Source organism: Podarcis raffonei, chromosome 8, assembly GCF_027172205.1.
Source record: "Podarcis raffonei isolate rPodRaf1 chromosome 8, rPodRaf1.pri, whole genome shotgun sequence".
Taxonomy (NCBI): Eukaryota; Metazoa; Chordata; class Lepidosauria; order Squamata; family Lacertidae; genus Podarcis; species Podarcis raffonei.
Genome location: NC_070609.1, coordinates 77,022,190 through 77,089,050, shown reverse-complemented (window position 1 = coordinate 77,089,050; position 66,861 = coordinate 77,022,190). Strand labels below are relative to the sequence as shown.

The window sequence follows — 66,861 nt, the reverse complement described above, 5'->3', positions numbered from 1 at the left end:
ATTACCTTGTTTGATCCTTATTTATTTATTTTTAAATTTATTTATTTGGTTTTTCAAATTAAAAATTCACAGTCACATATCCAATGTACAACATAAAAACAAAATTCCAAGGAATCTCTTGGACTTCCCTCCTCCCCCTTTGTGGGTCTTATTGTTATTCATTTCCTCCAGCATCTCTTATGATAATCCAAAATCTTTTTTACCTTTCCATTGTGTCCAAAATTCACCATTAAACTACAAGTGACATTCCAATCCTACTAATGACTTTAACTGTTTACAATGGTTTTTAAGATCAGTTATAAATTCCCCCCATTCCCTATAAAAATTTTGGTCTTCCTGATTTCTGACTCTTCTGGTCCTTTTGGCCATTTCGGCATAGTCCATCAACTGGATCTGCCATTCTTCTCTGGCGGGGACTTTATCTTCTTTCCATCTCTGTCTAATCCTCTTTTAAAGCCATCCGAATCTGCGGTCGTTGCTGCTTCTCGCGGGAGCAAATCCCAGAGTTTGAGATGCTTTCTCTTCCATTTCTTCCCCCGCCTCGTGGCCGCCCTCAGACCTTTCCCGAAGGAAGATGGTGAATATTGAGGACCTTCCCAAGGAGATGCTGCTGGAGATCTTCCTTCAGCTCCCTTCCTGGTTCCTCCTTCGCAGTTGCCGTCTGGTTTGCTCCGGGTGGCGAGACATGGTGGACACTCTGAACACGGGATGGAAAGAGAAGTGTGAGCATGCCGGCTACCCACTTGGGGTGTTGGCCGGTGCTCTCCCTGACTGGAAGACTCTCTACTCTCTTTGCAGAATGAAGAAGAACCTCATTAGGAATCCCTGCGGCGAAGGTGGGGAGCAAGAACATCTTCCAGACTTCTCCCGCACCATAAATCTTAATAATATAATAATAATTTTTATTTATACCCCACCCTTCCCGGTTCAAAAACCGGGCTCAGGGCGGCTAACAACAAATTTAAAACATTTAATTATAAAAGCAGCATAAAATACAGTATAAAAACATGAATAACCATAAAATTCAAAATTCAAAAAATAAGCATTAGATAGGGGCGCGGGTGGTGCTGTGGGTTAAACCACAGAGCCTCGGACTTGCTGATCAGAAGGTCGGCGGTTCGAATCCCCGGGACGGGGTGAGCTCCCGTTGCTCGGTCCCTGCTCCTGCCAACCTAGCAGTTTGAAAGCACGTCAAAGTGCAAGTAGAAAAATAGGTACCACTCTGGCGGGAAGGAAATAGTTTTGGTTGCCTCGGGTGATTACCTTTATCTGGAGACAGTGTTCGTGTGTAGGGAGTGCAGAAATCCCAGGTTCAATATCTGTATGTATCCTTTCCTTTCACTGTCCTTTTCTTTCTGGATTCGCCACAGAGGGCCTGAACTCCTGGCAAATTGGGCCAGATCAAGAAGAGGCCTGGGATGTAGGGAAGCTGTCAAGGGATGACTCTCCCTTTGAGGATGGAACATGGTGCTTTGGTGCATTTAGCGGGTAAGGAGCACATTCCCAATCAAATGAATTTGGGGCGGTGGTGGTTTGTGTTTAATAATAATAATAATAATAATAATAATAATAATAATAATAAATAATACTAATAATTTTTAATATATATCCCGGCCTCCCCAGCCGAAGCCGGGCTCAAGGCAGCTAATAACAATAAAATAATACAACATTCTAAAATCATTTCATTATAAAATTAATTCCAATCAAATTGATGCAACCATTGGGCTAGAGTTCTGTGAGGATTGCCAAAGGAGGGAGTCAGGCTGTGCCCTGGTCAAAGGCTTGGTGGAACAGCTCTGTCTTGCAGGCCCTGCGGAAAGATGTCAAGTACCACAGGGCCCTAGTCTCTTGTAACAGAGTGTTCCACCAGATCGGAGCCACAGCCGAAAAAGCCCTGGCTCTGGTTGAGCCCAGCCTAACCTCCCTGTGGCCTGGGACCTCCAAGATGTTTTTGTTTGAAGACCATAAGTTCCTCTGTGCGACATACCAGAAGAGGCGGTCCCGTAGGTACGAGGGTCCTAGGCCAAATAGGGCTTTAAAGGTTAAAACCAGCACCTTAAACCTGACCCTGTACTCCACCGGGAGCTAGTGCAGCTGGTATAGCACCGGGTGAATGTGATCCCGCAGCGAGGACCCCGTAAGGAGTCTCGCTGCGGCATTCTGCACCCGCTGGAGTTTCTGTGAGATTTTGATCAGCTCCGGCCCATCTGGAGCTGATACAGGCTCGTCTTGTCTTGAGCCCAAGCAGAGTAGTCACGCAACAAAAGGATAAGCAGGTAAATGTGCTACATGCTAAAGTTTATTTACACACTATGCTGAGAGCATAAAAACATCCATCCTACCTCTGTGAGAGCAGAGAAGCAACTCCTCTCGACACAAAGGAAACCGAAAGAATACTGAAAAACAGGAAACCAGTGTACGTCACATCCAGTCTCCCATTCCCGTGGGAACCCAACAGTAACTCTGACTGTGGAATGTAAACAATGTCTTGTGGCACGCAGTTGCTGCTCAGTGAGGAAATAGAAACCAACAGTTTCTGGGTCAGTCTCAAGGGCAGCCCCACGTAGAGCGAGTTACAATAATCCAGTCTGGAGGTGACCGTCACGTGGATCGCAGTGGCTAGGTCAGGGCGAGAGAGGTAAGGAGCCAACTGCTTAGCAGTTACTTATTTGTCCAGTGGGAGTTTGCTATGGGGAGTTGAAACTTTGCATGTTTTCGTGGAGGGGAAAAGCTTCTGAGTTGGGACGTTGAGTTTGTCAAAGTCAGTAGGGCGTGTGGCTAGAAAGGGGGTGCAGCCTGGGCCAGACAGAGAGGTTGGCTCTGGGGCCTGAGATTTCCCACCCATGCTCTCCAACCCAATATCAATGGGTCCACATGGGTGATTGTGATAATGGCTTTGATCTCTTTTTCAGGCCCTCACCCAAAAGCCAGGTCATCGTCTTAAAGGATCATGGCTACTGGGATGAGCTGATGGATGAAGTCAAGCCTGATATTGTTGTGAAAGACTGGTGAGTGCCAGAGCCGACGAAACCAGGGGTTGGGGCTGGGTAGCCCTTTTTGATAGCAGAAGCAAAACAAACCCCTGCCGTTGGGATTCCTCGTCTGCCATGATTTCTGGGCAAAGTGAGGAACGCAATATATAGCGAGGAACGCAATAGATAGCAGAACTCAGCTTAATTTGGAATCAACAAGTTTCTAGTCCTCAGGGCTTCGAAGATCTCAGGGCTTCACCTCCTTCCCCTGAATTGTGCCAGCTGGTCCCTATAGGTACAACTGTTTAGAAACTGGTGCCCATGTTTTGATTTTCCTCTTCCTTCCTTGTCCCTTTTCTCTCTTGTGTGGTGCAGATTGCAAGCAAGTGCTGCAGATTGCAAGCCTGCGAGAAGGGGTGGTCTAGTTTTCAGTTTCAGTTCTGTGTAAGCTGATCTGGGGGCTTTTTTGGCTGAAAAGCAGGGCACAGATACCCTTTGTTGTTGTTTAGTCGTTTAGTCGTGTCCGACACTTCGTGACCCCATGGACCAGAACACGCCAGGCACTTCTGTCTTCCACTGCCTCCCACAGTTTGGTCAAACTCATGCTGGTAGCTTTGAGAACACTGTCCAACCATCTCGTCCTCTGTCGTCCCCTTCTCCTTGTGCCCTCCATCTTTCCCAACATCAGGGTCTTTTCCAGGGAGTCTTCTCTTCTCATGAGGTGGCCAAAATATTGGAGCCTCAGCTTCAGGATCTGTCCTTCCAGTGAGCACTCAGGGCTGATTTTCTTAAGAATGGATAGGTTTGATCTTCTTGCAGTCCATGGGACTCTCAAGAGTCTCCTCCAGCACCAGAATTCAAAAGCATCAATTCTTCGGCGATCAACCTTCTTTATGGTCCAGCTCTCACTTCCATACAGATACCCTAAATAAATGCATAATAAGCAGGCAGCTGCAAATTCTCCAAATGTGATCAGCTCTTTTTTGCAGGACCGGTTCCTCCTCAGAAATCGCTCATGTGTCATTTTGTGCCCCAAAATAGGTGCGACGTCCTTGACGAGGACCCCTACAACTACACTCTGCACGTGAAACTGTTGTCTGCTGATTCTGAAGTCCTCTGCGAATGTCGCGCTGAAGAGTTGGTCTTAAGTGAGCCCGGAGAGACAGAATGGAGAGAGGTTAGCAGGAAAAAGGCATTGAATTGGCTCTGGGATATTAACGTGGGCCTTGAGTAAACGGTTCGTGAAAACGTCAGTTCCTTCCTCTTCCTTTTGTTGAACTGACTCCTAACCATTCCTCCTCCTCTTTCCTCTCTAGGGCTCGTATACATTCCATAACTACCCTGCCGGAGTCCGTTACATCTATTTTGAACACGGAGTGACCGGTGTGGACTCTGGGGGCCTAACTAACAGCAGCATCACTGTGGGACCCAGATTTCCCTAGAAAGAGGAGGAACCACCATAAGGAGAAACGGTTCTACTCATCTGCTTGAGCAACAGGGCGGGGAGACACACAAGGGCTCACTCTGTTGTGTCATTCCACACACACACACACACACACACACACACACACACACACACTTTCCAGCTAAATGGGTTGCAATCCTGGGTCCTACATCTGTTTCCCCGAAGTTGTGTTTTTGTGTAGTTTTCGGATGATCAGCATTTTTTTTTTAAAAAAAGGGTATGTGTGTGTATGTTATTTTGTAAGAGAAGATGGGGGACCCTGCAAACAATATTATACTGCATAAAAGAAAATGCAACCAGCCCATGGTATTGCAGTTGCGTTGAGCAAATACAATTACAATTCAATTCAATTCAAAATCCTTTATTAGGCATAGCACACCACACATTATCAAACAAACATCATATACAGACTGTATAAAATACGGGCTCAGCGAACACCATTTATCCCAGTCCTATTCTTAACTCCAAAAAATAAATCGATGTACATAGATAACATAGTACAACACAACAACATCACCTACCATTAAGAACCACTAAGTCTCTTTATCATGGCCCATTCTTTCTTCATGGACAGCACTTAAAAATTCAGCCACTATAAATGTAATTTGATCATCGCTGTCCGCCAACAGGTCCTGAACAGTTGGTTGTGTAAAAATCTGTCTATTAAATTTTAGGGCCTCAAATAATTGTCTTCTGGCATAACTGCCAAAATCACAGGAAAAGAATATATGCTCTAGAGTATCGAGTTCCTGTTTTCTGCATTTGCAGAGACGCTCTGATTCTGGGATAGCTAAGTATCTTCCTCTCACTACCGCCAAGGGAAACATGTTAAATCTGGCCAACATAAACAGCCTACACGATTCATGTTTCTTCAGATTTGTCATGTATCCCTTTTGGAAATCTCTACACAAAGGGAGATTTAAGTGGATAGGAGAGCAGGTGCTGTGCTTTGCAACCTCAAGCATGGCGAGAACACTTTTTTCTGTAAGAGTTGAGCAAATACATAACGTGGGACTCATCTACACAGCTGCAAATGAAATGTTTTAAATGTGTTGTAAAGTATACAAATGTGACACTAGATGGTGACAGTGAGCTATGCAAAATTCAATGTATTTTTAAAAACATGTTTGTTTGTTTTTAAAAAAGCATTTTCCCAGCATGGGGTGGTTGGTTTTTTTTGGTTTGTGTGTATATCCCATCGTGGTTAAGATAAAAGAAAGTCCTTCTTTACACAGCTCACAGTTAAGCTATGGATCTCTCTTCAATAGGAGACAGCAATGGCTACTAATTTGGATGGCTTTAAATATGAGATCAACATGGAGGAGAGGTCCAGTGCCGAGGGCCTTCTGGTGGTTCCCTCTCTGCGAGAAGCCAAGTTACAGGGAACCAGGCAGAGGGCCTTCTCGGTGGTGGCACCCACCCTGTGGAACGCCCTCCCACCTGATGTAAAAGAGGAAAACAACTACCAGACTTTGAGAAGACATCTGAAGACGACCCTGATTACAATAATCTATTAAACATTAAAAGCTTCCTGTAATGGTTCTAGGGGTTGCTCGTGCGTAAGTTGTCGCCACTCCTGGCTAGGTTACCTGGGTGAACCCTTTCTGTCTGGACAGCCTCTCTCCCGTGGCTGCCTCAATCGCTGGCAGAATCCGTCAGTGGGCGTTTCTTGAACTTCTTTCAGCAAAGAAGTTCTTTGATGCCTAGTCTCCTCCTACTCTCCCTGCGCGGAAGTCTTCTGCGCAGGGAGGGTGTGGGCAGCGGAGGACCCTTGCTCTCCCCGCTGGTCTCCGGCGAGGAGTCCTGGAGCCCCCTTGCCGATTCCCCCTTCTGCCCCCCTTCTCCACTGGTGCTATGCTGATTTCCTTCCCCAGCAGATGGGCTGCCTCTCTCCCTACTGGGACCCTCTCCGGCATCCCTCTGGAGCCTTCCCTCCGCCTCTGGCTCCGATGGCAGTTCCCTGACACTTCCCTATTTTAATATTATGTTGGAAGCCACCCAGAGTGGCTGGGGAAACCCAGCAAGGTGGGCGGGGTATTAATAATAATAATAATAATAATAATAATAATAATAATAATACGAGCCATGATGGCTCTCTTCTGGCTCTGCAGTTGGAGGCAGCAATGCTTCTGAAGACCAGGTGCTGGAGACAACAGCAGCAACGTTTGTTTTGTGCTTGAACCCTCTTTATGGGTTTCCCATTGAGGCATGTGCTAGGCCACTGTGAGAACAGGATGCTGGACTCGATGGGCCAGTGGCCTGGGCCAGCAGGCTCTTTTTACATTCTTATAAGTACCTGGGAGTGATACTAAAGGCAGATGATATATGGTATATATCCCACCCCCCGGTCAATTCCGCTGTGTCAAAATAATGAACTGAAGTCAATGAATCACTTCAGGGGAAAAAAATGATAACACTGTGGTGTAAGTCAGTGTGGTATAACGGATACAGTGGCGGACTCGGAGCTGGGTTCAAATCCTCTGCTTGGATATGAAGCTGGGGCCGCTCGCTTTCTTCCAGCCTAACCTGCCCTTGCAGGGCTGTTGGGATAAAATGAGGAGAACTCTGTATGCCACCTTGAGCTAGCTTGGATGAAAAGGTGGATTCATAGAATTTTAGCGTTGGAACGGACCCTGTTTAGGGAAGTTTTTAATGTTTGATGTTTTATCGTGCTTTTAATATTCTGTTGAGAGCTTCCCAGAGTAGCTGGGGAAATGGAGCCAGATGGGTGGGGCATACATAATAAATTATTATTAATTAATTCCCCTATGGATCATCTCGTCCAACTCCCTGCAATGCAGAAATATGCAGTTGTCCCATATGGGAATCGAACCTGTAACATTGGTGTTATCAGCACCACGCTCTAGCCAACTGAGCTATCCAGAATGCAAGCAGAATAAAGAAATGAAAGTGAGGAAGTATTCAGATTTCTAGAGGAAATAAAGTGGTACCGCACTGATGAAAACTACTCAGCCTGAGGACCTCATTCCCTTCCAGAAACCTCATTCCTGTGATGGGAGGGGCCAGAGACAAAGGGGCGGAGCCACGAATGCAAATTTTACCTTTGTCCACACACTTGCACGCTGCTCTCTATTCCCCATCTAGGCAAGCAAGAGGCATCATCAGAGGGTTTTTTTTTCCATATTAAATTAGTATCCCGCCTTCCCTGCAAAGAGCTGGATGGTAGTGCTCACAACTGTCCCTTTTTATTATCCTCACAACGACCCTGTTAGGTAGGTTTGGCTGAGAGGTGGTGACTGGCCCAAGGTTGACCTTTGTACCCGAATGGGGATTTGAACCCTGGGCTCCTAGGTCCTGGTTCAGCAGCCTAACCACAATGCCACAGTGAAGACACCTGAAGGATGGTCCCCACCTCCATTGTTCTGCCCAGACACCGAGGTCCAGCTCCAAGGGCCTTCTGGCGGTTCCCTTGCTGCGAGAAGCCAAGTCACAGGGAACCAGGCAGAGGGCCTTCTCGGTAGTTACACCTGCCCTGTGGAACACACTCCCACCAGATGTCTAAGAGAAAAATAACTACCAAACTTTTAGAAGACATCTAAAGGCAGCCATGTTTAGGGAAGCTTTGAATGTTAAATAGGTTACTGTATTTTAGTGTTCTGTTGGAAGCCGCCCAGAGTGGCTGGGGAAACCCAGCCAGATGGGCAGGGTATAAATAATAATAATAATAATAATAGTAGTAATATTATTATTATTATTATTATTATTATTATTATTACCGTGACAGGGAAGCTTACCTGGTTGAACATCTGCCTGTCATGCAGCAACTAAGTACACCAAGTCCGTACAAGAATTATAATCGTTGCTAACTTCTCTTAATTGTCTAACAGCAATGTACTAAAAAAAATTAGTTGTGAGAAATAGATGGTGCGGTAACACCCACTTTGGAACTCCCTGCCTGTTGACATCAACCAGGTGCCTTCTCTGTACTTTTTAAAGCGTGTGTGTGGATTAAACACCCTTTTTTTTGCAATGCACAAATTTATTTATTTATACTTTTCATGTTCATACATTTCACTAATTTTACACATTTCAATAATTTTACAATAATTTGAACTTGACTTCTTTCCCCCTCTTTCAGCAGTTCCTTAAATTTGTTTTTAATATTTTCTGCATATCCAAATTAACTTAATTTGCTCATTTATTCATCTTATTTAAATATATACTCTTAAGGCGACGCGGGTGGCACTGTGGACTAAACCACAGAGCCTAGGGCTTGCCGATCAGAAGATTGGCGGTTTGAATCCCCGCCACGTGGTGAGTGCCCGTTGCTCGGTCCCTGCTCCTGCCAACCTAGCAGTTCAAAAGCACGCCAGTGCAAGTAGATAAATAGGTACCGCTCCAGCAGGAAGGTAAACGGCGTTTCTGTGCGCTGCTTTGGTTCGCCAGAAGCGGCTTAGTCATGCCGGCCACACGACCTGGAAGCTGCTGGCTCCCTTGGCCAGTAAAGCAGGATGAGCGCCACAACCCCAGAGTCGGCCATGACTGGACCTAATGGTCAGGGGTCCCTTTACCTTTAAGGCTTAAACACCTTTTTGTTCACACAAGCCTATTCAGACACATAGATGTTGACATCACTTTTGCTGTTGATTTTACATGTTTTTAGCTGATTTTTTTTAAAAAACAAACTGGTCACATTTCTTGTAACCTGCTAGGCTTTCTTACAATCAAGTGGTATGCACATTTTGTTAAATAAAAGAAATGTAATCAAAAACTCAGGGTAAAGTGCACAGAAAATCAAATCCATGTATGCGACCACAGTGGCTAGATTGTTACTTGCCCCAAAATGGAAAGAAGCAGAAGTCCCAGCAAAGGAAGAATGGATACAAAAAGTTATGGAATATGCAGAAATGGTGAAACTTACCTGAAGAATAAGAAATCAAGATAGCAAACTTTTTTTTCTAAAAGAATGGAAATGTTTTATGGAATATTTACAGATAAATCGTAAACAGATAAGATCATTGGCAGGATTATAGTAATAACCTGCAGTTTTATAAGAGTATATATTTTAAGTAGCTGAATAAATGAGCAAATTAAGTTAATTTGGATATGCAGGGGATATTCAAAATAAATTTAACGAACCGCAGAAAGAGGGGGAAGGAAGTCAAGTTCTGAAATGTTTTTTAAAAATGTAAAATTAGTGAAATGTATAAACTTGAAAAGTATACATAAAATTTAAAAAACTGAAAAAGGAAAAAGAAAATCCAACATATGGAAAATGCCTCTCACGTCACCTTGGTGGGAGACGCGATTAAACTCTCTATCATTGATTTGCCACTGGCATGGGAAACGTACTTTTGGAAGGGGCGTGACGTTGCAGACGCGTCACTGAATGCAAATGAGCTGGGGTTCCCCTTCTCCGCCCCGCCTAGGAAGGAGGCAGCGCCTGGCCGCTGACGCCTCCCTGGGTTATTTTGCCCGCCTTCTGCTCCTGCATGCTGAGCGGGGCGGAGACGGAAACTTTTCTTAACCGAGGTAAGGCTGGGAGGTGTCTTCAGGGCTTACACTAGCTGCGAGGTTGAACCTCAAGGCAGCAACACTTTGGTGATAGGGTCTCTGAGCATGTAAAGAGTGACTCTTCCCTCCCTCCTTCGCTTGAATTCAGCCTATCTCTGGGCTAGGCAAAAAGGCTGGTGGCATTTAGGGGAACCTCTTGGAGCCTAGGCTTCTGTATTCTGTATTTGCCATCAGCATGGATGAATTTTTAGGGCTTATTTTATTTACCGCATTGATATTCCACCTTTTCCGCCACATGCTGGCTTGCATGCTCATTAACTTCATTAGTTCCACTCTGAGTAGGACTAATATTGGATGCAAGGCATTGTTAGCAAAAGACTTTTGCATTAAAACTTTTGTTCCCTCTAGCAATAAAATGAAGGTTGAGTGTGAAAAACAGGTTGGGGAGTCTAAGCTGTAGTGGAATATATTTAAAGGAGTATGTGTTTTTAGTTCCTATTTCCCTCCAGAGCACCAAATGAGTAAACTCCAAACTTTAAAACAGCTGCAATAGTCCCTGCATGAACAGTCATTAATTTGTTCCTGTACAGAGAAGCTTGTTTTCATACCGTTAATATTCCCTTTGTGTGTGTTTGTTTATCTGAACCATTTTTACCCTGCTCACCAGCAAAAAAAGGGGAGGGGCTTGTGAATGTAGCTCAGAAATGTGAAGGCACTGTCCTCATGCTTAAAACGACTAAAAAATAAAAATACACACAGCACAAAAGGAAACAAGGTTGGGAGGGAGGAGGAAGAAAGCAAACTTTACCAAGATCCTTGTTATGACCAGCTGGAGTGGAAAGATTTCAATTAGAGGAGGAGTCAAAGTTGCTGCTTTTTTTGAAAAAGATCTGAAAAAAAGGTTTTGCTGGCTTCCTGTCCTGTAGCCGTATTAATTATAATGTTAGACCAGCTCTGATAATACCAATCTGAGCCTGAAACCAAGCAGCAGCTTGAGGGCTGTTTTTGTTAGCACCAAAGCTGGAGAAGGAAGGCTTAAAACTCAGCTCCACCTTGTGGGATCCTAATTAATCAGGTGATCCCCAGCTGGGGCTCCTGCTTTGTGTTTTTTTAAAAATCCTGCATCTAGATTGGCCTTGTATCAGCCCAAGTGAGCCTAGAAAGTGAGCCTAGCCTCTTGCACCCTAATTCATTCATTTGAGATGCTGATTTAAGAGGCCAACTAACATTATTGTTTTACGGGATTTCCCCCCCTGACTAGCTCAATGATAGAATTCTCTATTTATAAGATTTTAACCTTCACTGGAGGGACGCGGGTGGCGCTGTGGGTTAAAACACAGAGCCTAGGATTTGCCAATCAGAAGGTTGGCGGTTCGAATCCCCGCGACGGGGTGAGCTCGGTCCCTGCTCCTGCCAACCTAGCAGTTTGAAAGCACGTCAAAGTTCAAGTAGATAAATAGGTACCGCTCCGGCGGGAAGGTAAATGGCGTTTCCGTGTGCTGCTCTGGTTTGCCAGAAGTGGCTTAGTCATGCTGGCCACATGACCCGGAAGCTGTACACCGGCTTCCTTGGCCAGTAAAGCGAGTCGTCCGTGATAGGACCTAACAGTTAGGGGTCCATTTACCTTTACCTGACCTTCACTGGGCACAAGATTCCAAGAACTGGAAGGGACTCAAATGGATTGGTTTTTTGTTCTTGCCACGACAGGACCTAATGGTCAGGGGTCCCTTTACCTTTACCTATATTTTAACAATCCCAAAGGTTTGAGAGTCAGTAGCCCAGAGGTTGTGACAGTCTCACAGTAAGTTGTGCATGTCATCTCCAGAAAAATGACATTGCAAGGAAGCTCTCATAGGATGAAACTGTATGTGAATAAGTTGCTAGAAAAACCAGAAAAGAGAATATTTTGTAAAATGTGCTTCGTGTAACAGGAGGTTATCCAGGACAGCAATTTTAATCAAAATTTGAGATATGGAAGTTATTATTATTATTATTTACTGTGGTGAAACCCCACTGAAGAAGATTAACAGAAGTTACCCAGATGTCATTGCTGGTTGCGAAGAGGGCTTCATGACAGTGAAAGCTTCCAGGATCCCAAAATGTAGCACGCCACTGATCCAGACTGACCCCTGAAACCCACAACAGTGTTGTAATTTTCCTACCACCACTGCAAGTTTCCTACACACACCCATGCCCACCCCCCCACAGTGCTTTTTTCAGGGGGGGGGTACGCAGCAGTACACATACCCCTAAACATTTTGTGAATCTAAGTTTGGCCTCATTTAGGGGCAGTATTTCAATGGGGGATGTGGGTGGCGCTGTGGGTTAAACCACAGAGCCTAGGGCTTGCTGATCGGAAGGCTGTGGACAAATGCTGGCTCCCTTGGCCTAAAATCAAGATGAGTGCCACAACCCCATAGTCGCCTTTGACTGGACTTAACCATCCAGGGGTCCCTTACCTTTTTTACCTTTACCTTATAAAAGAACGGGATGCGGGTGGTGCTGTGGGTTAAAACACAGAGCCTAGGACTTGCTGATCAGAAGGTTGGCGGTTTAAATCCCTGTGACGTGGTGAGCTCCCGTTGCTCGGTCCCTGCTCCTGCCAACCTAGCAGTTCGAAAGCACGTTAAAGTGCAAGTAGATAAATAGGTACCGCTCCGGCGGGAAGGTAAACGGCGTTTCCGTGCGCTGCTCTGGTTTTGCCAGAAGTGGCTTAGTCCTGCTGGCCACATGACCTGGAAAAACTGTCTGTGGACAAACATCGGCTCCCTTGGCCAGTAAATGAGATGAGCGGGCAACCCCAGAGTCATTTATGACTGGACTTAACTGTTAGGGGTCCTTTACCTTTATTTCAATACAAGTAGGAAAATGAGAGTACCCCTAAACATTTTTTAAAAGAAAAAAGCATTCGTGTGTGTGTGTAAATTTTGTTATTAAATTTTCTGTTTTGCAATTTAGAATATTCATTTAAACAACCTTAAAATATTCATGACTTCCCTTCTTCTCTCTCCATGGTTCATTTTGCATAGCATAAATCCCTGCATATTTTATATAAACTAAACCATTCAGTATTCCATTATTACTTCCCTCAAAACTTATTCACACTGTTGAATTTATCTTAATGCTGCCCACGTTTTCAAGTATACACAATCCTCCCCTCCCATATATTCAATAAACATTTTCCAATCTTCTCCAAACAAATGTTCTTCTTGTTCTCTTATTCTATAAGTTAGGTCCGTAAGTTGTGCATATTCCATGAGATAAGTTGGCATTCACTAGTTTTCCATTTTGGGGCTAACAAAACATGGGCCGCTATAGTGGCATACATAAATAACCTTTTTTGACACCTGGGAATTTCCATCTGAATCATCCCCTACAAAAAGGGGGGGGGGTTTGGAAAGGTGTTTTTAAACATATTTTTTTTCAATTCATTATGGATTATTTCCCAATACTCTCTTACCCATTTTCATGTCCACCACATATGAAAGGAAGTACCCCCGACCTTATTGCATCTCCAGCACTGATCTGATTCAGTCTTACACATCTTAGCCAGTCTAAAGATAAAAGTAAAGGGACCCCTGACCATTAGGTCCAGTCGTGACCGACTCTGGGGTTGCGGCGCTCATCTCGCTTTATTGGCTGAGGGAGCCGGAGTACAGCTTCCGGGTCATGTGGCCAGCATGACTAAGCCACTTCTGGCGAACCAGAGCAGCGCACGGAAACGCCATTTACCTTCCCGCCAGAGCGGTACCTATTTATCTACTTGCACTTTGACGTGCTTTCAAACTGCTAGGTTGGCAGGAGCAGGGACTGAGCAACAGGAGCTCACCCCGTCACGGGGATTTGAACCGCCGACGTTCTGATCGGCAAGTCCTAGGATCTGTGGTTTAACCCACAGCACTACCCTTGGAGTTAAATATAAATCATTTTCAAGTAGTTCTCCTTCAGGGAATAACATGCTGTAAACTTCAGGTCGCTCTGAAGGAGCAAGCCCTATTGATTCCTAGCGGGTTTGGGTCTGAGTAGCCCGGGTCTCCTGCCTTTGCATTTATTTTGCATCTCTAAAACCTCTCTCGGCCAAGACTTCTCTTGCGGAAGATGGTGTCCATCAATGACCTGCCTCTGGAGATCCTGCTGGATGTGTTTGACTTCTTCCCCTCGTGGCACCTGCTCCGCTGCTTCCGTTGGGTGTGCTGCTGGTGGAGAGACCTGGTGGACTCCTTGAACGCTCTGTGGAAAGACAAGTGCAGACGGGCCGGCTACCCCATTGAGATGCTGACCAGTCCTTTCCCAGACTGGAAGGTCTTCTACCTTCTCTGCAAGCTGCAGAAGAACATTGTCCGGAATCCTTTCGGCAAAGGTGGGTCTCTGTTCGGTGGCAGAGCGTTACCCCTGGCTGCTAGCCTATGGTTATTAGATTTTTTCCAATGAATCCAATGAATTTTTTTATTTTTTTTGAGGCTGAGTAGCAACAGGGAGTCAGTAGTGGGGATGGTGAGGCAAAAGACCCTGGGCCCAAGCACACATGCATATTGTATAAAGGTGCAAAGCCATAGCTGTCAACTTACAGATTTGAAAATAAGGGACCAGCAGCCTCGAAAATAAGGGATCAGCAGCCAAAATAAGGGATTTTCAGAGCACAGGGGTGTTCGACTTCTGAGCTCCTCCGAGCCAAAGGCAGAAAGCCCAGCCAGCAGCCAAATGAAGCCTCAAGCGGTGGTTCCCACAGCGCAGCAACCCGGCAAAGGGGATGCAGCAAGGAAAACCACCGTCCCCTCTCCGCTGGGAAGCGCTGAGCAAAGGCGAGTCCCCAGGCAACGCGACCGATTTGATCGGCACAAGGCATGCAAGCTCCACCCCCAAGTCGTTCTGAGACTCCTTATTGGGTGAGCAACGCAGCCAAGCAACACAGTTGGAGCCTCCCTCCTCCCTGCCCAGCAGGGGAGGGAGTGGAGAGGAGCTGCTTCCTTTGAAACCTGGGAAATTTAAGGGACATCATCAATAAGGGACAGCAGTGGGACACAGCCCTGGGATAAGGGACTTTCCCACCAAATAAGGGGTGGTTGACAGCTATGTGCAAAGCCCTTCTTTCGCACCCTGTGAAACATAAATGTGCAGAGTTTTTTTAAAAAACTGGGCAACGCCCACCCACCCGAGCCTTCCCCGATCTGTCAAAACAAAGGAGGAAGGCGGGATCTACAATGGATTGCTGCCTGTGCAGTTTTCTTTGATGGGGGGGGGTGGAGGGGGAATTTCAATGTGAGGGGGTGACAAAATAAAGTTCTGCCCCAGGTACCAGCTGACCATTATACACCACTATACCAACCCACCCTGTTTTCATGCTTTGCTCTGATATGACCTTGCTATGGCAATCGTCGGTCGCCATGTTGTTGGGGCTGGGTCGGAATTTTTTCCACTTGGCAAATTGGTACCGGCCATTTGGTTTTCGCCTGTCTCGTAGCAATCATTGCAACCTTTGTGAGGTTAGGCCTCCATTTGGTTGCAGGGGATGTTGTTGCCTTCGCCTGCCCCTCCTCAGTAAGGGTATCCTGTTAAAGGGATTTGTGAATACTGTCCAAAGCCTGGGCGTGGGCTAGGGCCATGTCACAGCCCCTATGGGGAACCCTCAGGGTGGTGCCACTATCTGACGTAAGTTATTGGGCACCCCATATCAGTGGTTTACCCTACTATGGACTCCCTGCAGATGGGCAGGAGTCAAGATATAGCCTGGCTTCACCCCAATGTCTAAGCCAGACAGCTCACGTTGGTAACCAATAAAGTTGTGGCCTATTTAACAACAACAACAACAACAACAACAACAATTTATTATTTCTACCCCGCCCATCTGGCTGGGTTTCCCAGCCACTCTGGGCGGCTTCCAACTGAATATTAAAAACAATACAGTGGTACATCTGGATGCGAACGGGATCCGTTCCGGAGCCCTGTTCGCATCCTGAAGCGAACGCAACCCGTGTCCACACGTCTGCGGGTCGTGATTCGCTACTTCCGCACATGTGTGTGACATCATTTTGAGCGTCTGCGCATGCGCGAGCGGCAATACCTGGAAATAATGCTCTCCGTTAATTCCGGATCACCGCGGAGCGCAACCCAAAAATATTCATCCCGAAGCTACTTAAACCTGAGGTATGACTGTACAGCATCAAAAACATCCCTAAACAGGGCCGCCTTTCAAAAGACAACTGGTCTTTTGAAAGTAAAACAGTTGTGTATTGCCTTGATATCTGCTGGGAGGGTGTTCCACAGGGCAGGCTCCACTACCAAGAAGGCCCTCTGCCTGGTTCCCTGTAACCTCACTTCTCACAATGAGGGAACTGCCAGAAGGCCCTCGGCGTTGGACCTCAGTGTCAGGGCTGGATGATGGGGGTGAAGACACTCCTTCAGGTATACAGGACCCGAGGCCGTTTAGGTAAACCATAAACCAAAATGCTCTGCATGAGTGTGTTTTATTGTTCTCCTGGGAACTTTGTGGCTCAGGTGCCTTGGCACGCAACAGGATTCTGGACTTGATGGGCCATTGTCCTCTTTTAAAGTTCTTACGCCCTCCTTTCTTCCTTCTCCCGCAGAGGAATTTCTCTACTGGGAAATCGACAAGGATCAGGAGCACTGCTGGGGTGTGGAGGAGCTGTTAGCAGACGAATACCCCCATGACAACATCACGACATGTTTCTTTGCCTTCAATGGGTGAGGACCTTGTTATAGGTTCAGTAAATCCTCAAATGCTGCTATGGGTTTAGAAGATCGGTCACATGGTAGTGGAGGACCTGCACTGAATGCAGAAGGTCCACCTCCACCCATGGCATCTCTAGGTAGGGCAGGGAAAAGACTCTTCTAGGAATCCCTTGAGAGCTGCGGCCAGAGTCAAAGAGTGGACAATATAAAATTAGATGGACCAATAGTCTGACTCAACAGGCAGCCCTTCTTTCATGAGGACTGGAACCTTAGAGAAAAGAACACAGGTTAGATGGAGAACACCTGCTTTGCATGCAGAAAGTCCTGAATTTGATTCCCAGCATCTCCAGGTAGCTCTAGAAGAGACTTTTCTTGTGATAGGATTGATAGATGCTGCCTGTCAGTGATCTGGCTCAGTGTAAGGCAGGAAGATCCAGTCTCCTTTTCTCCCCTCAAGGGCTATTTCAGTAGAAGCAGAGAGTAAAATTAAAGATGTCCATAGGTGGCTGAAGAAGGACCACAGGAAGGCTTAAGGTATCTGGTTTCTCTGCCCTTCTCTCCTGCAGTGCAGGCTGCCTTCTGAGGGCTGGGTTTGGCTCATGGGCTGCCAGTTGCCAGCCTCCAAGGGCACAAAAGGTTAACAAGCTGGGCTGGTGATGGTGGTACCTTGGTTCTCAAACTTAATCTGTTCCATAAGTCCGTTCCAAAACCAAAGCATTCCAAAACCAAAGCATGCTTTCCCATAGAAAGTAATGCAAAACGGACTTTTAAAAACAACCCCTAAAACAGCAGTTTAACATGAATTTTACTATGTAACGAGATCATTGATCCATAAAATGAAAGCAATAATCGATGTACTGTTCTATAAAATAAGGAAAACAGTATTGTAGATGACACAAATTAAAATTATTATTTTTTCTTACCTGCACTGATGATAGTCATTGTTTGGATGGGGTGATTTTATCCATTTCCCCAGTCACACAATCAATCAATCAATCAATCAATCAGCCGCTGAACTGGGTTGCACACAGGCACAAAAACAAATTAACCAAAAAGGCCTTAACCCCCCCCCCCCCAAAATAAATAGCAAAAACAAAAGCACCAAACTTAATCTTTTCCAGAAGTCCATTTGACTTCTGAAATGTTTGAAAACCAAGGTGCAGCTTCTGATAGGTGCAGGTGTTCGGGAAGCAATAGCCGACAGCCGCATCAGACATTCAGCTTCCGAAAAACATTCAAAAACCAGAACACTTACTTCTGAGTTTTCGGCATTTGAGAACCAGGTACCGCTGTACTTGAAATGGCTTTGATTTCCTTCCTCACATCTCAGGCCTGACACAAAAATTCAACGCATCACCTTGAAGGACCACGGCTACACGGATGAGTTGATGGACTACGTGACACCCCATATCGTGGTGCAGGATTGGTGAGTGCTGGAACTGGCCTCAGAAGAGCTTGCAGGATCAAACCCCCATCTAGTCCTGTTATTACAGTTCCCAGCCAGATGGGTGGGTTTGGTAGGTCTTGAGTAGCAGGGCAAAAAACCCTACCAGGGTTGTTTAGGTGTGTTTGAGGATTTATCCTGAACTTCCGAGGGTTATTTAGCAAAATTTACAGCCCGCTTAAAGGTAAAGGTACCCCTGACCGTTAGGTCATCAGGAAACCCCTATGAGTTCATTCACGCTTTTGCATTTTTAAAAAAATATTTTTTATTAAGGATTTTCTTGTTTTACAGAAGTGTAGTGCCTCGTATTTTTTCTTCTTCCATGTAACATTTTTACAATCCGTTTCATTTGTTGAGGCATTAGGGGGAGAAGAAAAAAGAAAGAAAAAAGAAAGGGGGGTGGAGAGAGGGAAGATGGATGGGGGTGGGGTCGGGTGGCGGTGTTTCTATTATGTTTAATGTATGTAGAGTTTGGTGTCAGCGTTGCTTGTGTTGTTCACTTGTGTTCCTTTGGTGGTGAGAGAGGTTGGGGTTGGCCTAGGGTGTGATTGTTTGCTTGTGATTGGCTGTGGTGATCTTTGTTTTCGTGTGTGAGTGAGGTGTGTGTGTTTTAGATCAGGTCACGCTTTTGCATTTTAATCATTTTGTGCACTACAGTGTTTCTCAAACTTAGGTCTCTAGCTGTTTTGGGACTACAGTTCCCATCTTCCCTGACCACTGATCCTGCTAGCTAGGGATGATGGGAGCTGTAGTCCCAAAACAGCTGGAGACCCAAGTTTGGAAAACACTGGCATACAGGTTAATTTCTCCCCGGGTCTGAGAGCTTTCCCGGTTGTTCCTTGTGGAAAACTGGATCTTACTCTCTTATCAGGTGCGTGGAAAATCCAGAGATAGATTTTGCTTTGCTTATCTTGCTCAGTTCAGTTCCGTGAGTAAGGCTAGATTTTTGGCAAGGCTGGAAAAGAGAGAAAAGCTCTCTGACCCGGGGTGGGTGGGAATTAGCCGAAACACAAAACGTTCAAAATATGGGTTGGGAGAAAGTGTGGGTGGTTTGCAAAAGAACAATCTAACATATTCATTAGCAAATACCGATTTCAAACCAAACATCAGGAACAAATTGATGTGGTTTTTAAAATCAAGATATAAATCCAAGTGTTTTTAAATGACTGGTTTTACATGGCCAGAAAGAAAACAACTGCCCTCCTGTAGCAGGCCTGAAATATAATAGAATTGTAGATTTGGAACCCCAAGGGTCATCTAGTCTAACCCCACCCTCGCAGTGCAATGTGTGATGAGCTGCCTGCTTTGGAGATGCCCCACTTTCGTTTCGAAGGTGCCGCAAGTGCCTCCAAAGCAGCTGGTTTTGCTTCAGCCTTTGGGCTTCATCTGCACACTTGCTGTTGTTTAGTCGTGTCCAACTCTTCATGACGCCATAGACCAGAGCACGCCAGGCACTCCTGTCTTCCACTGCCTCCCGCAGTTTGGTCAAACTCATGCTGGTAGCTTCGAGAACACTGTCCGACCATCTTGTCCTCTGTCGTCCCCTTCTCCTTGTGCCCTCCATCTTTCCCAACATCAGGGTCTTCTCCAGGGAGTCTTCTCTTCTCATGAGGTGGCCAAAGTATTGGAGCCTCAGCTTCAGGATCTGTCCTTCCAGTGAGCACTCAGGGCTGATTTCCTTCAGAATGGATAGGTTTGCAGTCCACGGGACTCTCAAGAGTCTCCTCCAGCAGCATAATTCAAAAGCATCAATTCTTCGGCGATCAGCCTTTTTTATGGTCCAGCTCTCACTTCCATACATCACTACTGGGAAAACCATAGCTTTAACTATACGGACCTTTGTTGGCAAGGTGATGTCTCTGGTTTTTAAGATGCTGTCTAGGTTTGTCATCTGCACACTATAAAGCAGCAATTACGATATTGTCTTTATTCTGCCAGTGACTGGGCAGCCGTGATACTTTTTACACTTGGCTTGATTTTGCCTTGTGCCCTTCTCCCCAACAGGTCTGATGTCCTCTACCCAAATCCTCGTTACAACTACAGACTGACCGTGAAGCTGCTGGCTGAAGATTTTAAAGCCCTCTATACCTGCTATATCTCGAATGGGGAGGTAATCAAGGATGGCACAAGGAACTGGAAAAAGGTAAATCCGGGATTTAAGGCAGGAGAAGTACTCAGCCAGGGCAGGATTTGGGTTTGATGAGGCCCTAAGCTACTGAAGGTAAAGGGGCCCTTTATATGTCCAGCTTTCCTTTGTCAACAACAAATTGTCCCTGTTTTTTGTGTTGAATATTTGCTATAACACCAGATAACAGGTACAACAGCTTGACCTACATTCAACTGTGCTGCACTGCAGTCTGCATGCTGCATGTTGCCATGCAACCAGTCCATGCAGAATGTAGGCACCCTGTACAGTCAGTCATGCCTCGGGTTACAACCACTTCAGGTTGCATTTTTTGGGTTACAGACCGCCAAAACCCAGAAGTACCAGAACGGGTTACTTCTGGGTTTTGGCAGTCAGGCATGCATAGAAGCACTAAATTGCACTTTGCACGTGCGCAGAAGCGCCGAATCGCAACCCGCCCGTGTGCAGATGCGGGTTGCAAACATGCATCCTGCACGGATCACGTTCGCAACCCAAGCGTCCACTGTATATAGAAATGAGCAAACCAGTGATATTTTAGGGAGCAGGCTAGTAGGCGGGGCCCATTACTTACATCATAAGAGCCCGCACAACACAAAACACTGTTGCTGTATGTAGGTTTTATTTGTTTTTTATCTTATATTTTGGAAATGTACATCCAGTTGTTGTTTTTCCTTTAATTTTTTTGGGGGGAACCCAAGAGAGTGGGGCCCTAAGCTATAGCTTATCTGTAAATCCGGCACTCTGTGCTCAGCAGTGGCCTAGCTTGAGGGTGGGGTGGGGGCAATAGGGGTAGTTGTCCCGAGTGCAAAGTTGTGAAGGAGGCGCAAAATTCCGACCCCCGGTGCTACTTCAATACAGCTGCACCCACCTGTTGCTGTGCTCTGGTGAAAACTCCTTCTCCCTCCCCATCCCAAATTTCCAGACTGTGTACATCTTCCGCAACTACCCCAGCGGAGTCCGCCACATCCATTTTGAGCATGGCGTGGACTATGGAAAGCTTGCCAACAGCAGCGTCATCGTGGGCCCGAACTTCCCGTAGAAGAAGAGGAAAACACCCCGAAGAGAAAGAAAGGGTTGCTGAGCTGCTTGAACCCACCTCACCTGGGGTTCTCTCAGTGTCCCTACGGATCTTGGATGCTGGTTGTGGTCCCTGCTTAAGAAACCTTTCCTCTGAAGCTGTATGTCTGCATTTTAAAAGTTATCATTGGATTTTTATTTTTTAAGGGGAAGTTTTAAAGTCTATCAATAAAGTACTCGACTCGATTGTATGTTCTGGGTATGAAACAGGATGGGAGAGCTGTGGCTCAGTGGTAAATTGCTGCCACGTATGCAGAAAGGTCATGGGTTTGATCCTCAGCATCTTCAGGTGGGAGAGCTGCTGCTGGTCAGTGTAAACCATGGGTAGGCAAACTAAGGCCCGGGGGCCGGATCTGGCCCAATCGCCTTCTAAATCTGGTCCACGGATGGTCTGGAAATTAGCGTGTTTTTATATGAGTAGAGGGACGCGGGTGGCGCTGAGGGTTAAACCACAGAGCCTAGGACTTGCCGATCAGAAGGTTGGCGGTTCGAATCCCCGCTGACAGGGGGAGCTCCCGTTGTTCGGTCCCTGCTTCTGCCAACCTAGCAGTAGATAAAATGCAAGTAGATAAATAGGTACCACTCTGGTGGGAAGGTATGGTAAATGACATTTCTGTGTGCTACTCTGGTTCGCCAGAAGCAACTTAGTCATGCTGGCCACATGACCCGGAAGCTGTACGCCGGCTACCTCGGCCAATAAAGCGAGATGAGCACCGCAACCCCAGAGTCGGCCACAACTGGACCTAATGGTCAGGGGTCCCTTTACCTTTACTTTACATGAGTAGAATGTGTCCTTTTATTTAAAATGCATCTCTGGGTTATTTGTGGGGCATGGGAATTCATTCATTCCCCCCCCCAAATATAGTCCAGCCCCCCCCCCCAGAAGGTCTGAGGGACAGTGGACCAGCCCCCTGCTGGAAAAGTTTGCTGACCCTTGTAAACAATGCTGAGCTCTGCTTTCCTTTGGACCACATCAGAGAGGCTGGGGGGGGTGTCTTGTCAACTGGGCAGCCCAGGACCTCCAGACACACGGCCCAGGCTTGCAGCCCAGGGAGATCACTTCAATGCTGTTAATACATGAAATATGCTCGGAGTTGAGAGCTGATTTCATGCTCTTTATTCAGCTCATAGTGGTGAGGAGGAATGAAAGTTCCCCAGAGTATCTGCTTTATATACATTATTTACACGATGGGCTGCACGTGATTGGCTAATTCCAGGATTCTCCTGTAGGCCAATCAGGTTGTGGATTCACTTCCATCTGGAGCTGGGTTGGGTGGCTCCTGCGGACCAATTATACAGCTGCATTGTTCTAGGACCAATCAGACTGCTGCATTCTGAATCCTATTGTTCTAGGACCAATCAGACTGCTGCATTTTGGATCCTATTGTTCTAGGACCAATCAGGCTGCTGCATTCTGAATCCTATTGTTCTAGGACCACTCCGACTGCTGCATTTTGGATCCTATTGTTCTAGGACCAATCAGACTGCTGCATTCTGAATCCTATTGTTCTAGGACCAATCCGACTGCTGCATTTTGGATCCTATTGTTCTAGGACCAATCCGACTGCTGCATTTTGGATCCTATTGTTCTAGGACCAATCAGACTGCTGCATTCTGAATCCTGTTGTTCTAGGACCAATCAGACTGCTGCATTCTGAATCCTATTGTTCTAGGACCAATCCGACTGCTGCATTTTGGATCCTATTCAACTCGATACATAACAATACAGCAGTGGGCTTGAAGCGCCCTTGGTTGACCATCGAGCCAGTCACTGTCTCTCTGCCCAATGCACCTCGCAGGGTTGTTGTGAGGCTAAAGAGCACACGGGGTGGGGAGTCTCATATATGCCCACCTTGGAGGAAAGAGGGGATACAAATACAGTATAGCAATAAATAAAACAGAAATAAAATGAATTACTAGGGCTAGAATGGGAATAATCCAACAGCTGCTAGAGGGCCCTGCCTGTTGGCTACCAGACCGTTGGCCATGTTAGCTGATTTTTAGAGTCAGAAGGGAGCCCCGGGGGTCATCTAGTCCAACCCCCTGCAGCGCAGGAATCACAGCTAAAGAATCCCTGTTAGATGGACATCCAACTTCTGCTTAGAAACCTCCAAGGAAGGAGAGGCCACTGTTATAAGAAAAAACTGCTCCCTTTCTCTTATGAGCCCGTACAGAGTCCTTAAGTGGGTTCCCTATCGGTAGGAGAAAATAACAGAGGCAAACCAGAGAATATTGAGAAGCAAAGCAGCTAGTAAGCTTGATCTTTATTAAACTGTTGCAACAGGGTCCTCACTCACCACACGCAGGAGGGAGGAGAGAATACTGAACAATGGTGTGTAAGCCCTTATATAAACTTTTGAAATTGCCCACCCTGTAGGCCAAGACCACCCGCCAAAACATCATACATACATCACAGAATGAGGCAGTCTCCAGCAGAAATCCTGACTTCCAGGATACCTGATAACGGTCACTGATTGCATTACCAGGGCAGCCTGGCTATTCTTTTGTGATGGTTAATACTTTGGGTTCCTGACTCCAGGTCACAGGCTCACTCTATTCATACACAAATACCTTCCCGCCGTTTACCTTCCCACTGGAGCGGTACCTATTTATCTACTTGCACTTTGACGTGCTTTCGAACTACTAGGTTGGCAGGAGCAGGGACCGAGCAATGGGAGCTCACCCCGTCGCGGGGATTCAAACTGCCGACCTTCTGATTGGCAAGCCCTAAGCTCAGTGGTTTAGACCACAGCGCCACCCGCGTACTTCTATTGGGACTGCTTAGCCAACGTAAATAATTGTTGTCTTTGCCAATGTCTTCCATCCTGTTCACACTGGGAAGCAGGACTGAAAAGGGTCTTCTTGCCTCTGGGAGAAAAGCTCAACTTCTTGTCCCTTCTGCACTTTAAAGCCCCTGCTGAAAACACAGGGTTGTATCCAATGCTGCCTGCAGGGACTTCAGCAGGTGCTTTCTGTCTCCTCTGAGCCTGAGTCCACATCACAATGCAGCCAGTCATGCACTAGGTGAGTGTTGCCAGGGGATGGCTGTGGTTTATATAAATCAGACCCTTTCCCTGTTTCCCCAGTGTCTGTTGCTGAGGCCTCAGTAAAGCCATTAAGCCTCGGGTCTTGCTTGAACCCAAATTGACTTCACTTTCAATCTCATGGCTGTGTCTAAATGCAGGCAAGTTGGAAGGGATATTCCCAGTCTAGCATAGGGGACTATCAAGTACAAAATCCTGTGGAAGAAATACTGTGCAGCTGGTATGGGTCAGCTTTTCACAACTGGTGGTTTATGACATGTATATCCTGCCTTTCTCTCTCAAGGTAAGGTCCATATTTCTCCTTCTCCTTGTCTTCTCCTCACAAGAATCTGGTGAGGCCAGCTAGGCTGAAAGTGAGAGACTAGCCCGAGGTCACCCAGGGAGTCTCCTGGCTGAGTGGGGCTTTTAACCCTGCTATCCCAGGTCCAGGTCCACTATGACACACTGTCTCTCCTAGAATCTTGGCACGGTGGCCGTGCATTCCATCTCACCAAGGGCTGTTGCCCAGCAACAAAGTGTGTGGCTGTTTGAACAGAGGTTCTGGCATCCTCAGCGTGTAGAGCCTTGCAGAGGTTTGCTGTAGTGGCCCTTGCTTAGTCGGTATAGACTATGGCATACACTGACTGGCAGCAGCACTCCAGGGTTTCTGGCAGGAGTCTCTCCCGGGTGCACCTGGAGATTATAACCATATAATTCATCTGTACCCAGAACCTTTGCAATGCGAACCAACTGGTCATAGTTGTCTTGACCATGGAAGAAAGGTTCTTTTCGGAAGATCATGCTGGCCAGCATACAGCCTAAGCTCCACATGTCTAAGCTATAATCGTACATTTGGTAGTCAACGAGGAGCTCTGGCCCTTTGAAGTACCTCGAGGCCGCACGGACGTTGTATTCCTGAGCTGGATGGTAGAATTCTGCCAAGCCCCAGTCTATGAGCCGCAACTTTTTCTGTTGGTGGTCTATCATGACGTTATGAGGTTTGACATCTCTGTGCATGATTCCCATGCTGTGACAGTAATCCAAGGCCTTGAGCAATTCATACATATAAAACCGAATATCAAAGTCTGTCAGGATCTGATACAGTTGCTTGAAATCTGTATTATTGATGTATTCAAACACTAGAGCTGGAGTCTTTGACACTGGATCCTTGACAGTGTCGATCAGTTTAATGATGTTTGTTCCACCTCGCAGGTTCTCCAGAATCTTAACTTCTCGTTTTATCTTCTTTTCCTTCACTGGCTTAAGAATTTTCACAACCACTCGTTCGTTGTTGGTGATGTTTATAGCCTCAAAGACTTCACTATATTTCCCCCAGCCGAGTTTCCGAACCAGTTGATAATCGTCTTGATTACCCCAGGTGGGGACGTGCGCCTCGTAGTCCCAGTACTCGCGACTCCTCAAGCTGTTGACTTCGGCGTAGACGCGGGACCGGCTCCCGGCGGCCGGGCCGGGCATGACGGGGGCGGGCGGCGACCGGCAGCGGGCGGCGGCGAGGAGGGGCCGGGAGACGAGGCAAGGCGGCGGCTGCGGCGGGGCGGAGTAGTAGCGGTAGCCCCAACACCGGCGGGTTTCTGTCTCCTCTGAGCCTGAGTCCACATCACAATGCAGCCAGTCATGCACTAGGTGAGTGTTGCCAGGGGATGGCTGTGGTTTATATAAATCAGACCCTTTCCTTGTTTCCCCAGTGTCTGTTGCTGAGGCCTCAGTAAAGCCATTAAGCCTCGGGTCTTGCTTGAACCCAAATTGACTTCACTTTCAATCTCATGGCTGTGTCTAAATGCAGGCAAGTTGGAAGGGATATTCCCAGTCTAGCATAGGGGACTATCAAGTACAAAATCCTGTGGAAGAAATACTGTGCAGCTGGTATGGGTCAGCTTTTCACAACTGGTGGTTTATGACATGTATATCCTGCCTTTCTCTCTCAAGGTAAGGTCCATATTTCTCCTTCTCCTTGTCTTCTCCTCACAAGAATCTGGTGAGGCCAGCTAGGCTGAAAGTGAGAGACTAGCCCGAGGTCACCCAGGGAGTCTCCTGGCTGAGTGGGGCTTTTAACCCTGCTATCCCAGGTCCAAGTCTACTATGACACACTGTCTCTCCTAGAATCTTGGCACGGTGGCCGTGCATTCCATCTCACCAAGGGCTGTTGCCCAGCAACAAAGTGTGTGGCTGTTTGAACAGAGGTTCTGGCATCCTCAGCGTGTAGAGCCTTGCAGAGGTTTGATGTAGTGGCCCTTGCTTACTTGAGTTAGAACACGGCATCTGAAAAAACTCCTGGCAGTAAGTGAATTGTTGTAAACAAAAACTGCTTCCTTTCCCTTATTGGTTACACAAGAACCCTTACAGAGTCCCTTGTAGGTTCTCCATCGGTAGGAGAAAATAACAGAGGCTAACCAGAGAATATTGAGAAGCAAGGCAGCTAGTAAGCCTGATCTTCATTAAAGCTGTTGCAACAGGGTGCTTCCCCACACGCAGGAGAGAGGAGGAGGACCCAGGACAAAGGTGTGTAAGCCCTTATATAGACTTTTGAGCTGCCCACCCTGAAGCCCAAGACCACCCCCCAATACATCGTATGTACATCAGAGAAGGCGCAGACTACAACAGAAATCTGAGTGCCTTGTTTTTATCCTGGCTGCAAGGTTACCTGATTGGATTACCTGGGCTTCCTGGCCACTCTTTTGCTTTGATAAATACTCAATTATTGAATCCAGGTCACAGGCTCGCCCTATTCATATCTTAACCATGCCCTTGAGATAGGATTTGTGAGCAAAGAGACAATGGGGAGGCTTCCCATTTCTTTCCACCTTGCAGAGAAATATTTGAGGTCAATTTGGAAGAGACAAATGGTTTCAGGACTTTTTCTGTGGGTCTCTGACATGTGGTCTATACATTTATGAACATTTAATTTTTATATATAAGACCTTAAAATTCTTATAACAGAATGTTGGCATTTCCTGTAGACTTCGCTCTAGAACATAGCATACTGGTCCTTTTATGTATGTTCCTTAGTGTCTCCTGCAACTGCTAGGTTGGAAGGAGCAGGGACTGAGCAACGGGAGCTCACCTCATTGCTGGGATTTGAACCACCGACCTTCTGATTGGCAAGTCCTAGGCTACATCCTTAAATATTTCCCTGCAAGGAGGAAGGAAATATGGGGGCGGGGGGGGGAATCCAGTTGGTCTTTGGATTGTAGGGGCTTACATCTCCCTTTTCAAATACAGTCTGGCAAGTATCTGTTAAGCTGAGCACACTATCAATATGCTTCAGAATTGCTCTCCTGCACTATTTCAGACATATGGCTTATATACGTACTTATGTATGTGTTTGGCTAAATGGCCTCTGCCCAGTATACCTAAAGGAGTGCCTCCACCCCCATCGTCCAGCCCGGACACTGAGGTCCAGCTCCAAGGGCCTTCTGGTGCTTCCCTCCCTGCGAGAAGTGAAGCTACAGGGAACCAGGCCGAGGGCCTTCTCGGTAGTGGTGCCCGCCCTGTGGAACGCCCTCCCATCAGATGTCAAGGAAATAAACAACTACCTGACTTTTAAAAGACATCTGAAGGCAGCCCTGTTTAGGGAAGCTTTTAATGTTTGATGTTTTATCTTGTTTTTAATATTCTGTTGGGAGCTGCCCAGAGTGGCTGAGGAAACCCAGCCAAATGGACGGGGTATAAACAATAAATATGATGATGATGATGAACGCTTAATTTATACTTGAGATGATGAACATTTAATTTATACTTGAGACCTTAGAATTCTTATAACACCACCCTCTTCTGAGGGAGTCGGTTCAGCTGTGACCTTCAGAGAGTTCTCCCTAAGGTTGAGTCAAAATCTCATTTCTTGTACAGTGGTACCTCGGATTAAGAACTTAATTCGTTCTGGAGCTCCGTTCTTAACCTGAAACTGTTCTTAACCTGAAGCACCACTTTAGCTAATGGGGCCTCCCGCTGCTGCCTTGCCACCACCGCATGATTTCTGTTCTCATCCTAAAGCAAAGTTCTTAACCCAAGGTACTATTTCTGGGTTAGCGGACTCTGTAACCTGAAGCGTCTGTAACCTGAAGCGTGTGTGACCCGAGGTACCACTGTAGTTTGAATCCGTTGGTTTGGGCCCCACCCAAAGGAGCTTGCTCCATCTTCCTTGGGACTGCCCTTGGAAGTGTCAGTGCAAAGGTTTTCCTCGCAGGGCACGTTTTCCTGGTTTGGAAATGTAAACTGCAAACATTCTCCCAGAGAAGGCGAATCTCGGTCTTGCAGGGCACGTTTTCCTGACTTGCTGCTTGCGTTGGTTCGTCTGCATGAGCTCTCTCTCTCTCTCTCAGCCAAAGGGAACAAGAGCCAAGATCTGAAGTTACTTGCCTGCGACAGACAAGATCAGACCAGTCCCGCTCCAGAGGCGGAGTCTGAAGCCCCAGAAAAAATCTCTCCTCCTCCTCCTCTTCTCTAACCTTGCTGACGAGGCTGGGACATCAGAGACTTGCTGTGTCACGGAAAGGAAAGGGACCACTGCGATGCTGCGCTAGCAGGCGGAAAGCACCAGCTCCACTCTCTTTCCCACCCCCCTCCTGCAAAATCCACCTTTTCGGCCGCCTGCAGACGCCTTACCTGCCCAACCTTGAAAGTCCGGACGTCTTGAAGGTACGTGAGCTCTTGCAAAAATGCCCTTCCTCTCCCAACTTTACCCCATTAAAAAATTAGAATGTGCAAGTTCGTTTCTAGAAACATAAATAAATCATTGATAGACGAGTCGACGGAGCCCGGATCAAATGATCCTGATTTATGGATGAATGTATTGAGTTGACGTTGCATTTGATGGGTCATTGGATAAACGGACGTTGCTTTTGATGGATCATTTGTTCGGGATTATCTGCTCCAAAAAGGCCGACGTTTCCCAAGGTTTGGGGCAGAGATCTTTCTCTCATCTTTTCATCAAGGTAATAATAATAATAATAATAATAATAATAATAATAATAATAATAGAGGGACGCGGGTGGCGCTGTGGGTAAAAGCCTCAGCGCCTAGGGCTTGCCGATCGAAAGGTCGGCGGTTCGAATCCCCGCGGTGGGGTGCGCTCCCGCTGCTCGGTCCCAGCGCCTGCCAACCTAGCAGTTCGAAAGCACCCCCGGGTGCAAGTAGATAAATAGGGACCGCTTACCAGCGGGAAGGTAAACGGCGTTCCGTGTGCTGCGCTGGCTCGCCAGATGCAGCTTGTCACGCTGGCCACATGACCCAGAAGTGTCTGCGGACAGCGCTGGCCCCCGGCCTCTTGAGTGAGATGGGCGCACAACCCCAGAGTCTGTCAAGACTGGCCCGTACGGGCAGGGATACCTTTACCTTTAATAATAATATTGCTAAGGCCCGGGGGCTGGATCTGGCCCAATCGGCTTCTAAATTTGGCCCACGGACGGTCCGGGAATCAGCGTGTTTTTACATGAGTAGAATGTGTCCTTTTATTTAAAATGCATCTCTGGGTTATTTGTGGGGCCTGCCTGGTGTTTTTACATGAGTAGAATGTGTGCTTTTATTTAAAATGCATCTCTGGGTTATTTGTGGGGCATAAGAATTCATTCATTCCTCCCAAAAAAATATAGTCCGGGCCCCCACAAGGTCTGAGGGACAGTGGACCGGCCCCCTGCTGAAAAAGTTTGCTGACCCCTGATTAACAGAATTAAAACTTGAATGTGGGTTGAATGTGGGGAACCGACTCAAAGGGACAGCGGTGGAGGTGGTAGCAGTAAAATACCAGAGTCATTGGAGAAGCAGAGCTGGCCAACCTTGCAAGGCTGCTGTGCAAAGAAGGGGGTTGTAATAGGCTGGATGGAGCCCCCCCACTTTGCTTTGTGACTGAGGGAGGGGGAAAGGTGTGTCTCAGAGACAATTTCTTAGGACCTTCTGAAGCTGCCTTATGCTGAGTCAGTCCATGGGTCCCTCTAGCTCAGTCTACACTGACTGGCAGCAGCACTCCAGGGATTCTGGCAGGAGTCTCTCCCGGCTGCACCTGGAGATGCCTCTGGAGACTTTACATGGGACCTTCTGCATGCCCAGAGATCCCTGCAGGATCTGATCAGATCGTTGGCGGCCAAACTCTGGCTTCTTCTTGTCGATTTTAATAAAACTAGGTTGGGGGCTTGTAAGCTTAAAGGGGGTTACGTCTGTTGTAAATAAAAATATGCCCTTTTCCCTTATGGGGTATCCAAGAGCCCATATAGAGTCCTTACATAGGTTCCCTATTGGTAGGAGAAAAGAACAGAGGCCAACCAGAGAATACTGAGAAGCAAAGCAGCTAGTAAGCTTGATCTTTATTGATCTGTTGCAACAGGGTGCTCCCCTCACAAGCAGGAAAGGAGGAGGACCCACAAAAATGCTGTGCAAGGGCTTATAAAGACTTTTGAAATTCCCATCCTGTAGATCAAGACGACCCCCAGAAACATTATGCATACATCACAGAAGGAGTGTAACCTAAGACCACCCCTCAGATGTTGTTGTTGTTTAGTCGTTTAGTCGTGTCCGACTCTTCGTGACCCCATGGACCAGAGCATGCCAGGCACTTCTGTCCTCCACTGCCTCCTGCAGTTTGATCAAACTCATGCTGGTAGCTTCAAGAACACCATCCAAGCATCTCATCCTCTGTCGTCCCCTTCTCCTTGTGCCCTCCATCTTCTCCAACATCAGGGTCTTTTCCAGGGAGTCTTCTCTTCTCATGAGGTGGCCAAAGTATTGGAGCCTCAGCTTCACGATTTGTCCTTCCAGTGAGCACTCAGGGCTGATTTCCTTAAGAATGGATACGTTTGATCTTCTTGCAGTCCATGGGACTCTCAAGAGTCTCCTCCAGCACCATAATTCAAAAGCATCAATTCTTCGGCGATCAGCCTTCTTTATGGTCCAGCTCTCACTTCCATACATCACTACTGGGAAAACCATAGCTTTAACTATACGGACCTTTGTTGGCAAGGTGATGTCTCTACTTTTTATACATCACAGAAAAGGCGGTCTAAAACAGAACATTTGCATGTTGTTTTTCTCCTGTCGCTTGTTTATTTCCTGTCTGGCAGGTTACTTGATTGGATTGCCTGAGGAACCTGGCCAGTGTTTTGTAATGATAAGGCTCACACCCTTATTCAAACACAGACATACCCTTAAGACAGGATTTGTGAAGGAAAAGACAATGGGGAGGCTTTTCCATTTTGACCTTGCAAAGAAAACATTTGGTCAGTTTAGGAATCAAAATGGTTCCAGGTTGGTCTTCCTGTGCTGATCTATGTATGTGCGGTTATGAACATGACCATATATCTAAGACCATAAAAATCCTATCACACGTCCCTAGTAAGTGCATTTTGGATCACAACATGCAAGCTTATCTCCAACCCTATATAGCAGGGGTCAGCAAACATTTTCAGCAGGGGGCCGGTCCACTGTCCCTCAGACCTTGTGGGGGGCCGGACTATATATATATATATATATTTTGGGGGGGGAGAACAAATTCCTATGCCCCACAAATAACCCAGAGATGCATTTTAAATAAAAGGACACATTCTACTCATGTAAAAACACGCTGATTCCCAGACCTTCTGTGGGCCGGATTGAGAAGGCGATTGGGCCGGATCCGACCCCCGGGCCTTTGTTTGCCTACCCATGCTATATAGATTTGGTGGTGCTGACCGTCATCTGTCTGGTTCCCTTCAACAGAGGCTGATTTTTAAATCCTTGAGATTGCAAATTTCTCATCCAGGGGGCTGGGTGTTAATTAAACACCCACTTGCTAATTTGGTTGTTTTTGAAAATATTTGGCTTCTGTTACGTTGGAACGAGTAGGCTGATAGGCAGAGGGAGGCTTTTTCTTTTGATAACGGCTTATAAAATTGCTAAGTTTCTCTTTCACACCCCAAAGTTAAGTCTGTTTACCCGATTCTGTCTCCTCGGCAAAATTAAAAGTCTGTTTACTTTGTCACAAGCCCCATGGAGTCCAATAACATATCCTTACAGTTGCAGTCTAATTATTGATTTATTTTAAAGGATCTCGCCCTTTTGCTCTTCATTTTTAAAAAAATTCCCCAAAACTGCTTACATCTCTGTTAAAAAGCTCCTGATCAGCTGCTTGCTTATCAGGTTTTTTCAAAAATAAAAAGACTGCCCTCGCTTTTATGACCGAGAAATAAATATCATCAAAGGAAAAAGGGAGGGGGAGGGAGGAGGAAGTGAACAAACTCAGGCATTGACTCTTAGTTACATATTAGTGATAGCCAAACCTTCTCCCTCCAAAGAAGGTATATGGGCTTATTTCTTATTCTTTTTAAAATCCTTAAATGTCCCTGTTAAGTAAATTGGCTGAATAACTGGCCCCAAGGTCTCTCAAGGAGCTTGATGACTGAATTGGCAGGGCTAGGGGGGTTTGAACCCAGGCGTTCCTCGTCTGAGGCCAGCCACTCTGAACTAGCATAAACAAAGCACTACTGTCAAAGTGTTGGCTGTGTCAGATTGATTTAAATTTGGTGGTATTTTTAAATATATATTTTTTCTGTATTTTTTATTAAATTTTCTGTTTTACATTTTAGAATATTCACTTAAGCAACCTTAAAATATCAATGACTTCCCTTCCTCTCTTTCCATGGTTCATTTTGCATAACATAAATCCCTGCATATTTTACATAAACTAAACCATTCAGGACAGTCCTACCTTGAAAGTCGAATGGAATCCGTTCTGGAACTCCGTTTGACTTACAAAACGTTTGGAAACCAAAGTGTGGCTTCTGATTGGCTGCAGGAAGCTCCTGCAGCCAATCAGAAGCTGCGGAAGCCCCATCAGACGTTCAGCTTCTAAAGAACATTTGCAAACCCGAACACTCACTTCCGGGTTTGCGGCATTTGGGAGCCAAAACGTCTGAGTACCAAGGCATTTGGGATCCAAGGTACGACTGTATTCCATTATTACATCCATCAAAACTTATTTACACTGTTGAATTTATCTTTTTTTTAAAAGATAAAAAAAGATAAAAAAAGTTTTAAATGCTTTATTGTTCATTTTCCATATATATACAGCACATAATTTTCTTCATTTCAACCAGTCCAATAAGAATGTCTATGTTCACAAAAAATTGCATACAAATTCAATTATGTGTTTTCTACACAAACCTATGACTTCCCATCTTCTCCACATTTCTTTTATAATAAACATCTTACTTTAATTTATCGTTATTATTTTGTAAAAATTCTCTTTTCTATTTCAATATCATTTTCTTACATATGCATTATTTACAGAAATCATTCAAAGGCAACTGCCGTGCTTAGATTACAACTACTTTTCAAATAAATCTTGAAATTAAGATAAATTCAACAGCTGAATCTATCTTAATGCTGCCATCGTTTTCAAGTGTACACAATTCCCTCCCCCCATATATTCAATAAACCTTTTCCCATCTTCTTTAAACATATGTTCTTCTTGTTCTCTTATTCTATATGTTAGGTCTGCAAGTTGCGCATATTCCCTTATGTGTGTGTGTGTGTGTACTTTTAAGTACTTTTAAATATTTTTTTAAAGTTAGGCATGTTCATTAGCATAATGGCTCTGTTCCAAGTAAGACTAACATTAGTAAACAGCCCATTGAAATGAATGGGTCTAAGTCAGGCATGTCTGTCGCCTTGAAAGGACCTGCTCTGAGTAGGGTGACAACCCTAGTACATTTTAGCATAAGGTTACCAGATTTTTTCCAATGAATCCGGGGACACTTTTCAACTTCAGTAGGAATGATAGGATAAGGTTACCAGATTTTTTCCAATGAATCCGGGGACACTTTAAATAAATAAATGAATGAATGAATAAATAAATACTACACCTTTGGGATGTTGATGCTACAGCGATGACAGTGCCAGAGGAGCAGCCACTGTCTTGACCTCAACCGCCATGTTTCCTCTTCCTCCAAGGCTTCTATCTCCTTTCTCCTGGGCAGCCCCTGAGTTGTTGCTTCTTCCGTGATGGTGGTGGTGGGGAAGAGGTGCGTGGTGGGTCAGGCATGGAAGGTGGAGAAGGAGGGCCCAGAGTGTTGGCGGCGAGGTGGGGATACCTCAGCTGGGAAGCGAGGCTTCACACTGCCTTTCGGAGCAGCCCCATCCCAACTCCTATTTGCGTGCAAGCAGGAGGGGGCAGGGATCCCTCATCTGGGAAGGGAGGCTTCCTGTTGCCTAACTGAGAGATCCCTGCCCCCTCCTGCTTGCACGCAAGCTCTGATAGGCAGCATGAAGCCTCCCTTCACAGCTGAGAGATTCCCCTCCCCTCCTGCTTGCACACAAGTAGGAGCTGGGAGGCTGCTCCAATAGGCAGCATGAAGCCTCCCTTCACAGCTTGGTTGCAGGGGTCAGGGAAGGTGGAGGCAGCCCGGAAGCTGCATCTTAGAGCCTCTTCACCACCATCATATGGGGACTTCAGAGCAGCTCCTGAAGCCAGCCAGAGCCAACTGCTCTGGGCTGCTGAGACTGTGTTTCCCGGGGACATTAGATGGAATCCGGGGACATTCCGGGGATGGAATTTGTCCGGGGACTTATTCGCAAATCCAGGGACTGTCCCTGGGAAACGGGGACGTCTGGTAACCTTATTTTAGCAAGCTCTCTCCTCCAGGATGGAGACCCTCCCAGAGCCTCTTCTGGTCCGGATCTTCGCATCCCTCCCTGCGGTCGAACTGGTTTTAGTGTGTCGCCTCGTCTGCTCCCAATGGAAAAACCTGATTGACGGAGCTGCCCTCTGGTTGATGAAATGTCAGCAGGAAGGTTTCGCTGGGGAAGATGCAGAAGAGGAAAGCGCCGACAGCTGGCAGACGCTCTACTTCCTGAACAAGAGGAAGCGGAATTTAATCAAGAACCCGGACGGCGAAGGCAAGTGGCTAGAGAACATTCCGGAAAAATAATAGGAGTTGGCAGTAGGGTGGCCATCTCCGCCCCACCTCCCTCTGTGTTTGGCTTTTGGCACCCTCACACCAGGGTTCTTAGGATCTGGCAGGTGAAACTTTTCCCCCATCGCTGTGCTTTTAGGCTGGAAAAGCCTGCACCTGTTGAATTTCTGTCTGACCCATTCAAGGCATGCCGGGGCGGGGGGGGGGAGCTGGTAAATCTACAGGATGAGAATAAAAATAATACATTGTGAGTGTGTGTGGCTAATTTGTGGCCCTCCGGATAATACTGTATTTTTCGCTCTATAAGACGCACCTGACCATAAGACGCACCTAGTTTTTAGAGGAGGAAAACAAGAAAAGCCAGCAAGAGCAACAGACACGCTCGCTCTGCGCAGATCTTTAAAGATAGAGTGGCTCTTGCTGGCTTTTCCGGGAGGTGGGAGAAGGGACTGATGGGCTGCCCTCCGTCCCTTCTCCCACCTCCCTAAAAAGCCAGAGCAAGCTGTGCAGCTATCGCTGAAGCCAGCAGAGCAAGAGAGAGAGCTGTGCAGTGCCTCTTGTTCTTCTGGCTTCCCAGTGAAGCAGGATAAGGGATGGAAAGGAGCCCTTACGGAGCCCCTTCTGTCTCTCATCCTGCTTCGCTGGGAAGCCAGCAACCCAGAAACGCTGCACAGCTCTCCCTCTTGCTGTGCTGGCTGCGCAGCCTGCATTCACTCCATAACACACACACACATTTCCCCCTACTGTCTTATGGAGCGAAAAATACGGTACTTTTTTAAAAAAAAACCTCAACAATTTTTATTTGTTTTTACAAATATAAATTTATAACAATCCAAATGCGTATCCATATACAGTGGTACCTTGGTTTAAGAAGAGCCTTGTTTACGAACTATTTGGTATACGAACTTCACAAGATCGGAAGTGGTGTTCCAGTTAGTGAACTTTACCTCAGTCTATGAACGGAATCCGAACAGCGGAAGGGCACTGGCAGCGGGAGGCCTCATTAAGGAAAATGCACTTAGTTTTGGTTTTGGTTTAAGAATGGACTTCTGGAATGGATTAACTTCATAAACCGAGGTACTGCTGTATAGAGATTACTCTGGACCTTGAGACTTCTTCACCCCATCCCCTCCAAGGGTCCTAACATCGACATTTACAACTGCATATTATTCCATAATCTATATTTTGTATCCATCCATATTATAGATTACATTCACATTACAAGTGAAATTAAAATCCTGCGAATGTTTTCATCTGCTTGCAGTTGTCTCTTAAATAAAGTATACATTTTACCCATTCCTTTATAAAGTTTTTTCCCCTTTTGGTTTCTGGATTTTCCAGTCAGCTTTGCCATTTTAGCGTATTCCATCAGCTTAGCTTGCCATTCTGGCCCTCTGGATATTACTGAAGTACGATTCCTATCAGGCATTGGTGACGTCAAGGCTAGATTACTACAATGTGCTCTTTGTGGGGCTTGCCTTGCACTTAATCTTGCAGTTAGTGCTGTGGCAGGGCTACTGGCAAGCCCTGTCAGCATAAAAACTCCTCCCATCAGAGCTGTGCCCTGGTTGCCAATTTGTTACCAGGCCAAGTTCAAGAAGTTGCTGCTGGTATAGAAAGCTCTCAACAGCCAGCTTGGGATCAGTTTACTTGCGAGATCACCTTACCAAATATATGCCCGTTTCCATCTGTAGAATTGGCAAATACCCACTCTGCCCTGGTAAGCAATCGATCCTATAGTGTGGCAGCATCTACCCTTCGGAACCCCCCTGCCTTTTGAAATCAGGCAGGTATGTTTGCTGTACTCTCTTTAGTGCCCGCTTAAAACATTTTTTTCTTTAGCCAAGCCCGTTCAGACATGTAGAAGTTGTGTGTGTGTTTTATCGCTTAGCTCCCACTGACTTTTACAACCTTTGGATTATTATTTTTAAAGCAGCTTTAAAACTTTAAAACCTATAATTTTAATGCTTTATTTTGTATTCTTGTAAACTGCCAGAAATCAAGCGCTATATCAATTTTGTTAAAATAGATAAACAAAATCAACCCCAGGCAGCATGTTCAATGGTCAGGGATGATGGGAGTTGTAGTCCAACAATATCTGATTAGGCACAATTGTGTACAAAAATGGGTGTGTTAGGCAAAAACTCACACTAACATGCCATTGAGCTTTCATAAGGACTAGTTTTCTTTTCCTTTTTCATAAAGTGATGTGTAGCTTTGGAGAAATGAACGATAAGACTGTGAAAATGAGAAACCGAGGAAACATCAAATTGATAGATTTTCCTCCAGGAAGAACAGTATTCTGTGTACATGCATGTGTTTGTGTGTATATATGTGTATTTAAGGAACTGCAGAAAGAGGGAGAAGGAAGTCAAGTTTTGAAATGTATGAACCTGAAAAGTATAAATATATATTTTTAATGTTGCTGATGTCATTCTGCCATCCCACAGAGGGTCTTGAACACTGGCAGGATGTGGAAAATGGAGGTGACGGCTGGGCAATTGAGGACCTGCCTGGAAATTTTGGGCAAGAATTCCCCAGTGAGGATGTCCATAAATACTTTGTCTCATCTTTTGAGTAAGTCAAAAGCCCTGTAAAGGTGGCCTGGTTTGAGCCAAGATGCCTCTGTGGAACATCTGAAATTTGGAGTTCTTTTTATACCTCTGAATGGGAGCAACAATGGGGAGGGTTAATGTCAGTCACCCCCTGTTTATGGGCTGCTTGGTGGCCTCTGAGGTCAGGATGTATGACCCTAGGGACCTCTGCAGCTCTTCTTGGGTTTTCTTATCCATCTGCAGTATGCCACTTTTAACAGGGACGCAGGTGGTGCTGTGGTCTAAACCACTGAGCCTCTTGGGCTTGCCAATTGGAAGGTTGGCGGTTTGACAGAGTGAGCTCCCATTGCTCTGTCCCAGCTCCTACCAACCTAGTAGTCCGAAAGCACACCAGCGCAAGTAGATAAACAGGTACTGCTGCGGTGGGAAGGTCAACGGTGTTTCTGTGCACGCTGGTTTCCATCATGGTGTCCCGTTGCACCAGAAGCAGTTTAGTCCTGCTGGCCACAGGAGCCAGAAAGCTGTCTGTGGACAAACGGCAGCTCCCTCGGCCTGAAAGCGAGATGAGCATTGCAACCCCATAGTCGCCTTTGACTGGACTACTTCTTCTTCTTCTTCTTCTTCTTCTTCTTCTTCTTCTTCTTCTTCTTCTTCTTCATTTATTTATTTATACCCGGCCCATCTAGCTGGGTTTCCCAGGCCACTCTAGGCAGCTCCCAACAGAATTAAAAGCACAATAGAACATCAAATATAAAAACTTCCCTAAACTGGGCTGCCTTCAGTTGTCTTCTAAAAGTCAGATAGTTGTTTATTTACTTGACATCTAATGGGAGGGCGTTCCACAGGGCCACTACCGAGAAGGCCCTCTGCCTGGTTCCCTGTAACCTCACTTTTTGCAGTGAGGGAACCGCCAGAAGGCCCTCGGAGCTGGATCTCAGTGTCTGGGCTGAACGATGGGAGTGGAGACGCTCCTTCAGGTATATAGGACCGACTTAACCATCCAGGGGTCCTTTACCTTTTACCTTTACCTTACAGTTCCCTGGATTGTTTGGGGGAGGGGGAAGTAATGTGCATGCAACCTAAGTGTTGTAGCGCAAAGTGCTGCAACTCAGGGTTCCAGTCACTCCATCCGATTCCTCTGCCCTCCCCCTTCTGGCTTCTGAACATGCTCAATTCTCGTTGGGCTGTTTTTGGCTTGTCCCTTTGAATACTCCTCCAACAGTATACATTTTGTGGTTAGGTAACATCATTCTTGTGGACGGGTGGTGCTGTTTGGGCCTCATGTGAACCGGCACCCATGACCTGCTGGTGACACAGCAGCACAGATCCTCCAATGGGGGCTGTGTGATGACAACCTTACATTTTTATGTATAGAGAGAATTTAAAAAATGACAAACTGCTTAATCAAAGAGACTCCTCTAAACGACCTACATAAAAAAACTCTGTGGGTGGTACCATTTTTGGCTAAAATAGAAATGGCGCCAGTAACCTGAGCATCAGAAGTAGAGGGAAGGATGAACTCCTCCCCATATTATGGGCTGTATTCAAGCCCATATTCACCATTTGATTGAGTGCAGATAGCAAATAGCTTGAGGCAGTTTCATACCCTCCAAGTATCCCTATTTTCCAGGATCAGTGCCAGATTTACAGAAGCCATCCCAGTTTCTGATTTGATCCCAGAATGTCCCGCTTTTCCTTAAAAAGGTAAAGGGACCCCTGGCCATTAGGTCCTGTTGTGACCGACTCTAGGGTTGCGGCACTCATCTCACTTTATTGGTCGAAGGAGCCAGCATACAGCTTCCGGGTCATGTGGTCAGCATGACTAAGCCGCTTCTGGGTAACCAGAACCAGAAGTTTCCAGTGCATGGAAACACCGTACCTTCCCACGGGAGTGGTACCTATTTATCTACTTGCACTTGACGTGCTTTTGAACTGCTAGGTTGGCAGGAACAGGGACCGAGCAACAGGAGCTCACCCCATCATGGGGATTCGAACCGTCAACCTTCTGATCGGCAAGTCCTAGGCTCTGTGGTTTAACCCACAGCGCCACCCGCTTTTCCTTAGGATGTCCCTATTTTCATCGGAGAAATGTTGGAGGGTAGGGAGTTATCCGACCCCCCAGCCATCTGAAGATTTCCCTGTATAGGGAAGTTTTTTAGTGTTTAATGTTTTATTATGTTTTTATATATGTTGGAAGCTGCCCAGAGTGGCAACCCAGCCAGGTGGGTGGGGTGTAAATAGTAAAATTCTTATTACAGTGGTACCTCGGGTTACAGACAATTCAGGTTACAGACACTTCAGGTTACAGACGCTTCAGGTTATGGACTCCACTAACCCAGAAATAGTACCTTGGGTTAAGAACTTTGCTTCAGGATGAGAACAGAAATTGTGCTCCGGCGGCGCAGCGGCAGCAGGAGGCCCCATTAGCTAAAGTGGTGCTTCAGGTTAAGAACAGTTTCTGGTTAAGAATGGACCTCCGGAACGAATTAAGTACATAACCAGAGGTACCACTGTATTTGGTACCTTTCCCCACGCTGCTAAAAAGTAAACTGGGTGAAATTTGGGGCTGGTCACTGCCTCTCAGCCTAACCTACTTCACGGGGTGGTTGTGTGGATTCAGTGAGGAGGTGGAGAACCTTGAGTTTCCCTTGGAGAAGAAAAATGTAGCATATTAATGCGATGGATTTAAATGAATGAATTAAGTTCTTAACCAGAGGTACCACTGTATTATTATTGAATAGGATGTTCCTATTTTCATCAGAGACATGTTGGAGGGTATGCAGTATTATACATTCTTCTCACGTGTTAACCTTTTTTAAACGTCACAGGTGGTGCTGTAAGTCGCAAGTCATTGATCTCCGCGCTGAAGGATACTGGGAGGAGCTTATGGACACCACCCAGCCTAAAATTGTGGTGAAAGACTGGTAAGAGTGCGGGGTGGGGTGGAGAGACTGTGGAACCTGTCGGAATCCGGCAGGGAAATTGGCAAATACGGCCAATGTAGAATTGAATCCTGCCTCCATCACTGCCCATCGGCTGATGCTACACCTGTGGCAATGTTGTAGATACTAAAAGAGGATCTTGAGACTCCCCCCTATCCCCTCCACGGGTCTTAACGTCAACATTTACATATTATTCCATAATCTATATATTTTTTATCAATCCATATTATCCATAGTATTTGTTACATTGCAAGTGAAATTAAAATCCTGCTAATGTTTTCATCTGCTTGCAGTGGTCTCTTAAATAAATTATAATTTCCCCCCATTCCTTTATAAAGTTTTTTCCTCCTGGGTTCTGGGTTTTCCTGTCAGCTTTGCCATCTTAGCGTATTCAATCAGCTTAGTTTGCCGTTTTTCTCTGGTAGGGGCTTTGTCTTCTTTCCAACTCTGGGCTAATAACATCTGGGCAACTGTTGTTCCATACATAAAGAGTATTTTCTGCTCCTTGGGTATGTCAGTACCTGTAATTCCTAATAAAAACGCTTCTGGTTTATTAACAAAAGTTATTTTAAGCCTTCCCCCCCCCCCCCGTTTCATTATGTATCATCTCCGAGAAAGCTTTTATTACCTTACAAGTCCACCACATATGATAAAAGGTACCTTCTTTTTCTTTACATTCCCAGCAGATCTTTGTACTTGTCTTATACATTTTTGCTAACTTAGAAGGAGTCAAATACCACCGTTGAGATTAAAGTCTATATTAAGTCCTATATCTATTGCCCAGTGCGTCATAGACAGCCTCAAGCTGCGTTTGGCTCTTCTGCTGCTAGCTTCACATGACTGGCTCATGCTCAAGTTATATAGTCACAGATGTTGTGGTCTCATCCTGCAGGTATGCGGCCCGGTGTGACGCTGGCTGCCTCTACAACTTGAAAGTGCAGCTCCTGTCTTCGACAGAGGAGGTGCTGGCCGAGTTTGTGAGCGACACCATTGCCGTCCCGCAAGGCAACGAGGGCGAATGGACCGAGGTGGGTGCTGACGGAGGGTGCCTTTTTTCATCATCGGCTTGGCTTGTGGACATTAGTAACTGATCCCTTATATAATAATAAATAATAATAAATTTTATTTATACCCTGCCCTCCCTGGCCAAAGCTGGGCTCAGGGCAGCTAACACCAATAAAATTACAATAAAAACATAATAGAAAAAAATAAAATAAAGCAATTTAAAATACAGGTTAAAATGCAATTTAAAATGCAGCCTCATTTTAAAAGTAGCCCATATATTGTGTACGTCTGCAAATCATAGCTGTCAACCACCCCTTATTTGGTGGGAAACTCCCTTATCCCAGTGCCGTTTCCCGCTGCTGTCCTGGATTGATGATGTCCCTTAAATTTCCCGGGTTTCAAAGGAAGCAGCTCCTCTCCCTCCCTGCCTGTTGGCCAAGGAGAAGGGAGGCTCCAACTGTGTTGCTTGGCTGCGTTGCTCCCCCAATAAGGAGTCTAAGAATGACTGGGGGGTGGAGCTTGCATGCCTTGTGCCGATCAAATTGGCCGCGTTGCCTGGGGACTCGCCTTTGCTCAGCGCTTCCCAGCAGAGAGGTGCCAGTGGATTTCCTTGCTGCATCCCCTTTGCCAGGTTGCTGTGCTGTGGGAACCACCGCTTGAGGTTTCGGTTGGCTGCTGGCTGCCTAAAATCCCTTATTTTGGCTGCTGGTCCCTTATTTTCAAATCTAAGTTGACAGCTATGCTGTAAATCTCAGGCCTGGAGCCTGAAAGTGGCCCTTCAGGCATCTCTGCCAGGCCACCAGGATAGGGCATGACCCCTCTCACCTGGAGCACACCTGGAGTGCTTTTGCCTGGCTGTGATGATTCCTCTTGCTTCCTTGAACTACATCTCCCATCAGCCTCAGCAAGTGTGGTCAGTGGCCAAGGGTGATGGGAGTTGTAGTCCAGCAACATCCGGAGGCCCAAAGCTTCCCCACACCTGATGCAGATCCTGCCTTGAGCAGGGAGGCAAATCATGTAACGTCCTTGGTACCCCATCCCCAAATACTCTGATTCTAGGCTTCCACTGTTAGCCAATATTGCTGAATGGATTTTTAGCTGCTTCAGTTGGTTGGATCGGGGCTTCCCAAACATGGGTTTCTAGCTCTTTTTGGACTACACTCCCATCATCCCTAGCTAGTGGTCAGGGATGATGGGAATTGTAGTCCCAAACCAGCTGGGGACCCAAGTTTGGGAAACCCTGATGTAGATCGGCAGTGAGGAACCTTGGGCCCTCCAGATGTAGCAGGACTCCAACTCCCATCAGCCCCTGATGCATGATGGGAGTTGTAGTCCAGCAACATTTCAGAGAGCCAAGAGGACACCTGCGTGGGCCAGATGTCCTCTTACGTGCCGTCCAATTCTTTTTTTAAGAAATATTTTATTGATTTTCCATTTTCAAAACAAATATCCAAAATCAATACTAAACATTAATTTTTCACTCCCACCCCCATTGACTTCCCCCAGCTTCCATTTCTGGTTTATTACATCAAATGATACGTTCTGCTGTTTATATACAATACTATATTATCACAGTGTTATATTCCTTGTTTTATGAAAAAAAATGGTAAATGTTTATTTAAATCCTGCCAATGATTCCATTTTTTGGGGAGGTGTTTCTGTAAATATATTGTAAAAGGCTCCCATTCTTTTTCAAAGTCCCTGTTGTTCTTTTCTCGCAGTTTGTCTGCTAAGTTTGCTAACTGTGTAGCTCATTGGTTTTTCTTGCCATTGTTCTTTAGATGGTACTTCTCCAGTCTTCCAGTTTTGTGCTATTAGAATTCTTGCTGCTGTTGTAGCATACATGAATAATGTCCGTTTTCTCTCGGCAGCAGGTGCCTTCCAATTCTATGCTTCACATTTTTGGGGGGGTCAAATATTTCCCTCTAACCCTCTTGCCTTTTTCTCTTCCTCCTGCACCCAAGATCACCCACACTTTTGCCGACTACGGTCCCGGGGTCTGCTTCGTTCGCTTCGAACACGGCGGTCAGGACACGGTCTACTGGAAGGGCTGGTACGGTGCAAGGGTGACGCATAGCAGCGTAACTGTGGAGCCGTAGTGGTGGAATTGGGGAGCCATGGAGCCGCTTAGGAGCCTGCACATCATGCCATCCCTCAGCGAGGCCAGAGTGAACTTTGCATGGTTGTCCTCAGGGCTGGATGAAACCTGGCACTAAATACCCAACAGGACTTTTGGGCTTGCTGCGATCTATTTCTCTGGAATTTCCCTAAGCGAGAGAGAAAATAGAGTGCTTTCTTACGTTAAAAGTATTTCCCTGGGTCTTCCAGCAATGTAGAATAATATAATGCTGGCTTGTGTGTAAAAAAAAATATACGATAGCAGTAACCACTTCACCGATGATGTAAAACGTTTTAAAATACTGAGAGTTAATTAGACATCATCCCAGAACTGGCCCTACTAAACATATTCCAATACAACAATGCCCATTTACACCACAAAGCACTCATAACTCACCTACTTTCAGCAGCCAGAAACACCATAACCAGACACTGGAGAGACCTGTCAGGAGTAAGCATGGACCAATGGTACCAAATAGTATGGGAAACAGCCCTACTAGAAAAATTAACCAATAAACTGAAACTGACACGGGGACAAACAGAAGAAGACGCCTTCACCCCGGTATGGCTCCCCTTTATCACATACACAGCCCAACAGGACAACGACAATAATCCACCAACAGCATACAAATCAATATGGCTAACCTGGTCCAAAACACACACACACCCCACTCACACACGAAAACAAAGATCACCACAGCCAATCACAAACAAACAACCACACCCTAGGCCAACCCCAACCTCTCTCATCACCGAAGAAACACAAATGAACAGCAGAGAATCTGCACGAGGAACGCTGACACCAAACCCTACATACATTAAGCAAAATAGAAACATCGCCACCCCACTCACCCCCCATCTCCTCCCCCAATGTCTCAACAAATGAAACTGATTTGTAAAAATGTTACACGGAAAAAATATGAGAGACATTACATGTACTTCTGTAAAACAAGAAAATCTTTAACTAAAAAAAATACAAAAAATAATAATACTGAGAGTTAGGAACAGATCTGCCTTATACAGACGGTATTAGGGAAGGATGAAGCCATCGAAGTCTGGTCCATTCTCAAAAGAGATAGGATCGGGTCCGCCTGTCATATTTCCAGGCAGATTTTTTTAAAAGAGAAAACATTAAAAAACAAAACCCCCGCCTTATGAACTTGCCTTTATTTGAGGACAAGGCTATTAGTGGCTGCTGTCAGAGGCAGCGTGACAGATTCTGTTCTGCTCAGGTCCTTTTTGTGGGTTCATGGTTGGCCATGGTGAGTACAAGATGCTGGGCTAGATACCTTCAAGGTAGCTAACATGATGCTCTCTGGATGTTTTTGGACTGCCGCTCCCACCAGCTAGAACCACCAAGGTTCAGGGATGATAGGAGGTGGAGTCTTTCAACAGCTGGAGAGCTGCAGGTTCCCTGGTGCCTGCATTAAAAGAAGGCGGAGCTGTGATGGAGGGATCTGTGGCAGTAAAGGCAAGTGATGGTCTAGTTCAGGATTTCCAACTGTTTTTGGACTACAACTCCCATCATCCCTGGCTAGCAGGACCTGGACAAATGTGATTCCGCTGAAAATCACTTTGTTTTGTTTTGTTTTGTTATGTTATGTTTTGTTTTGTTTTGAGCAGTGGTTCCCACTGAGAGCCAGCGTGGTGTAGTGGTTAAGAGCGGTAGACTCGTAATCTGGTGAACTGGGTTCGATTCCCGGCTCCTCCACATGCAGCTGCTGGGTGACCTTGGGCTAGTCACACTTCTCTGAAGTCTCTCAGCCCCACTCACCTCACAGAGTGTTTGTTGTGGGGGAGGAAGGGAAAGGAGAATGTTAGCTGCTTTGAGACTCCTTCGGGTAGTGATAAAGCGGGATATCAAATTCAAACTCCTCCTCTTTCTCCTCCTCCTCCTCCTCTTCTTCTTCTTCTTCCCAACCTTTTTTCGGCCATGCCCCACCTAAGCATTTTTAAAATCCCGACCCGCCGCTCTGGTGACATATAATTCTTATTATTCAAAAAGTGAACTCCTATTCACATGGAGGAAGCCTAAAAGGCCATTAACTGTTAATAACTCATTCTTGAATTGCCCCCCTTAAAAACCAAATTGCCCCCAAATTTAGAGTGTTTGTATGTTTGTATCCAGCTCTTCAAAGGGATGCGGGTGGCGCTGTGGGTTAAACCACAGAGCCTAGGACTTGCCGATCAGAAGGTCGGCAGTTCGAATCCCCGCGACGGGGTGAGCTCCTGTTGCTCGGTCCCTGCTCCTGCAAACCTAGCAGTTCGAAAGCACCTCAAAGTGCAAGTAGATAAATAGGTACTGCTCCGGTGGGAAGGTAAATGGCGTTTCCGTGCACTGCTCTGGTTCACCAGAAGCGGCTTAGTCATGCTGGCCACATGACCCGAAAGCTGTACGCCGGCTCCCTTGGCCAATAAAGCGAGATGAGCGCTGCAACCCCAAAGTCAGCCACGACTGGACCTAATGGTCAGGGGTCCCTTTACCTTTACCTTTACCCAACTCTTCAGCCAAAACGGCTCCTAGAGGTGGCTTGCATACAATCAACTAGAGCAGGACAGTTCCTACCTGCGGGCTTACGATATGAGAGACATGACATGAAAGGAAAAAGGGACAGGGAGGGAAGAGGGGAAGAAAAATCAAGCCGAGACACCAGTTCTTAAACGGTTGCACAGATGGAGCTGGTCCTTTAGCAAAGCTGATAGAGTGGGCTCCGCTTTCCATCTCTCCCACCAAGGCAGCCTGATGGACTGGTTGCTTCCAGGTGGCCGTCGAGGGAAAGGAAGATGGGCAGGGCTGGCCTATCACAGCTGAGCTGATGAAGCGAACCCTGCTTCCCATCATTTAAAATTATTGCTGAGTTTTAGCTGGCCTGCAGCGTCTCCTCCATGTTTCAGTGCAAGGATTGGGTGTGTGTGTGTGAGGTGGAATCTGATAATAAATTTTATTCGTTTTCAATTACAACAATTCAATAATAGCCTCATTATAACAATGCCAAATTATAATGCAGTTCCTATTACAAATCATTCAAATACCAAATTATATAATTTAGGAACCCACCCCATGCTAGAATTGATGGTCTCATAATTTACTTTGTTTCTGTGTTCCAAAATCTTATTGATTTCAATCACGTTCCTGTTATAATAGTAATCCCTTATACAACAGCTGCAATATTTATAACTTCTATTTGTGTTGATACATGAGACTGCAAGTGAAGATCTCTTTCTGTGTCATTGTTTTTCCTGTGTGTGACATTTATTCTGTCCATGATGTTCCTTCCCACTCTTATCTGTCAATCCTCTCCCTGCCTTTGCTGCAAACCGAAATGCCTTGATATCCCAGTGTTGTTCCAAAAGTTTCTCCCTGCCTCAGTCCTGTGCAACAGTTTTTGCAACAGTTTTTGCAACTTTAACAATAGCTGCAAAAGTCCCGCTATCCCAGTCAGTAGCCTGTTTTTTGCCATCCCCCCCGCCCAGCCTCAGAAGAAGAGTGATATTTTATCCTGCCAGTACAGGCTGGGGGAAAATCTGACACTTTGAATCTTGCTGGACTCACCACTCTCATCTCCCCCAGCAATCGAGGCCAGTTTGGTTTGGTGGCGATGGGAATTATAGTCCTGCGGAACTGGGAGAGCCCCAGGTTTGCCTTCCCTCTTTCAATGCCTTGTGATGCCAAAGTTCAGAGTCTCACGAGCTGCCTTCTCTTCCTGTTAAAAAAGCGCCTTGCCTCTGCTTCCCGAAACATGCCTGAAAGGGTATGTGTGAGCTTCTATGCAGTTGCCCTGCCCTGCAGCCGCCCTGCTGAAGGTTGGCAAAAATAAATAAATAGGCACTGTGTTTTATATTCCTCACTCAGCTGGTATGATGGGGCCACCCCGCTCCAGAGGTTTTTCTCCTGCCTTAGGTTTTGGCTCCCCGGGGCTCATCACAAAATTGTGTATATCAATAAACGTTGAATTGAAAGCAACAGCGTCTCCATGTGGTGAGTTTCTCTTTTTTTATAATATTTTTTATTTGATTTTACAATACAGTCATACCTCGGGATGAATACGCTTCAGCTTAAATATTTTCAGGTTGCGCTCCGCGGCGACCCGGAAGTAATGGAGTGCATTCCTTCCGGGTTTTGTCGCTTGCGCAGACGCTCAAAATGACGTCATGCGCATGCGTGGAAGCGGCGAAACGCGACACACGCAGACGCGTCTTATGTTCGCTTCAGGATGCGAATGGGGCTCCGGAACGGATCCTGTTCACATCCAGAGGTACCACCATACAGCGGACGCTTGGGTTGTGAACGTGATCCGTGCAGGAGGCATGTTCGCAACCTGCGGCATCCGCAACCTGCAGTGCCGCATCTGCGCACACGCAGGTTGTGATTTGGCGCTTCTGCCCATGCGCAAAATGCGATTTAGTGTTTCTGCGCATTTGCGAGCGCCAAAACCCGGTACTTCTGGGTTTCAGCGCGTCCGTAACCTGAAAACGCGCAGCCTGAAGTGTCTGTAACCAGAGGTATGACTGTAATAAAAAAGCTTCTGGTTTTTGTTTTTTAAAAAAGTTACTTTAAACATTTTTTTCCAGTTCATTATATATAATTTCCCAGAATTCTTTTACAACCTTACACTTCCACCACATATGGTAAAAGGTGCCTTCTTTTTCTTTACATTTCCAGCAAATATTTGAACTTGTCAACTGTGTGATGAGCCTCTCTGTGCATTCAAGGCTATTCCATGTTCTGTTCTGTTCTGTTTTGAGCAATGGCCTCAGCAGTTTGAATGCTTCAACAACAAAAATATACCCCACAACCTTGAACGAATGAGATTAGGCAAAATCAACTGTCCACTTTCAATGAACTCATTTACCTACATGATTGCCCACTCGACTGTTTTGAGTGCCACATAATGCCTGTTTCACATTTGTAAGGACTTTATCTTCTTGTGTGGCAGCATCAACACTTTGGAACTTCCTGCCTATTGATATGAGGCAGGAGCCTTTGCTGTTCTCTTTTCAGCACCTGCAAAAGCATCTTTGTTTAGACAGGCCTACCCAGGTACACAGGTGGCGTTGTGGTCTAAACCACTGAGCCTCTTCGGCTTGCGGATCAATCGGAAGGTCAGCAGTTCGAATCCCCGGGATGGGGTGAGCTCCCATTTCTCTGTCCCAGCTCCTGCCAACATAGCAGTTTGAAAGCATGCCAGTGCAAGTAGATAAATAGGTACAATTTCCTCCAATATATTCAATAAACTTTTCCCAATCTTCTTGTATTTTTTGCTCTATAAGACGCACCAGACCATAAGACGCACCTAGTTTTTGGAGGAGGAAAACAAGAAAAAAAATATTCAGAATCTCAGAAGCCAGAACAGCAAGAGGGATCGCTGCGCAGTGAAAGCAGCAATCCCTCTTGCTGTTCTGGCTTCTGGGATAGCTGTGCAGCCTGCATTCGCTCCATAAGACGCACACACATTTCCCCTTACTTTTTAGGAGGGGAAAAGTGAGTCTTATAGAGCAAAAAATACGGTATGTTCTACTTGTTCTCTTCTTCTCTATGTTAAGTCCACAAGCTGTGCATATTCCATCAGCTTAAGTTGCCATTCTTCTTTAGTTGGGACCTTGCTTGTTTTCCATTTTCGGGCTAACAAAACACGGGCTGCCGTAGTGGCATACATAAATAAGCTTTTTTGACACCTGGGAATTTTCAGCTGAATTATCCCCAACAAAAAGGACTCTGATTCCCCCCCCCCCGGAAATGTACTTTTAAACCTTTTTTCCAGTTATTATAAATTAGTTCCCAATACTCTTTTACCCTTTTATCCACCACATATGATAGAATGTTCCCTCAGTCTCACTGCATCTCCAGCACTTATCTGATTCAGTCTTATACAGAGGAGCCTCTGAATTTAAAGTATTCCAGGCTGTTAGCAGCCATTGACTCTGATGGTGCGGGGGACACGAGGGACACTGTGGTTGCATTACCGTATATCTGGAGCTTACACAATCAATGGCTACTACCCACAAAGATTCTACCTCCACTATCATCATGTTCCAGAATGACAGTTCTTGGGAATCACAGGTGACCAGGGTGCTGCCACTGAACTTAAAAATGGAAAGCGTAATGCTGGTTGTCAACAAAAACGGTTTAGAGACTATCTCAAGGCAAATCTAAAAAAATGTAGTATAAACACCAACAATTGGGAAACACTTGCCTGCGAGCACTCCAATTGTAGAACAGGCTTTACCAAAGGTGTCATGGGCTTTGAAGACACTCGAACTCAGGACGCAAGGGAGAAGAGCAACAGGAGCTCACTTCATTGTGGGGATTCAAACTGCCAACCTTCTCCTCAGCAAGCCCAAGAGGCCCGATGGTTTTAGACCACAGCGCCAACAGCTCCCTTCACTTTGAAGTAAGCCCCATGGACAGAATACACATCCCAAGAGATGATTTATAATGAAATGAAAAAGGTATTTAAGTATACTTTCGTGAAGAAACCAGAGGCCTTTCTCCTGGGCATAGTCGGCCAATTGGTGCCAAAGAAGGATAGAACTTTTTTTATGTACGCTACAGCAGCAGCAAGAATACTCATTGCAAAGTATTGGAAGACACAAGAATTACCCACTTTGGAAGAATGGCAGATGCAAGTAATTGACTATATGGAAATGGCTGAGATGACTGGCAGAATCCGAGACCAGGGAGAAGAGTTGGTGGAAGAAGATTGGAGGAAATTTAAAATTTATTTACAGAAGTATTGTAAAATGTATGAATGCTGATGACATTGAAATAAAATGAAGGGGTTCTAGTAATAAGAGATAAAAATTTGAAATTTGGGAGGTAAAATATATAAGGATAAAGTAGTAGGATACGAATTTGCTGAACTAATTGTCAAAAAGGGATATAAAAAAGGGAGGCATGAGGAAGTCAGGAAAATAAGTTAATTGAAGATGAATAATTAGAAAAGAGTGATTTGTGTTTTTCTTATTTTACTGTTTGTGTGTTGATTGTTCTTTTTTTTCTCTTGTTAAACGTTTGTATTTTATGTATTGTGAAAGTTTGTATTGTTGAGTTTTATATTTTTTGTGTTCTTATTGTCCTATTTTTCTATTGTTAAACTGAATAAAATATTATTTAAAAAAAAAGAAAAAAGAATTCACAATCCAAGTTGGGCTTGCTAATCCCAGTCACAGCCACCAGGTGTCATGCTTGATCCACTGGTTAAAAACAACAACCCAGTTCTGGGAATTAAAATGATGCTGTCCAGTCTGGTTGCATTCAAACTCTAGAGACCTGTACCAGAGTTAGTGGAGGTTTTTTTGGTCTTGATAAAAGGAAATAATGCAATGCATATAATTTATGGAATTCATTGCCAAACAGTGATGACTCAGTTTAGATGGCTGTAAGAAATGCTCCCATTCAATAGGCTGGTCATCAGCCATTAGATATGAGAGCAAAAGTAGAGCCTCTGAGCACAGAGTGAGTGTTCCTGGCATGGATGTTTATATATGTATGCTCAGTCCCTGCTCCTGCCAACCTAGCAGTTCAAAAGCACGCAGTGCAAGTAGATAAATTAGTACCGCTCCGGCAGGAAGGTAAACGGCGTTTCCGTGCGCTGCTCTGGTTTGCCAGAAGTGGCTTAGTCATGCTGGCCACATGACCCAGAACCTGTACGCTGGCTCCCTTGGCCAGTAAAGTGAGATGAGCGCCGCAACCACAGAGTTGTCCGCGTCTGGACTTAACGGTCAGGGGTCCCTTTACCTTTTACCCTCCCTTTAAAAGCAAATTCAGGTGTGTGAGTGCCAATCATTTTGGAAGCCAAATGGGGCCACAATCCCAAATATAGCCTGCGTTTGCAACAAGTGTGGCACAATGTGGACTAGCTGCTCCTATGCCATACACTTCAATATACAGTGGTACCTTGGGTTACAGACGCTTCAGGTTACAGACGCTTCAGGTTACAGACTCCGCTAACCCAGAAATATTACCTCAGGTTAAGAACTTTGCTTCAGGATGAGGACAGAAATTGTGCTCCGGCAGCATGACAGCAGCGGGAGGCCCCATTAGCTAAAGTGGTACCTCAGGTTAAGAACAGTTTCAGGTTAAGAACGGACCTCCAGAATGAATTAAGTTCTTAACCCAAGGTACCATTGTACCTACCCACTTATATAAGATCAGAAGATTGGCGGTTCGAATCCCCACAACGGGGTGAGCTCCCATTGCTCTGTCCCAGCTCCTGCCAACTTAGCAATTCGAAAGCACACCAGTTCAAGTAGATAAATAGGTACTGTTGCAGCGGGAAGTTAAACGGAATTTTCATGCACTCTGGTTTCCGTCACGGTGTTCCGTTGCACCAGAAGCGGTTTAGTCACGCTGGCCACATGACCTGGAAAGCTGTCTGTGGACAAATGCCAGCTCCCTTAGACTGAAAGCGAGATGAGCGCCGCAACCGCATAGTTGCCTTTGACTGGACTTAACCATCCAGGGGTCCTTTACCTTACTTAAATAAGATAGCAGTTTCTCTAAATCTGTAGGTTATGCAGAAGTATATAGAAATTTGTAATTATTCTTTTTTAAGAACCTTCAGAATGACATGACCAGCTATTGTGCCAAAGGCCCAGTGCTTTTTTTTCTTAAAAAATGTTTAGGGGTACTCTCATTTGGACTCAAGAAAATCACCATTTTATAGTTTGAATCGGGGGAAATAAATACAGTAAATGCACAAAAGTACAAAGATTCACAAAAAGTTTAGGGGTATGCATACCCTTGCGTCCCCCCAGAAAAAAGCACTGCAAAGGCCCATACTCTTCCTGTGACATCACACCCAGTTGACCTGGCAACCTTCAAAATCTCTTGGTCTCTGTTCACACATTAGAGCAAGGGATTAGGTCAGTTCTCTTGAATTGTCAGTGGCCCTCAATGGCTCTGCATTGCTTCTTAATGCCTCTGGTTTGGCTAGGTCGTTTTGCATAGCCTAGCCCAGCCCAGGAATTCCTTGGCAGCTTGTATGTCCCCGTCATATCCCAATTAATCAAAATCCCACCATTTATTAATTTCTTGGTACCCTCCCTGTCCCGCCATTCATAACACAACTGCATCTATCCTGAAATGAACAAGGGTTTTCTATGCCTGCATTTACAACAGCGAGGCCAGTAGGTGGCGCTATGGCATCGCGAGAACCCACCCCAGCTTTCATCTCGTTTCTGATACTCACCAAATCATTTATAGCGGTGCCCTGTGTTCCCCAACCTACGGTTGTCATGCATCTAGAATTTTCCGGACACATACGGAACATTGTAGTCGGAAGCAGTGTCCTGGCGGAAATTGGCAAATTGTCCGGGGAGACGTATGGCAAGCCATGTCGGCAGTGTCGTTTTTGCTGATTCTTCTAAAAAAACATAAATAGCTCAAAATAGCTCAAAACCGGCTTCTTCTTCTTCTTCTTTTTTTTTCTTTTCAGTTTTGCAGCTCAACAACTTTGCTCAGAAAAGCTCATACAGTGGTACCTTGGTTCCCGAACTCAATCTGTTCTGGAAGGCTGTTCGACTTCCAAAACGTTCACAAATGAAGGCACGGCTTCCGATTGGCTGTTTGGTCACAGAAACAACGATGACATATGAAACAGACATTCGGCTTCCAAAAAACATTCGCAGACCAGAACTTTTTTGTGATGTTGGTATGATGTATCTGAGGGGTGGTCTTAGGTGACACCCCTTCTGTGATGTATGTATGATGTTTCTGGGGGTGGTCTTGATCTAAAAAGGTAAAGGTACCCCTGCCCGTACGGGCCAGTCTTGCCAGACTCTAGGGTTGTGCGTCCATCTCACTCTATAGGCCGGGAGCCAGCGCTGTCCGCAGACACTTCCGGGTCACGTGGCCAGCGTGACAAGCTGCATCTGGCGAGCCAGCGCAGCACTCGGAATGCCGTTTACCTTCCCACTGGTAAGCGATCCCTATTTATCTACTTTCACGCGAAGGTGCTTTCGAACTACTAGGTTGGCAGGCGCTGGGACCGAACGACGGGAGTGCACCCCGCCGCGGGGATTCGAACCACCGACCATGCGATCAGCAAGTCCTAGGCGCTGAGGTTTTACCCACAGCGCCACCCGCGTCCCTTATGGTCTTGATCTACAGGGTGGCAATTTCAAAAGTCTTTATAAGGCCTTGCGTGCCATTTTTCCGGGTTCCTCTTCCTCTCCTGCGGGTGAGGGGAGCACCCTGTTGCAACAGATCAATAAAGATCAGGCTTACTAGCTGCTTTGCTTCTCAATATTCTCTGGTTGGCCTCTGTTATCATCTCCTACCAATAGGGAACCTATGTAAGGACTCTATATGGGCTCTTGGATACCCCATAAGGGAAAAGGGCAATTTTTGTTTACAACAGTGGGTTATCACAGCAATAAATAACAGCAGCAGGCACTACGCCCAAGTGCTGACATTCCCCCAATCTCTCTTGCAAGGTTATTCCACAGGAAAAATGGATCATAGTTCCTTGAATTTTCGTTCCGCCCAAAGCTTTGCTATAGAATCATGCAGAGGACGATCCGTCCTGGCTTCTCCCCCTCCCCACCACCCCAAGAGGAGTGCCTCAAGTCTACCACCGTACAAAGATGGATGTTTGGCAATGGTGCCTAGCAGGTACTGCACACAGTAAAAAAAAATTAAACTAAAAGAAATTAACCGCCCCAGGCCTCGGTTTGTGTGAGGTCTCAATCCCAGGCGATACAAAGTTAAGGAAAGAGGAAAGACATGCCCCTGAGCAAGTGCAGAGTTCATTTCTTTTCCGGCAGAACTACAGAGGGTTCCATCCTCTCTACCCTGGCGCAGCTGGGATTCGCAGATGAAGGGCTGGAGATCAGACGGTGCTGTTTCTAGACTCTCTCCCCCCAGAAATTACAGACACCGTGTCTCCCCTTTGCTGGGTGAAAAGGTGGTTCTGTTCAATGAAATGTTGAGAAAGTGAACATCACATAGTGATGGGTGTTTTTTTAAAAAAAGAGAATAAAAATCTGATTCAGAATAATGGCAAGAGATTTGGAGACCCCCCCCCCAGCTTCCGCCCTTTCGTTTTTTTGCTAAATTAAACCTAATCTTGTGTTGACTCTGTGCTACAAAAAGAAATAATGAAGATTAAGATGAGATCTTGTTTGCTGTTGCTCAACAAAAGCCAATTAATTGCCTGGAGTGGATTAGGGGATGCATGTCTCACCTTAGACAGAAAATGGGATCAGATAAGGGTGACGGCTGGGGAATGGTCCCAGCACAGTTTGAGTGATAACTTGGGAAGATTGACAGACGTTGCAGGAAGGGAGAAGAGAAACTGCCTTGGAGAATCTTGTGGGGAAACTGCGGACGACTCACTGATTCGGAAGCCATCCCAATTAGCTTGTGGTGGTTAGATTGGTCTCAACTAGGGCCAGGGCCTTTTCAGTACTGGCCCCAACTTGGTGGAATGCTCTGTCACAAGAGACTAGGGCCCCATAGGACTTGACATCTTTCTGCAGGGCCTGCAAGACAGAGCTGTTCCGCCTGGCCTTTGGTTTGGACTCAGTCTGACCCTTATGTTTCCCTCCCCATATGGTTTTGATCCATGATCCCTGTAAGGGACAGAACCTGCAACCTTGGTGTTATCAGCACCATGCTCTAACCAACTGAGCTATTCTGTTCAATGACTAGAACATTTGCTCTCCCATCCTCCATCTCTCAATTTTATGGGTGGGGTGGTGAGCCAACCTCTTGGGACCAGGTATCCGTAACCCTCAGAAATTGATGACATTTAGGGAATACGAGGACAGTTCAGCCTCTGTGCTCTGCTTTGTACCTTTCTCATTGGTGCAACATTTAGAAGAAGAAGAATTATATACTGTATGTATTTGTCAACAAAGGCCACCGATCTCCATTTCGCAACCCCATCAGCAACAGACGGAAATGACTTAAAAGAAGAAACAGGGAAGGGGGTTGGGGGTTGGGGGAGCAGCCACGGAAAAGTGATTTTCTGTGCCTGCCTCGCCAAGGGAATTAAATCTTGTTTTCCCCCGTCACCAGCGAGTGGAATAATCCAATATATTACAGTTAATGTGCATCTGGTATTTATTGCTGTGTGGTTGACCTAACAGAGTTTTATTCTTACATTACGGATAAAAACCATTCCGAGAGGCGAGGCTGCAGGCTCCGAGATCAATTATGAGCCTTTGCAACACTGGAAAAATGAATTATTCCTCGTACAAGATGAAAATATATATAAATATATAAAACACAGGGCGGAAAACACACACGCCATTTCATGCCACCCCCCAGCTCTTTCTCCCTTCCACTTCTGCACTGCGGATTTGACTGAACCAAGTTTGGGCTCTGAGCAAGATTTTTATTTGGGCAAACTTTTAAGAGTTGACCTGAACCAGCAATTCCCGAACGAGTGGCTAGGAGGACTCAGTGGGGATTTGCGAGTGGGGATTGCTCACCTGGGTTTTGAGGAAGCAGGGACTTAGACTAGACCTGACTCCAAATGCACCCTTCCTGGATTTTTCCACCCTACCCCCGTTAGGGAAGAAGAATAAGGAGAGTTTGGATTTGATACCCCGCTTTATCACTACCTGAAGGAGTCTCAAAGCGGCTAACATTCTCCTTTCCCTTCCTCCCCCACAACAAACACCCTGTGAGGTGAGTGAGGCTGAGAGACTTCAGAGAAGTGTGACTGGCCCAAGGTCACCCAGCAGCTGCATGTGGAGGAGCAGGGAATCGAACCCGGTTCCCCTGATTACGAATCTACCGCTCTTAACCACTACACCACACTGGCTGTACACCACTGAAGGGCTGTAGTTCAGTGGTTGGACACCTGCTTTGCATGCAGAAGGCTGGGAATGTCCTCTGCTTGAAACCCTTGAGAGCTGCTGCCTGTCAGTGTGGACAGTACTGAGCTAGAGGGACCAATTGACTCTGTATAAGCCAGCACCATTGTCCCTGTATCTTAAGGGAAGGGCTGTAGCTCAGTGGTAGAGCTCCTGCTTTGCATGCAGAAGGTCCCAGGTTCAATCCCATGGTCAGGGCTAGCCCAATACATTTCAGCTCCTGAGGTGAACCACAAATCTGCACAGACGCACACACCCGCAAACAGCAAAGTTTAAAGTAGTCACAGAGTTAAGCAGTAGTATAGCATGGGAATATTGGTTCTTGGACCCCTGTTCACATGTGTGGCGCTGTTGTCTAAACCACTGAGCCTCTTGGGCTTGCTGATCAGAATGTCAGAGGTTTGAATCCCTGTGACAGGGTGAGCTCCTGTTGCTCTGTCCCACCTCATGCCAGCCTAGCAGTTCGAAAGCACACCAGTGCAAGTAGATAAATAGGTACCACTGTAATGGGAAGGTAAAAGGTGTTTCCGTGCGCTCTGGTTTCCGTCACGGTGTCCTGCTGCGCCAGAAGCGGTTTAGTCCTGCTGGCCACATGACTCAGAAAGCTGTCTGTGGACAAACACCGGCTCCCGCGGCCTGAAAGCGAGATGAGCGCTGCAACCCCATAGTCACCTTTGACTGGACTTAACCGTCCAGGGGTCCTTTACCTTTTTTTACCTTACCCGCTTAATCCACCTACATTGCTTGCCGCTCTCTACCCCTCTGGCAATGAACAGACCACACTCTTAAGTAAGTTTAAAAGTAAGCTTTACTTACAAAATCCAAAGGTCTGATTCATGCATTATTTCATGCAGCAGCAAGGAGAACACTGGTAAAATACTCCTCGGTAGGAAATATGGAAATTTAGCTTTAAGCATGCTGATTGGGGTTCAGTAAAGGACAGTTGTGAGGAAGCCTGAGCAGGTGATTTATTTTTAGATTATTTAGATTTAATTATTTTAGATATTTCTTGATCTACTTGATATAGATACAGTGGTACCTCAGGTTACATACGCTTCAGGTTACAGACGCTTCAGGTTACAGACTCCGCTAACCCAGAAATAGTACCTCGGGTTAAGAACTTTGCTTCAGGATGAGAAGAGAAATCGTGCTCCGGTGGCGCAGCAGCAGCAGCAGGAGGCCCCATTAGCTAAAGTGGTGCTTCAGGTTAAGAACAGTTTCAGGTTAAGAACGGACCTCCGGAACGAATTAAGTACTTAACCTGAGGTACCACTGTATATGCTTGATATTGATGAAGATGATTATATTCTGCTCATTGCAACGAAACAAAACAAATCGCATGGCTGCCATTCTTCCCCCTGTCCTCTGCCCAAATCCTGCCCCCATTTGCTGGAATAAAACAGCCTTCCAAGCTGCTCAGTTGCAAGGAGACCATCTCTCTCTCTGCCCCTCCAACTTTCCAGTAAAAGCAATGACCTTCCAGAAAACTCCCAAGGCAGCCCGGAGAACCAGATGGCACTGCAGGCCTCAGAATTTCGCCAGTCATCAATGCACAGACCTCATCCTTTTCTGGCATGTGTTGGGGAGGGCAAGGGCCTGACTCGGGTCCCCATCAAAAAACCAATGAATCATAAACCTTCTGCAAGGGAATGGAGTCAGGCAAGGAGGGGGGGGGGTGGACAGCTGGTGGCTAAAAGGCAGCTCACCCATACATGTCCAGAGAATGTCGACGATGCCCCCCCCCGTCCTTTGAGCACCTGTTCTGACTTTTCTTTTCACAGAGATTTGCTCAAAGATGCTTAAATGCACACCTTTCCAAGAAAGATTCACAGCATTGAACGCCTGCTGCTCAGATCAGAGGGCAACAAGGCACAGAATAAGGAAGGTTGCAGCCGCCCGCCCCCCCCCCCAGTTCTTTTTCACGGTCTCCCCTGCCCCAACTCCAACTCTTCCTGAGCAGCAGGCTGATTTGCCACCTAGCAAGGCCAGTTTCCTTTTGAAGCTGAAGTCGCTGTGTTTGCAAGGACTGGTTGCTTCTCACACACAGGTTGAGAAGGTGTTGTAAACAAAATCTGCCCTTTCCCCCTTATGGGGTATCCAAGAGCCCGTATAGAGTCCTTACGTGGGTTCCCTATTGGTAGGAGAAAATAACAGAGGCCAATCAGAGAATATTGAGAAGCAAAGCAGCTAGTAAGACTGATATTTATTAAAGCTGTTGCAACAGGGTGCTCCCCTCACACACAGGAGGATGGAGGAGGACCCAGAACCAAGGTGTCCCTGCCCTTATATAGACATTTTAAATTGCCTTTCCTGGAGCTCAAGACCACCCCATACATACATCACAGAAGGGGAGTAACCCAAGACCACCCCCCACAAACATCAAAACTACATCACAGAAAAGTCGGTCTACAACAGAAATTTGAATGTTGTTTTTCCTGACTGCCAGGTTATCTGATCAGGCCTTATCTGATTGCCTTTCCTGGTAGTCTGGCCATTCCTTTGAGATGGTGATTTCTAAATTCCTGTAAAAAGGAAGGTTTTTTTCACCTCTTCCCTCCTTGCAGAGAAACATTTGGTCAGCTTGGGAGTCAAAATGGTTTCAGGATGGTCTTCCTGCGCTGATCTATGTATGTGCTTGGTTGGTACATTTATGAACAATTATTATATATATCTCGGGACGCGGGTGGCGCTGTGGGTAAAACCTCAGAGCCTAGGGCTTGCCGATCGCATGGCCCAAGCACTGACACCCCCCCATCTCTTTTGCAAGGTTATTCCACAGGAAAAATGGATCATAGTTCCTTGAATTTTCGTTCCGCCCAAAGCTTTGCTATAGAATCATGCAGAGGACGATCCGTCCTGGCTTCTCCCCCTCCCCACCATCCCAAGAGGAGTGCCTCAAGTCTACCACCATACAAAGATGGATGTTTGGCAATGGTGCCTAGCAGGTACTGCACACAGTAAAAAAAAATTAAACTAAAAGAAATTAACCGCCCCAGGCCTCGGTTTGTGTGAGGTCTCAATCCCAGGTGATGCAAAGTTAAGGAAAGAGGAAAGACATGCCCCTGAGCAAGTGCAGAGTTCATTTCTTTTCCGGCAGAACTACAGAGGGTTCCATCCTCTCTACCCTGGCGCAGCTGGGATTCACAGATGAAGGGCTGGAGATCAGACGGTGCTGTTTCTAGACTCTCTCTCCCCAGAAATTACAGACACCGTGTCTCCCCTTTGCTGGGTGAAAAGGTGGTTCTGTTCAATGAAATGTTGAGAAAGTGAACATCACATAGTGAGGCAATTATTATATATATCTCGGGACGCGGGTGGCGCTGTGGGTAAAACCTCAGAGCCTAGGGCTTGCCGATCGCATGGTCGGCGGTTCGAATCCGCGCGGCGGGGTGAGCTCCCGTCGTTCGGTCCCAGCTCCTGCCCACCTAGCAGTTCAAAAGCACCCCTAAGTGCAAGTAGATAAATAGGTACCGCTTTATAGCGGGAAGGTAAACGACGTTTCTGTGTGCTGCTCTGGTGCTGGCTCGCCAGAGCAGCTTCGTAATGCTGGCCACGTGACCCGGAAGTGTCTCCGGACAGCACTGGCCCCCGGCCTCTTAAGTGAGATGGGCGCACAACCTAGACACAACTGGCCCGTACGGGCAGGCGTACCTTTACCTATTATATATATAAGACCTTAAATTTTATTATTACAAAGGCGTTTGCGATGAGCCTCATTTACCCACCTTGCTCTGAGCAAAGCAATATCTCATGAACTTCTGCCTGTCTGGGCCATAAAAATATAAAGCTTCCTTCTAGGCTGCCTCTGGGGTTCCTGTCCTATCTGGAGATGCTAGGAGGAATGAAAATGGGATCATGTTACAGCACTGTATCGTGATGCTTTGGCCTGTCCCCTAAAATGAATATGAGATCCCTGCTTCAATAGGGGAACAGGGCCTCTAAGAAGAATGGGATGCCATCATGTCAGAGGCACACAGGCTCCACAGGCTGGTCTTGTGGGTGGTGGAGGGCTTTCCTCCATTGATGGGTTTTAAGCAGAGATTGGATGACCATCTGCCAGGGACAGGACCGGATTTAGGTTTGGTGAGGCCCTAAGCTACTGAAGCTAATGGGGCCCTTTATATGTCCAGCTGTGCTTTGTCAACAACAAATGGTCGCTGTTTTTGTGTGTTGAATATATGCTATATGGTAATTGATGGGCCTAATAGGTATCTAAAGCCATTTGCACATAACAAATAGGAGCCTACACAACACGAAACACTGTTGCTGTACATTCAACTGTGCTGCACTGCAGCTGCATGCCGCATGTTGCCATGCAACCAGTCCATGCAGAATGTAGGTACCCCGTGTTACCGGAAAAATCCGAGGGCTCCCTTGGACAAAAAGTAAAGACACCAACCAGGATAACTTGGAGCAAAACAGCAGCCTGTAGGCTTGGCCTTTATTGAACTGTTGCAACAGGGTGTTCCCCTCACTTGCAAGAGAGAGGAAAGACCCAGAAAAATAGTGTGCAAGGTCTTATAAAAACTTTTTGAAATTCCCCTCCTCTAGGTCAAGAAACATCATGCATACATTACAGAAAACCCCCAGAAACATCATGCATACATTACAGAAAGGAGGGGTTGAGGGAGGAGTTGGTGGTAACCTGAGTGTCTTGTCACCTGGCTGGTTCCTCCTTTCCCCCCTCCCCATGAGTCACTTCCAGGAGACAAAGGGGAGTTTGCAGTTTCCTGCCCCCAGAGGGAAGATCTGATCATTGTCCTTTGTTTCAGTCCATGCTGAATCCACTCCCATATGCAAGTTCTTTGTGATCTTGATTGTCTTCTGTCTGGGATCATCAGGGTTGGCATAGCAACTGGGCAGGGCTCCTGTGGATGTGCTGAGACGGTGAAGGGATTATGGCTGACCAGGACCAAGCCACCCCCCTTTGATAGTTCTTGTCATATGGAGTAAAATAAAATGGAACAGTGCAAATCCGATGTATGGTTGATTTTCTATGAGTTTATAACAGAAATGTGGCGTATGTAGTGTGTGAGTGTGTGTGAAGTTTGTACAAACAGAATGATTGGGGTGGGGGGGTTCCTGCTACACCTGTATATAGAAATGAGCAAACCAGTGATATTTTAGGGAGCAGGCTAGCAGGCGGTGCCCATTACTTACATCATAAGAGCCCACACAACACAAAACACTGTTGCTGTATGAAGGTTTTACTTTATTTGTTTTTTTATCTTATATTTTGGAAATGTACATCCAGTCTCTTTTCCTTTAGTTTTTTTCACCCCCACCGCAAGAGAGTGGGGCCCTAAGCTATAGCTTGTTTAGCTTATACGTAAATCCGGCACTGCCAGGGATTCTTTAGCTGTGATTCAGGCATTGCAAAGGGTTGGAATAGCTGACCCCTTCCAACTCTACGATTCTGTGATTCTGTCTACAGCAGGAGGCGGCTTACAGCAGAAATCCTGTCTGCCAGGATACCTGATAGTGGTCACTGATGGCATTACCTGGGCAGCCTGCCCATTCTTTTGTGATGGTTAATACTTTAGTTCCTGAACCAAGGGCACAGGCTCGCCCTATTCATACAAATGTGCCCTTAAGACAGGATTTGCAAGCAAAAAGGCAATGGGAAGTCTTTCCCCATTTGCCTCCCTTACTGCAGAGGAATATCTGAGGTCATTGGGTCAGTCAAAATGGTTCCAGGTTTTCTCTCCCTTACTATTTCAGACACATGGTTCATATATTTAGATATGTGCGCATTTATGAATATTTATTCTATATTTTTACACCTTGAAATTCTTATAACACTGTGAATTGCCTCTGGGCTCTGCCCTGCTTGCAATCCCCTTTCTGCCTCTGGCAATGTCAGGGATGGAACCAGGGACCTCACTCCTGAAGAGGGAGAATCTGTTCCCAGGATCCTGTCCACATCCCAGCCCTGGAAGATTATAGGAGCAGCCTCTTCACCGTCTTCAGTCCCCCTTTCTCTTAAATTCATGCTCTGCAGTCAAATAAACTCCCCCCCCCCCACAAACCTCGTGCATGCGACTGTGCCCTCCCCTCCCGCGCTGAAAAAGAAAATCAGCATTAAATGGCAGGGGTCTGCCAGAAGGCTCCTCCCGAGCGCATCCGCTTTCTGGCGCCTGCCTCAGACATCGATTCCCTCTTAACCTGCCTCCCTTGGCACTGGGATCAAGTGCCACCGTGTCTCCCGTTCCTGCCTGCGCTTTGGAAGGAAGGGTTAAGGGGGGCGCCCGCCTCTAATGATGCTTAGAGCAATCGATTGTGTTCTACCTGTTTAATTATGGAGATTGGGGCTTAAAAGCTTACTCAGGCCACGGAAGGGAGCTTTGGATAACAAGTGAATTGCTTGGCAGGAAACGAAGGTCTTTGTGTGTGTGAGTGTGTGTGTGAACCCGGTCTGCAATCAGTTCGAATCTAAAAAAGAAAAAGGTTCCAAAACCCCAATCGCCCAGAAGCCGACCTTCTGAAAGAAGTCTGTAACTTTCTCCATGGCACAGAGAAAGCGGAGGAAGAAAAGTCCTCCCTCCGCCCCACCTCTCAAAACACTAGTAGCTCATGGACATCCAGTGAATGAATAATTTTAAAAAAATTAAAATTAAAAAAAATATTTTTTAATTTTTATTTTTTTAGATTTTTAAAATTATTTCGACTGCATCAGACCAACACAGCTACCTACCTGAATCTAGATCCAATGAATGAGTGTAGGAAGATTCAGGAAAGAGAAAATGAAATCCTTCTTTGCGCAATGCATTGTTAAACTACGGAACTCGCTGCCACAGGAGGCAGTAACAGCCACCAAACTAGGTGGTTTTAAAAGAGGATTTGGCAAATCCACGGAGGACAAGGGATTCATTGATTATTAGGCACGATGGTCGTACCAATTATAGGAATCTGTATGGAAACTAAGAGAGGATATGTTTCTTAAATGTTATCCTTCCTTACATTTGTGAGTTCAGCAGAGTACATCCCTTTGTCAGCAACAAAGAAAGAAGATAGCTTTAGCCTTTTAATTTAAGTAATCCAGGATGCCTTATGCAGACTGGATTTCTTGTTATTTTCCCCTCTTCTCTCCTTTCAAACAATAAGCACGCAGAATGATATTCTTATAAGTAAAGATAGATTTGCTCTCTGTTTCACAGCAGCAGTCTAGAGGCAGACTTATATTGTAGTTACAGACATATATTATATTTTAGAATGGGAATTTGAGCTGTGACTCAGACTCAGCATATGTCCTATGTCCCTAGTCATTGGTGGAGCTTTTTTAAAGACAAAGCCTATTTATTTATTCATACCCCGCCCATCTGGCTGGATTTCCCCAGCCACTCTGGGTGGCTTCCAACAAAATATTAAAATACAGTGATGCATCAAACATTAAAAGCTTCCCTAAGAGTTGTTGAACTCTTTCTTTCTTTCTTTCTTTCTTTCTTTCTTTCTTTCTTTCTTTCCAAAAACGCCAAAAAAATGTGATTTTTCAACTGACTTCTCTAAGATCCAGGACAAAGTGCCGCCTTTCAGAAATTCTCCCTGGATGTCAATTCCGCCTTTGAAATCCCAACAACGTCTGGGAAAATGCGAAAACATGGCCCTAGAGAAGAGATCTAGCAGGAGGCTGGACACAGGGGGAGTAGCTCTCACAGAAAGGATTTCCTGTAGATCCTGTGAGATCCAACTTAATAATAATAATAATAATAATAATAATAATAATAATAATAATAATAAATTTTTATTTATATCCCGCCCTCCCCAGCCAAAGCCAGGCTCAGAGCGGCTAACAACAGTAAAATAATACAGTATTCTAAAATCAATTCATTCTAAAATCAGTTTAAATCAAATTAATGGCAAATAACGTTCTCTCTGTGTGTGCTTTCCTAGCAATTAGAAGTAGTTGGGTTTGATTGCTTTATTTTAGATATCCCACAACAATTTCTGGAAGCCCCAGGCAGGGAGAGAGCTCTTGTGCTCAGATCCTGCTGTGGCCACAGGATGATGCGCAAGATGGGCCATTGGCGTGATCCAGCAGGGGTCTTCTAATCTCCCAGGAGCCATATTCTCTGACCTGTCTCAATGCTGTGAGTCTACAAATGCTGCCTCGAGTCCCGGAAGCAGCGAGAAGCATGCTGTGTGTCTATGCGCAACAATATATTGAAATACTGCAGCCGAGGCCAGGTCACCAGCAGAACACCTGAGCATTCATGCACAGTGCTGTCGGAAGGCGTTGCTGCTACATTTGGGGTGGCCAATGCAGTATTCTGAGCACACATGCATATGGAAACGTGGCCAGGAAGTCTGGGGCAACCGCAGAACTTCTATGCGCACATGCGCAGTATCATAGAAAGATGTAATTGCTAGGGTCACAGCATTCCAAGCATGAGGGTGCATGTGAGGGTGCGTGTAGAAATATTACGCCTGGGTCTGAGGCATCAACAGAGCACCTGTGCATGCATGCACAGCATCACAATAAACTATATTGGTTAGAACAGAGACACTTTGTGTCAGGAGTCCAGTTCCCGGCTTGATAACACAGTGAGCGTAGTTAATTAAAAAGGATGCTTTATTGTCAAAACAAACAGATAGCTTGCGACGGCTTTAACACAACCTCCACCACCTTCAGTCAAGATGACCCTTCTGAAGACTGCTTCCTGTGTGACCAGAAGCAACTGAACTTTCGCTTCATACGCCTTTTGTTTTGCTTCCTGTCTTGCAGCCCTCCCATTCGTCGAGACCTCGGAGAGGTCAGTTCCCCCCTCTTCACCATTCTCTGAGAGGCTGTCTCTTAACTCTTTCATGTCTGTTTGTGCTTCCGGCAAGCTTTGCCTGCATTCTAGCTTGCTCTCAGCCATTCCCTGATCAGCCCGCATTCCAAGGTGTGATGGCCTGGGATTCGGACTTGGATGCTGAACCTGAGGGGTCCCAGCCTGCACAGAATTCTCCGGCTCCAGAATCAGCTGAGCTGGGGCTGGGGCATGAGCCTGAAGGGTCCTCACCTGTGCTCGATCCTCAGGTGCAGACACCAGCTGAGTCTGCTCTGGCTCCTGAGGTGATGGAGGACCCATTGCCTGCAGGTGCTCCACTCTCAGCCCCGTCAGAGGAAGCTGAGGTTGCCTCTGGGTCCAGTAACCCTCCAGCCTCTCCTGGGCTGCAGAGACTCAGGACAGAGAGGCAGAGGGAACTACCGTATTTTTCGCACGATTGGACGCACCGGACCATAGGGCGCACCTAGTTTTTTGGGGGGGAAATAAAGGGGGAAAAAATTCCCTTTATTTCCCCCATAAAAGCAGGTCAGGGAAACCGAACCAGGTCGAGGAACAGCGGGATAGTGGCGCTGCGCCTCCCTGCTGTCCCCCGAGCTTGTGGGGCTGGCTGATGTCTGCCTGGCGCGCGGGGCGCTCTGCTTCAGGGCGCCCCGCCCGCCGGGCGGCAGGCTGCTATCCGCAGCTTGGGGAGCCTTGCGGGGAACTCCTGCAGGGCTCCCCACACTGCGGATGTCTGCCCGGCGCGAGGGGCGCTCTGATTCAGGGCGCCCCGCCCGCCGGGCGGCAGGCTGCTATCCGCAGCTTGGGGAGCCTTGCGGGGAACTCCTGCAGGGCTCCCCACCCTGCGGATGTGTTCCCGAAGCGCCGGGCGCTCTGCTTTCAGGGCGCCCGACGCTCCGGGAAGCAGGCTGCTATCCGCAGCCTAGACACGGCTAGCGGAGCGCTAATCCCGAAGCTTGGGGCTGCGGAGCTCAGTGCGCCCCAAGCTTCTGGGTGCCGGCAAGGTCTAGACGGCTAGCGGAGACCTTGCCGGCACCCAGAAGCTTGGGGCGCGCTGAGCTCCGCACGCCCCAAGCTTCGGGATTAATGCAGCGCTCCGCTAGCCGTGGGAGAGCTGGGTCTCCCACGGCTAGCGGATAGCTTCCTGAAGCCTGGAGAGTGAGAGGGGTCGGTGCACACCAACCCCTCTCACTTTCCAGGCTTCAGCGAAAGCCTGCATTCGCTCCATAGGACGCACACACATTTTCCCTTGCTTTTTAGGAGGGAAAAAGTGCGTCCTATGGTGCGAAAAATACGGTAAGTTCCCGCAGGAGGAGTGCTCACCTCCAGGCCAGGAGAGGCGAGTCACCAGAGGATCGGGGCCACCCTATGCCTCAGGGCAGATAAAAGACGGCCAGCCCCAGTCCCAAGTTGCGGGAGCAACATTGTTGGTTGCTAGTTCCTGCCTGAACCCTG

General features: G+C 46.4%; 4 protein-coding genes across 4 annotated transcripts; 3 read left to right on the top strand and 1 right to left on the bottom strand.

Annotated features, from left to right (window-relative positions):
- The first annotated feature begins 460 nt into the window (after positions 1-460).
- LOC128419815 (F-box only protein 44-like) lies at positions 461-4,764 on the top strand. Its single transcript, XM_053400966.1, has 5 exons — positions 461-836; positions 1,371-1,488; positions 2,913-3,008; positions 4,014-4,149; positions 4,289-4,764. Exons 1-5 carry the CDS (start codon positions 575-577, stop codon positions 4,412-4,414), a joined length of 738 nt encoding a protein of 245 aa, XP_053256941.1. The 5' UTR covers positions 461-574; the 3' UTR covers positions 4,415-4,764.
- Positions 4,765-14,010: 9,246 nt separating this feature from the next.
- Positions 14,011-21,406, top strand: LOC128419816 (F-box only protein 44-like). The gene is made up of 5 exons (XM_053400967.1): positions 14,011-14,272; positions 16,497-16,614; positions 17,933-18,028; positions 20,051-20,189; positions 21,115-21,406. Exons 1-5 carry the CDS (start codon positions 14,011-14,013, stop codon positions 21,229-21,231), a joined length of 732 nt encoding a protein of 243 aa, XP_053256942.1. The 3' UTR covers positions 21,232-21,406.
- A 924-nt stretch (positions 21,407-22,330) lies between these two features.
- LOC128420331 (casein kinase II subunit alpha'-like) lies at positions 22,331-25,798 on the bottom strand. The gene is made up of 2 exons (XM_053401936.1): positions 24,986-25,798; positions 22,331-22,336 (listed from the first exon to the last, which is right to left on the bottom strand). The coding sequence occupies exons 1-2, from the start codon at positions 25,766-25,768 to the stop codon at positions 22,331-22,333; spliced, it is 789 nt and encodes a 262-aa protein (XP_053257911.1). The 5' UTR covers positions 25,769-25,798.
- A 2,590-nt stretch (positions 25,799-28,388) lies between these two features.
- On the top strand, positions 28,389-44,659 carry FBXO2 (F-box protein 2). Its single transcript, XM_053400969.1, has 6 exons — positions 28,389-28,948; positions 34,920-35,173; positions 37,641-37,767; positions 40,574-40,669; positions 41,580-41,715; positions 43,657-44,659. Exons 2-6 carry the CDS (start codon positions 34,921-34,923, stop codon positions 43,789-43,791), a joined length of 747 nt encoding a protein of 248 aa, XP_053256944.1. The 5' UTR covers positions 28,389-28,948; position 34,920; the 3' UTR covers positions 43,792-44,659.
- Positions 44,660-66,861: the final 22,202 nt, after the last annotated feature.

Coding starts and splice junctions, on each gene's coding strand:
- LOC128419815 (XM_053400966.1), top strand. CDS start 575: ATGGTGAATATTGAGGACCTTCCCAAGGAGATGCTGCTGGAGATCTTC. Junction 837..1,370: donor TAGGAATCCCTGCGGCGAAG/GTGGGGAGCAAG, acceptor GATTCGCCACAG/AGGGCCTGAACTCCTGGCAA. Junction 4,150..4,288: donor GAGAGACAGAATGGAGAGAG/GTTAGCAGGAAA, acceptor TTTCCTCTCTAG/GGCTCGTATACATTCCATAA.
- FBXO2 (XM_053400969.1), top strand. CDS start 34,921: ATGGAGACCCTCCCAGAGCCTCTTCTGGTCCGGATCTTCGCATCCCTC. Junction 37,768..40,573: donor TACTTTGTCTCATCTTTTGA/GTAAGTCAAAAG, acceptor TAAACGTCACAG/GTGGTGCTGTAAGTCGCAAG. Junction 41,716..43,656: donor ACGAGGGCGAATGGACCGAG/GTGGGTGCTGAC, acceptor CCTGCACCCAAG/ATCACCCACACTTTTGCCGA.
- LOC128420331 (XM_053401936.1), bottom strand. CDS start 25,768: ATGCCCGGCCCGGCCGCCGGGAGCCGGTCCCGCGTCTACGCCGAAGTC.
- LOC128419816 (XM_053400967.1), top strand. CDS start 14,011: ATGGTGTCCATCAATGACCTGCCTCTGGAGATCCTGCTGGATGTGTTT. Junction 18,029..20,050: donor CATATCGTGGTGCAGGATTG/GTGAGTGCTGGA, acceptor TCTCCCCAACAG/GTCTGATGTCCTCTACCCAA. Junction 20,190..21,114: donor GCACAAGGAACTGGAAAAAG/GTAAATCCGGGA, acceptor CCAAATTTCCAG/ACTGTGTACATCTTCCGCAA.